This window comes from Nelusetta ayraudi, unplaced genomic scaffold (genome assembly GCF_046127955.1).
Source record: "Nelusetta ayraudi isolate G7.1 ecotype Tasmania unplaced genomic scaffold, CSIRO-AGI_Nayr_v1 ptg000127l, whole genome shotgun sequence".
In the NCBI taxonomy this organism is placed as follows: Eukaryota; Metazoa; Chordata; class Actinopteri; order Tetraodontiformes; family Monacanthidae; genus Nelusetta; species Nelusetta ayraudi.
Window position 1 is genome coordinate 508,224 of NW_027466177.1, and position 68,447 is coordinate 576,670.

The following is a 68,447-nucleotide window of genomic DNA, read 5'->3' on the forward strand; positions in this document are numbered from 1 at the left end:
CCAAGTTGTTTTCGGCCGGGTTGAGCTTACTGATCAGCTCCAACATGGCGACCTTTAGAGAGGAAACACATTGCGGGGTGTTCATTCAGTGCACCAACTCTCTCCAAGATGCTGTAGAATGTCCATGGAATCTAACTGGCTGCCGACCTCCTCCTTGATGTCCTCTGCTGAGTCTGGCTTCAGAATCTTGACGGCCACCTCCTCTTTGGTTTGGAGGTTTTGGCACCGGGCCACTTTGCCGTAACATCCTTCCCCAATTAGGTTGAGTACAAAGTAGGTCGTGCTGCTGCTTTGCATCGTGCCGCTGTTGTAAATCTCTGGTTCACTCACTAAAACACAACACCAAGAACATGCTGAACCATCAGTCATCTAAGTCCATTTTGCAATATCTCAATCGTTGATGTTTTCAGAATAAATGAAATAGAATTCAGGAGGAGCATCAAAGCTCATTGATTAATAAAAAAAAATGAGATTTTTTTTTTTACCTGGAGAATCAAAGCCACCCTCTAAATCCATTGTTGGATTTTCCTCTGATTTTTGCACAGCAGTTGAAGTGAATTCAAATTCAAGCTTGATGCTGCTATAATATTCCTTAAATTTAGGAGGAAAAAAAACTGTCCACCTCAAAATTATTGGCTGAAATTCTAGACGTGTATCTTTTATCTTGGACAGTTGATGCATAAAGATAATGGCCTCCTGACTTTGTTTAACGTTACCAAATATATTGCAATTACATTTATTGGCGGCTGGCTGTTCTGCTGCCGCCCTCAGCTACTGTCGTGTTTCTCTCCATTCCTAACGGCCTATCCTCGTCCTCTGTTTCTTCCATGAAGGCTTTTTGGCAGCTTGCGTCATAACTGCATCATCACTGCCTACCTCAACTAGTCTCTGCCGAGATTTATAGTGCACTTGTTAAATGCCTGAACACATTAAAGCCATTGTAGTGTCGCCTGTGTTCTTTTGTTTTGTTTTCGGGTTTTCTTGTAGAATTCTGGCGTTCCCTTGAATAAAAGGAAGGGGAGGAGTTTCTGTGGATCCCCATATAATTCTTTATACAGTATATTTTTAAATGGCATTGCTTTATTCTTCCGTTATGCAGCGACCGTCTACGTTGTATCGCCGAAGCGTCACGTCGTCTCCTCATATTACACTCAACCTCTCCTGTTATCTGATTACACGACTGCCGAGGCAAACGCTGGAAAGTGCAGACACCACAGAATGTAAACGCAGGCCAACTGTACATAAATATCTCTCGTCTAACCTTCGTCCGAATCCAAGTGGCATCCGAGTGGGAATCCTTGGGCTGCCGTGGCGTGTTTGAACTGGAAGGGAGCGAGGTAAAGATCTGCTTCAAATCCCCTCCAGCTGGACGCAGTTGCGGCCCGAACACCCAGCAGCACTGGGTGCGAAGTAGATTATTTAATAAAGCCTGCTTTACTTTACATACGCTTCCTATCCAGGATCCTTTTCGGAGATGTGGGAAAGAGAACGATGTTTTCTCATGGCGCGTCGGAATTCAGTTTGAAGTGGCCTTAATTGGGTATTTCCAGCTTCTTCTTTTTTTTTCCGGATTCAGAAGTGAGAATGGAGGACGTTTCATATCATTTTGTTTTGTCATTTGGGAACTGCTGTAACAGTCACTTCCTGAATTGGCGATGGGGGATCGAATCCAATGTGGTTTTGAGACTGACTGAAAACTCTTGAGGGGGTTGGCAAGATAGGTGCAAGAGCATTCATAGTTAACTTCACTGTGCAAAGTTAAGATATAATTAACAAATGTGGATTTCATTTGCTGAGTACTGTCCATTACAATGAGTTCAATTACTCAGCCAATGAAGCAATGTTGCAATCATGTTACATAATTGATAAAAACCGGGCCAACCTTCCATCCTTGTCTTTTGAAGGTGATTTAATTCTTCCTCCCGAAACCATTCCTAAAAAGTTTTTTGTTCTTATGAAGCTTTTGGAAACGTGACGGCAGTGAAGCCTTCTGCTACTTGGGGGGACGATATCCGTCCCCCAAGTGCTCCGCGCCCCCAGTCGATGGCCCATCTCTCCCCAGCATGTGCAGCACCGCTGATGTGACCCGTGTCATCAAGAGCAGGCTAAGGAAACACATTCCGGGAACTTAACCATATGTGGAGGAAAAGCAGTGGGTGGTAGTGACGTAAAACACGCTCAAAGAACATACTATTAAGACCCTCAGACAACATTCCCTTCTTCTCGGCTTTCCTTCCTGCCGCCGTTACAGGTTGAACGTATCTGGAGGCTTCTTGGACCTCCAAAAAAAACCTGCGCGAGGACCTCCAAAAGATGGTTTGCACGTGTCTCTGTTTTCCTAACAAGAGTTTTTTTGTTTTGTTTTTTTGTCCTCTCTGTTTTGTCTGTCATCCACGTGGAGAGCAAATCAGCTGAGGTCACTTTCAGGAAAGGATGATGCTTGTTTGTTTGGAGAGCAGCGTGAGTCAGAGAAATAAAAAAAAAAAATGACATCACCGATTCTTTTATTCATGCCGATTCATCAAATTTGAATGAATTAGTTGGGACACTGTCGGCATTACGTTTTCCTCTTGCGCGCTCCAGAGCATTGCAGCAAAAACAGTGATCATCCCCCCAAAAAAAGGTGGAAACAAAAATTTCCCCAGATCAATAGGATTTATCAGATTTATTTCCTATGCTGATATACAAAAGAAGCCCCTGATTAAAAAAAATAAGAGTCGAGGACCTTGAAAGAAGATGATAGGCCTGCTACCCATCCAAAGCAGGCCGCCTGTTGAGTGAGACAGGGCAGACTGGGGAGTGCAGCTGCCTTGCAAGGTAGAAAGTCGGAGACACGGTGTGTCTTGAGTTTGCTCGTGTCTGAGCAGAACCCTGTTTCTATGAAACATAAAAAAAAAAAAAAAAAAAAAAAAACCCTCTGAATCCAAAGCTTGTAATGTGTGTGCATGTTGAAGGATGGCAACAGTGTGTGTGCGTGTGCACGCGCACTCGCGTGTGTTTTCTTACCGTACAACAGCTGTGTCTCGCTGATTAACAACAGAACTCCCAGTGCTGCACACTTCCAAAATATCTGAGAGCGAGTTTCAGTTTCCAAAGCCGCTCCGGTCCAGCCCGGCCCTGCCAAACACACGCAGAACAACAGTGCAGTGTGGAGGCAGGCACGACCAAGATGGCAGCAGCTGACTCACAGGACAGAAACACTGCATTTGCAGTTTGTCGCTCGCAGTGGAGTTCCATACCGGTGCTAATGTTTGTTAGGACAGGACTGCCATCCAGGAGTGGAGGAGTGGAGTCGTCACACCGAGCCTCCAAAAGCCCCCGCCGCAGCCTTCCACTCCTCCCCGTGAAAGCCGCAGCCGCGAGGCGGCGGCGATTCAGTGAACACGGATTCCTGTAAGACGTTAAACTGTCGTTTTTTAGTAAATTTTTAGTAAGGTCGCCGGCGCCTTTTTTTGAACAGGAGAGGTCGCTTGAGGACATTCAGCACTGCCGGTGAGAGGGCGTCCCGTTTGCTTCCTTCACAGTACAATGTTAGGCCATAGGTATAGTTTTGGAATCATGAGCATGGAAGGGCATCAGCTCTGTGATACTTGCTGCGCAGTGGCAGAATCTTTAGAGCAAGAGGGCGCCAGAGGGAGCGAAGACGGGAACCTAGAGGAGCTCTGGACGTGGACGTGGACCCGTGGTCGGCCCTGCCCGTAAACTAGGAGCTGTTCAACTCCAGCGCTCACGCCAACAGAATCTTAACAAGCTCAGTTTGAAGTATACGTTGTTCTGCAACACTTGAGCGTCATGCCAGTTTAGCTAGGTATAAAATGATGTGGCCAAATCCTCTTCGCCGCGAGTGATTATATTTACCCTGGCCCGTTGCGCCGCTAATCCATCTAAATTGCTCCAGTGTCTGTTGCTTATTTTTGCAGGAATCAGCTGGACAGATCTCTGCCTTATCTCCCAACGCGGTGGAACCGGATTGAACTTGTCCCGCGCTGCAACGCTGCGCCAAAAAAACACTTTGCGCAAAAGCAACAAAACGCGCCTCAAAGGCAACAGCGGCGATCGCGATTGGAGTTAAGTCGACTGATCCGGTTATTAAGTGGCAGGACCTTTTGCGCGCCCACCTGGATTTTATGTTTTCAAAGTTTAATTGAGTGATAATATGGTCAAATGGAGGTTGTGTTTTGTGGTTTTCATCTGTCTCTCTGTGTTATTGGCGATACGAGTATTAGCAAGGCTGAAAGGAACGTTTTTCGAGAGCAGTTGAGGTAGTGCTGGTGATGACAGGGGGATAAAATGTTGACCCGGATGGATGTTAGAATCTTTGGAGATAAAAAAAATCTACGAGGGTCGAAGGCAGAGATGGTTTGGACATGTCATAATATACAGTGAAGGTTGGAGTTGGACCTGCCGGGAAAGACCAGAGAGGAGATTTATGGCTGTGGTGAAAGAGGACATGGAGTTAGCGGGCGGGGAGAGAGTTAGGGGAGAGGATGCAGAGGACAAGAGGGGATGGAGTGATTGGGAACAGCCCAAAAGAGAAGGAGGAGGACAAAGAGCGCCTTTCAATGCCCATTTACACAAAAGGAAAATGTAATCTTAAAAAGCCAAACAAAAAAAAAAAAAAAACGGATGCTTGTCATCCAAACGCTCAGCTGCGTGCATACGAGCTCTACATCGGACGGTGGGGGTGGGGGTGGGGGGGGTTTCTCAGTGGAGGCCCGGCCGCCTTTTGGAGCCACGGACGTGCAAAGTGGGAGTCAAGTGCGATGTTTGCCGCCCCGTCAACCCTCTCGTTATGGACGAGAACGTGATGATGTGGAGACGCATGGCGCTCTCCCACAGTGCTTCTAATCCACCGTAGCGCGGTGGCAACAGTAAACACACACGCCAGCAGCGGCGGCGCACTCAGCAAGATTTTGGCCGCCGCCCACCCACGCCGAAAAACAAGAAAAAAATATAAACGTACACATAAATATATATATATATATATATATATATATTTATGTATATATGTTTTTATAGATCTTCACTGTGGTCTTTCTCACCTTCAAGGGTCCATTGTTCACGCTTTTCCTGGCTGCGTCTCCGTTTGAGCTCGAAGACAACACTTGTCTGCCTCCACTTGGCTGACGCCTCCCAGAGAAAACAGCCGTTGAATTCTCCAAGGACGCAGGCCACATGTCATAGAAAACAAAAAAAGAAAACTCGCCAATGTGAGAGTGAAATACAGATCTTTAAAAGGTCGGGCTGAGGGAAAGTTTTGTTTTTTTTTAATTTTCTTTTATTTCTCTCTCCTTTTTTTTTTACGATTGAATAAAATTGGCGGCGTAAATGAACAAATGGTGTTTGGACATCTCTTTTCTCTTCTCTTGCAGCTCTTCAAATCACCCAGGAACGTGGCAACGAGCCTCGAGCCTCCAACTCCGATTAAACTCAACGGCCGTACTTTAAAAAGTTACGATCCAGGATGGCTTTTGGCTCCAGGTGGTGCGATTTTTTTTTTCTCTGTTTTTTTTTTTTTTGTATTATTTTTTTAGGGCGAGAGAACCCCTTGCGCGAACACCAGGATTCAAGGTTTTCCGCTACGACGCTGCCGTCTCCCTCCCGCAGCCTGTCCTCCGTCAAAGCAATTTCATTTTATTGGTCACTGGCTTTTTTTTCTGTTTTGGCTGATCAGGCCTCCTGCGGAGTCATTTGTTGATTTTTTTTTTTTGCGTTGAGAAATCAGCCTTAATTTGCAATTTTCTTTATCTTCATGTGTCACGCTAACGCTGCTGATAAGCGGCGAGGCGCTAGCTCCCCTTCGGCCGGCCGCGCACCGCTCGCGAGGCCTTCTCGCAACAAGTGTTTCTCATCATGTGGAGTATTTTGCTTGGCAGCGCCGTCCGCGGAAATCCTGCCAACACGAAATCCGCCTTTCCAACGCCTGCTTAGAATACCATATATAGCTTCACCTGTTGCGCTCGCTGCTCACTTCTCCGAGATGATCCGCGCGGTCGCCGGGATCTTTTCTTTTTTTTTTTGCTTTTCACCGCCTCAAGTTTACAGTAACCGATGGAGAAAAAAAGGCGTTTCGTGCTTGAACGTTGACTTAATTACAAATGTGCTTGTTTCATCGGACTCAGTCAGTTCTGAGTCAGATGGGGAAAAAAAAAAAAAAAAAAAAAAAAGCCTCAAGCCAAGAAGTTTTTTTTCCCGAGGACCTTTTTGTGATCTGCTGGCAACACCGCGGCTTCAGCTCAATGCGCCGAGTGGCCGGCATCCTTCATCATCAGCGGCGAGCTAATTGAGTTATACGGAGTCAAAGTGAGCCGTTCGTCCGCACGCCGATCATTAATGTCTGTGTTCAACGAGCCAAAAGTCAAACTTTGCGATGTCAGTCCTCGCGTGAGGATTGAGACAAACAAAGAGCGATGAATTCATCACCCGTCCCACATGCTGCACTCTCTGCGTCTGCGCCCTCCTCTGTTTTATCGCTCCGCGTGCGGCTTTGCACCAACTGACCTTTCTTTCTTTCTCTCTCTCTTTCTTTTCCCCTCCCTTCTTTTTCATCAACCTAATCAGTTTCACCTGGCATCTGTTTACCTGCCTCTCCCATTCAGGTCAGTCAGTTCTCCCCCCTTGCACCGTCTCCAGTTTGTTGAGTTGACTATTTACTTTGCCTGCGCGCCAGTCTCATCTTTGTTTCTCATTTGTCTTGTGGACCTTGTTGTCAGCTTGGACTTTGTCCGCTGGCTCCGGCTGACTCCAAGTTTCGGACCGTCTGACCGCCTCCAGAACCTTAGGCCAAAATGTGTTTTGTTTTCTCTCCACTTCTGATGATTTAATGTCTTACACACGGCAGTCGAGTCATTTATTTGAACCACACTTGATGTGAAGAAGCTTTCCTCGAGAGATATGTCTGAGATGTCGGAGTTTTTTTGTTTTTTTTTCATGCAGCCTCTCCAAACTGAAAAATCTTGCAGTGATAAATCCAAATAAACCACCTGCTGCACATCAAACCCACAGTAGTGGAAAAATGTTTTTGGGCATCCTTAAAATTATAGTTAATTTCAAATATTATCCTGAAATATATATTTTGGATTGTTGACAAATACAAATGGACGTACAGCAAGGGGGATTTTCTTGCAAATGTAAAAAAAAAAAAAAAATTGGCACAAATTTTACACCGCCATTGCTGAAGTATTTGTTTCCGTCCACGACGAATCACAAAACGAAATCCTGTCGCCGATTTTAAACGTCTTTTTCAGCGAAGTCCTCTTTGTCTTATCGCTCGACAGCCTAACATCTTTGAGGGGCTGCCTTTGTTGCCTCAAGGGCTCATGGGAGAGGAAGCGTTTTCTAAGTGAGGTGAGCTCACTATTTACACTGGGAAATCCGCCTGTATGGCCTCAGCTGTGACCAGCCGGCACTCCTCGCCGGGTTTACTCGCGGTGGCCCGGCGCAGCAGGTGGAACAACCTCCGCCGACCCTCAGAATGAGATATCAGAGCTACAGTAACCGAGTCTAAATGAGCCGCGGGGCCATGACCCGCCACTTCCTGAAACCTAGTGTTCCAATTTTTATGGACATTTTAAACCTATAAGTGCATTGCCCAGTGTCATGTACCCAATGTGAGACTCTCACAGGGATCTATTGATATAAAACAGAATAGGAAAGTCACATTAGACACCTGCCACAAGCGTAACTCCCAGTCCCTGGTTCATTTGCATGACAATTGCGAACCTGTCGTACAGACACAACTCATCAACACGGTAAAAAGCTAACAGCGTGTTTGACTTGGTAACATCTGGCCAATAGAACAGAGATTTATAATGCAAGCAGGTTGGCTCTGAAAGGGGGGCCCGGGGGGGTGGGGGGCATCATCTCTCCCTCACCGCGCTGTTTATGTAGGCCAAGTTTAAATATTTGAGGAGCACATGTGGCGATGAATGGTGACACAGGATTTCATCATAAAGCTGCGAAGGGCAAGGCGGTGGGGGGCCATTTTAAAAGGAGCGTCAACACGGCGAGAGCCCACCTCTGTCGACTCAGCAAACAGCACGTCTCCAAAACGGCTCTGAAAGGAGGCGGCGGCTGCAGCAGCGCTGACTTTCTGGAAAAGGCCCAGAGGTTTTCTCAGAACACCTTTGACGGCGCGAACGGCGCCTTGGACGCGTTTCCCTCGCAGGGGTAACCAGGAAGGGGGAAGAAGAACAGAGCGAGACAGACGAGGGGGAAGACGAAGAACTGACGCAACAGAATAGCTTCATAAATATGCCGTTGACGCCTCTACGCGCGCCGCCCCCTCTGCCTCCCTCTTTGGGCTAAAGCAGGAGTGGACAAACTACGGCCCGGGGGCCAAATGCAGCCCGTTAAGCTTTTCAAACCAGCCCGCCGAACTTGAGGAAATCATATTTCCTATCATTTTTCCAGTGTTTTAAGAGTCATTTCAAGAAAGAGCTAAAAACCTCCTTCAGAGATCAGATGTTGTGTTGCAGCGCTTTTCCAACGCAGAATGTCCCCCAATCAGAAATCTATACCCCACAAGGTGTTGGACAGACGCCATGATATGGTACATTCAGCAGCCAGCAGGTGTCACTCTTTCAAAACGAAAGAATGGATAAAGGAGATCAATAATCACCATCATTGCAATCAGATGAAGCAAAAGAAATGTATTGCAGAAGGAGCAACACAAACAAAACAAAAAAATAAAAAACAAAAAAATAAATAAATTGCCAAAGTCTGTTGGAGTGCAGCGAAAACAGAAACGCTCTCCGCTGGAGATTTGTCTGGAAATCTTTGAAAACTGTGATCAGCGCACAAGGTTTTCATTTCTTTCCATTGAAGATAATTACTACCGTCATCTTCTCCTCTGCACCTGCACCATCGGGCGCGCATGTTTCCATCCATCCTTCCCTCCCTCGCTCCTTCTCTCCCCGCCCTCCCCCTGCGGCCGCGCACGTTCGCCGGGGATTTCCATGCACCCAAAAAAAAAAAGAAAAAAAAAAGACACCTGCGGCAGAAGAAGGGCGGCAGAGGAGAGGAGCCGTGTTCACCCCTGGAGGAGACGGAGAGACGCAGTCGGAGTCTGCGGCGCCTGGAAACGCTGTTGATTCTTGTTTATTTGAAAGGCGGAGGGAGAGACTCTCCCTTAGCGGTCTGACCGGACGCCAGCCGCCATCTCCAGTGCACGCCACAGGGTCACATGGGAACAAAAAAATAATCCAAACGTATAAGAAAACACAAAGTGAGAGAGAGAGACCGACTGGAAAGGGGGCCTTTCTTGAAACGGCGGCGTCGCGGCCCCGCACGACTCCTCGTCACTCGTCGTCGGCGCTCACCGCCGCGAGGCCTCGGGGCAGTGATGCTCGCACTTGGGTGGGCAGGCTTTACGTACAGCCACAGATGGTCGGGTTTCAGGGGTCTGCCGAGGCCGCGCCGGCTTTTTTTGAAAAAAAAAAAAAAAAAAAAAAAGGCCAGAGCGCCGCTTTACAACCGCTGTCCCTCGCCGTCGCCAGCGTCAGCTTCCTCAATAATGAGGCCGTTAAAGCCATCTGTATCCTCCGGACAAAGAGCTCGCTGGAAAATCAGGCGGCTGGGTTTTTGGCTGTTCTATCTTTCGAAGGAGTATTGGAGAGGCTCTCGAGCGGCTTTGGCGTAACGTGGAAGGGGCAGCTTGAGGAGCTCCGAGGATCCACAGTAGGGAGGGTTTAGCTCCCAGGCGAGTGTGTGAGCGAGTGGATGGCATCTGTACAGGCCAGGGGTTCAAAAGGTGGGTTTCATGGGGCAGGTGGGGGGGGCGGGGGGGTTGATAATAGCAGGGGGAAAAAAATAAAAGTAAAAAATGTCATAAATATGTGCTCAAGAGACTGAACATGAAGAATGTAATTCAGGACAACCATGGATGAAAAAAATAACAGGTAAAGGTAAGAGATAAACGCTGTAAGAGATGATGCTGGGATGACAGCATGACTTCAGAATCCTCTGGAGGTGTCGAAGGTCCAGATTAGTAATCTACCACAGGTTTTCTGGAAACCCTGAGTGTGTTATGCCCCCGAGACGAGGGAAACTCTGAGTTTTCTGTTTCACAAAGAGAGTTAACCCTGACTCCGAGTCAACTGCAGGAGCAGATCATGTGAACCGACGATATGACGATATCTGATGTCCCTATAAGGACTTTTGCACGAGTGTAACTCAGAGGGAACAAACTCAGGGTTCATTAATCCAAGCAGAAACCAGAAGCTGGGTTTCAGAAACCAGAAGCTGGGTTTCAATACCCAGCGCAGGTCAACTCAGAGTTTATGGTTGAACCTGGAGATTGTTTGTGAAATAGACCCCCACGCTTCCTCCGTCCATCCAAGCGCCAGCCGTCTCTCCACCTTTCCGCCGCTCGTCCAACAACCTGGATGTTGTCGTGATGTCGGTTGATAATTGAATTTTCACCATGAGATCATCTCATCCCTGCAGGACCCGGTGCTGTTCCTCTAAAGTGAGTTAACTCTATTGGATTAGATTTAATTGAAGATGAGCGATGCTAATTTTCAGCCAACAAGTTTTATTTTGAGCGACTCTTTAAACTTCTCGGCCCTGCCGCCGCTCCCCCACTGACAACTCGCCCACTTGTTGCCATGGGCTGAAAACAAAACGAACGCGTCTGTCTATGTTTCCGTCAGCCTGACACTTGGACCGGGATGGCGGGGGGGGGATGGGTGGCGTGAGAGGAAATTGGTCTAATTGCCCACGATCCACCTGCGTGCGTATAAATAAAATAACAAGATGTCACAGGAGTGGAACAGTTTAAGCGGTACGTGACCATTTTCCAGCTCCAACAAGGGCTTTTATTTTGTCAGCCGGGTGAATCATTTTTGGCTGAGGCCGCCGCTCTATAATAGGTAGCGCTCCAGACGTCATTTGTTCAGGGGTCAACTACGTGACTGGAAGCTAATATCAGTCAGGGCGCGACAGCATATTGTCAGGGGTGGGGAGGCTGTAGGAGGAGGTGGAGGAGGAGTAGCGGCTTTCGAAGAACACACACCACCTCAGAAGCGGCTCGAGCATTGAAAATATAAAGTCCTCTATTTAGTTCGTGAGGTTTTATCAAGTAATACTGCTCTCTAGTGGCAAAAAAATAATAAATAGAAACGTTCTCTCATTTGCCTACATCATAACAAGAGGGGGGGGGGGAATCAATGTAATCTCCGAATACTGTTATTATGCAGACATGTTACGATAGTCAGCTGGCTGAATGACGTCACCTGACTGTTCAGTTGTGAACTGCGTTTTATTGACTGTGAACTAACTTGGGTGTGAAGCAGTTTGTCAGAAAGAATGGCGGCATGCTGTGAGATACAGTTGTTTAGGAAGCTGCATTTTATGAAAAAGGCTCACAAGGAACACGACGCTGTATCTCCTCAGCATTATTGGGCCAACACTGCCCTCCAGTGGATATACTTGAAATGTCCCTTATTTAGGGCGAAATTGGCATAAAATTGGGAAACAAATTTTTATTATTGTGCAATAATGTCATAAATAGGATTATATCTGAATGATGTATGAATGATGTGTGAAAATAGGAATTACCTCATTTTGGTCTTTAGTCGTCGGTGTCAACAACATACAGCAATATTGAAATTTTATTATATTTTTAGGTATTTGAAATATTTCCAAATAATAATACTTTAAACTTTTTTTCTTTTTTAAAAAAAAATGTCTTATACTGAAATCAATTATGTCTTTGACTCCCATCCCCTAAAAAAAAAAAAAAAACACCTGCGTGATATAGCCTCAGTGCAACAGTTGAGATATATATTTTTTTGCCATTTGGCGAAGCTGCAACTTTTTGCAGAGCGCACGGGCACGAGCTCCACTGACAGCTCGGGCTCCCATGTGGCCTCTACACGTGAGTCATTCCTTCAGCGGCCACGCCACCCAGCTCCCAGCGCGCCGAAAAACAAAGGCCAGACTTTGCTGAGAGCTCTGCAGCGTGTCTGTTTTATGTGAGGCTGAGCGCCGCACGTGAGGGAGCAGTGTGGATTGAAGCGGACACGTCCTGCTTGGACTGCATGTTACGGCTGAGAAAATAAATCACTGCCAGCTGTGATTGAATGTGTTTAGATACATGGAAAATAAGGCACTTTGCAGTCCGGGCCTTTAACCGGCGCAGACTTTTAATTTTTGCAGTGACTCTGTGAGTGATGGTGCACGTCAGCCCAGCCAGTTATTGTAATGAGCTTATTTTGGTGCTACACTCATTAATCTGATAAAAGGAGTTTTTTTTTGTTTTTTTTACAAACTCTTACTCTTACTTACAGTCTAAACCATTAAAATATATTGGATTTAACGGACAGTGTGTTAACTGTTGGGCAAGGCAGACCGCTTACATTGGCCGACCAGTGCCTGAAAAGCAGTCAGACCTCGACCACAGAATAATAAATGACCGCACCAAGGATGAATATATGCGTTACACTATTTATGGTAGATTTAAAGATCTCCAACTGCCTTGTGGATTCTACGGAGCTCCTGAGGGGCCATTCGAGAGAAAAAAAAAAGTAAAGCAATTGCTAATTCGTGGCCACGAAATACTAATTTGTGGCAAAGTCCATAAAAAATGTACAGTATGTGGTATAAAATAGAATAGCACAGGGGGAAAAGTATTGCACACACCAAAAAAGGCTGTATATTTAGGCAAGGACAGGCAAGGTAGCATCCCTACCTCTTATCTGTGCAAGCCAACATCAGCTGGGTTAGTGCACATTGATGGGCTATAAAAAGGTTTTGTTACCAAGCAGTCAAACAAGAACCATCTCATGATGGATTAAAAAAAAAACAAAGACCAGGGAATCACAGGGACGGTCAGAACAGTAATTTAAGAGCCAAGCGCCACTCAGAAAGGTCTCCAGAAAGACTCAGAGGCAGCGGGTGAAAGTGTTATAGAGAAAACTATAGGTGACGCATTCCTCCACCATACAGCAATCCTTTAGTGAATTTGTGAACTAAACACTGCCACCTTCTGGCAAAGTCACGTTACCTTTCCTTGCCCAAGTATACAGCTTTTTGTGGCGTTCAATACTTTTTTCCTGTATCATCTCGAATGGCCACTCAGGGGCTCCGTAGGATTCACACCGTTTGATGAACCTGTTTATGAAAATCATTTAGAAATAAAACAAATAAATAAATAAAATAAATAATCAAACAAGTAGGAGTAATTAGTGTAATAACAGTTCTTTCCATTGCGTGCCTACCAGCCACTTTATTAGGTACACGCTGCTAGTTAGCGCCAAGCTAGCAATTGAACATTTGAACGGTTTACTTAACAATGGACAACAAATGGGTGGATAAATAAACATATGAATTTTATTTTGTTATTTTAGCTACAATAGTACTTTATGATGAATAGTCTGACTGTACAATAAGCACAAGTACAATGGCTCAAATCAGTAGCATCTAAGTCGTACATCATGTAAGCAGCTCAAGTCAGTGTTTCGCCTCGTAATGCCGCAGTTTGGGTGGTTTGAAAAAGTGCATAATTGTGCCAACAGAAACCTACACAAGGGGACAAATTATATTTCACCTTTTAGCGTCTGCATAAATGACCAGCAATTCCACCCGCTGTAAATGAGAATGTGTGGGACACTGCCTACATTTCTCCTTCTCCCACAGCCCCCAACTTCTCCGACATGGCTTAGCCGTGCCGCGTCCCCTCCTCTAGCTGAACTGGGTCAGCCTCCTCTTCATGTAGAAGAAGGCCAGGTAAGTCACCCCGCCCAGGACGCCCATCAACAGGGTGGTTCCGAAGATGACCGGGGCGTTCTTCCGGGCCACGCGCAGGGCCACGGGCAGCACGGCGGAGATCAGGATGTTGTTGACGTGGCCCAGCACCTTCCGGAAGGCGCGGCGCTCCACCACGCGCTCGTAGTACGTCTCCAGGTTCACGCGGTTGCCGTTGCCCCAGTAGCGCCGCGACAGGCCCAGGAACTTGAGGCGGTGCAGGGTCACCGCGAGGGAGATGTCGGCGACGCTGAAGAAGTCGCCGCACAGCCAGAACTGAGCGCCCTCTTCTGCAGAAGACGAAAGAGACTTTTCACAACGCATGTCGGTGCCAGCGGTTGACAACTCGCGGGATGTCGTCAATCATCGGGATGGTTACTCCCAACCTAAAAATGCGCCACAGGATGATAACATCTACCACCGTCGACTCACGCCTGCACCATTCAGCAAATGTCAGGCCTTAAATAGTGTTGCACCTGGAAGCCGCAGAGCCCGAGTGTTTGTTTTAGCTGGGGTACGATTTTGCAAATTGCAGTTCTATGAGTTCCAAAGTTTCTGCTTCTCAGAAGCTGTGCTTCTGTACCTGGTGTTTCTTCCACTCTCCTCTGCAGCTCTGTCTCGACCTGGTCCATGACGTTCTCCAGCTCATCCAGGAGCTTCTTCAGGTGCTTCATGTTGTCGTGGTCGAATAGCTTTGACTGAAGAAAGCAAATATTTTTGGAGTGTGAGCAAAATTATGTCTTGCGGTGATTTTCTTTGAAGGTCAAAACAGTCAAGAAATGTAAGGACTAGAAACTTTCAGTGCTGCTAGGATGACAGAAGTTAGCTGTGATATAGAGTCAGATTTTGAAAGACTGCAATTACTCAAACGTGCTGTTAAATTCCATTTATTTTTACTCACCTTCAAGCGCCGCCGTTTGGCTAAATATGCATCCTTCAGCTCCGGGTTGAGCTCTGCAAGTTTCTTCAGCTCTGTCTGCATGTTTCCGATCTGTGCTGCCCAGATGACAACAAAGCATCGCCTCAATGGAATTGCAATGCCAGGCAATGAACCAGACAGAAGATTCTTGGAACAAACAACAACAAAAAAAAAAAACACTTCCGCTACAATTTTTACACCAGCTGCACGTGAAAATCGCTCGGGCTAGAACAAAATGTAGTTAGCCGGGTGTGAAATTCAGAGTGGGTGAGATGGTGGAGGAAAAAAAAAAGTCAGTAGCAACCGCCTTCATGGTATCTTGGCACAGTTCATATCTTTTGGGATGTGTGCCAGCGCTTAGTCAACTCAGTCCAGGCTGATGTGTGAAGGGTACATGGTTGTCGCCCTGGCAACGGGGCAGTCTTATCTAACGCCGGCACATCCGGAGGGCAGCGGCTTACTCTGGATGCACGTGGCGGCGTACGCAGGTATGTGGGAGTCCACTGTGATCTCGGGGTGCAGGATGCAGCCGTGGGTGTAGGCGTCCATCTGCAGGGAGTCCAGCAGCTCTCGGTAGTGCTGCACTCGGTGGTAATACGGGCTGTCCTCCTCCGGGATCAGCCTGGGAGTGCCCTCTGTAAACACAACAGCCATAAAAAGAAAGGCCAGAGCGAAAGGCCGGCATCCGCGCCGCGTGTCTTTCCAGTTTAGGGGAAATAAAAATAAGTTTGAGGAGGAGGAGGAGGCTCCAGGAACTCTTGATAAAGGGTCAAGTTTAAGTGTTAGGCAAACAAAAAGTTGAGCTTCTCATTGGTTGGAATGGTGCAGTACTTACCAGATTTTTTTTTTCTCTCTCTCTCTCTCTCTCTCTTTCTCTTCCTATTAGGTGACTCCATGAGACTCTTAGAACATGGCTATCACACAACAGTGCAAGAAAAATGGGAAATTTAGGTGAAAAACGAAAAAAGGGAGTTGACAAAAAGCACAAAGAAAAATGTCAAATCCATGCAGGCGAAAACAGAAAGAAAAATGTGCAAGCGACAGTGAGCGGGGAGAACGGAAACGACTGCATGAGAAGCGGGTTTCCGCCCGGCGGCCTCACCGTCGCTGAAATTCTGCTCCAGGTAGTCCACGATGTGCGTGGGGTCGCAGATGACGCTGCCGTCGTGGACGAGGACGGGCACCTCGCCGGTGGGATTGAGGTTCATGAACCAGGGCTCGTTGTGCTCGCTGAGGGGCAGGCTCACGTCGTACTCCTCACAGCGCAGGCCTTTCTCCGCGATGGCCAGACGCACCTGCAAGGGACGAGGTAAGAAACATGTGCAACGTTTATCGAGATATTCACTGATTTAGCTGAGGATTTGGAACTCGGCGTGATTTATTTAAAGTGTTGTGAATTTGCATTTTTCTCGTGAGTGAAATCTCGACACAAATGAAGTTAAAATAATTAATTTAACTAACTAACTTAATTAAATTAAGCTTATTTTTCCTTCGTCATAGGTGACTGTGGCCTAAGCCGTTTGATTTGGACCAAATAAAACTTAAAAGTCACAGATGCATCCTCTTTTTCATCTACACGATGTTGATATAACACAGTGGTTCTCAAACTTTCTCTGTCACGCCCCTTGGAGAAAGAAAATCTTTCTCCTAGCCCCTAACGGGACGAGGTAAGACTTTGAGTTTGACTTTGAGAAACACAAATATAACATCATAATTTGTATGCCAATGCTTTTATTTTATAAGATCTTTTTTGCACCACGATTAATAAAAAAAAAAAAAATCACATGCTCTCTGCTTGGTTTCTACCTCTTTTTTTTTAAACTGAAGAATGATTCAGGACGTTATTTTATGAGGGCTGCAATAAATCTTCTGCACAAACACTGTCATGTTCAGCAGCCACCAGGTGTGGCTTTGTGCACAGCGTCAGGATCAACTCACATCAACAACAACAACACAAACAACAACAACACCTGCAATGCAGGTTCAGGTGCCTTTGAGGAGGGACAATGCACAGACCCTCGGCAGTAAACCTTTAAATCTGACAATTAAATCCACCGGCATCATTAGGGAGCTGTCCGTCCCTCCGTGGTGCTGAACCGCGGACTCACCTTCTGCGAGTTGAACGACTGCGTCCAGTGATAGAGCGTCATTTTGGACTCTCTCTGCTCGCAGCTCTGCAGCGGCTGGAGCTCCTCACCCTGGGCATCCTCCTGGGCCGGGTCGCGCTCCACGAGCGCAGTTTTCTCATCCTGGGAATCCGAGTTGTTTTCGGACGCCATCTTATCTGTGAGTGTGTTTGGGAGGGCGGGCGGATGGGTGAGGGTGCGCCGCGCCCCTCGCTGCTGGGGGATGGCATCCTCTGCTGGCTCGGAGGGGAACATCATACCATCATACTCTGCTCCAGAACATCCACGCGCGTGTTCATGTCCGTGCGTGTGTGGGTGAACTGGGCGTGGATTCGTTTTCCTAATTTTCTCGAAAATATATACAATTAAGGAAACGCGGGAAACGGTCCTCACCTTCCCAACCAATTTCAACAGCGGCGCGCTCCCCTTATATACTCTTTTAACGCTAGAGGTCGCTCCTACCCACTCCTTTGACGCGCCACCGCGCGCGTCCACAAACCCTTTTATTGGAACACAGCATGATGGGCTCGCAATTAAACACTACAGGGGACGCTTGGCGCTCACGAGCACTGCATTACGGCGCGAAAGAATATAAGACGGAAACGTTCCCCTCTTGACTCAATGCTCTCTGCGTTTGCGATACGACTGTTATTATGTAACCGACCGTGGGCGGCGAGATAAATATAGTGCAGCGAAGCGGGGCGAATAAAAGAGATTCATCCTTCAGCAGGATTCCGAAGATTCATCAAAGTGGGCAACCTTATTTTGGGGGAGGGAGGAACGGGGTGTGGTGGTGGTGGTGGTGGTGGTGTTGGGGAAGAGGGTGGATAGTGGGAGGTCCCTGGCGGTGTGACGTCGCCATTGGCCCGGTGTCTTTCCTTAGCAGGGACTCGGCGCCTCTCTCTCTCTCTCCCTCTGCGATCAGTGGGCGAGAGGGGGGAGAGACGAGCTGCGCACCCAGCAGTGAACCCCGGCGTGCGCCTCCGGTAAATGACGCCCACCAGCTCATACCTCCGCGCCTCGCGTTACGCATGCCTTTTGCGTTGCATGTCAGTGTCTGGATGCGCTCTCCTCTTTCCTCACCCTCCTATTTTTGTTTTTTCCACCCCATCCCTGTAGTCATCGCCGTGTGTGCTGGGCTCACCCTTCCATCCTCGCCACCGCCGGTCCTGGATCCCCCTCCCTTACATCCTCGGTCCCGGAGAAGCCCCCGAAGTCTGCAAAAGCGGCTCGCCACCGGCTCTGTTTATTTTCTTTCGCCGCCAACCACCTCAAGCGTGTGTGTATCTGAATGACGGGCGGACGGTTTGACTTCGACGACGGCGGCACTTACTGCGGGGGGTGGGAGGATGGCAAAGCCCACGGACACGGCATCTGCACCGGACCCAAGGGCCAGGGCGAGTACGCCGGCTCGTGGTCGCACGGCTTCGAGATAGTCGGCGCGTACACCTGGCCCAGCGGGAATACCTACAAGGGCTACTGGTCCCAGGGGAAGCGGCATGGGCTCGGCGTGGAGAATAAAGGCAAGTGGATGTACCGCGGGGAGTGGAGTCACGGATTCAAGGGGCGCTACGGGGTCCGGCAGAGCCACAACACACCTGCGAGGTACGACGGGACTTGGAGCAACGGGCTGCAGGATGGATATGGGATCGAGACCTACGTGGATGGCGGTAAGAGCGCACGCAAACTCGACCGAGGCTGCCCAACTCGGTTGTGTTGTCGGGTCCGTGTGCGCGTACCGATGGAAAGACACGAGCGCGTCGCTCGTGGCGTCTGATTTTTTTTTTTTTTTTTTTTTTTTTTTTTCTTGGTGGGGAAGCTGAGATTGCGCACTGCGCATCACCGTTTCTGCTCCCCAGAAAGACTTATCGCCCCGCTAATGTTGCTTTCACTGGACACACTTTAAGACGACGGTTCCTCCCTTGAATACCGTCTCTTTTTTGGCAGCGGCCGGAAGTCCCTCATATGTCAGTGGGAGGAGAGTGAGTCAGTGCTCAGTGGCAACGGGCCACTGGCCAGTTTGGAAATCACAACAAATCTGCCCGTTCGTTGCCAGATACGTGCAGGCTATCACTTTACTCCCAAGTTGTTTTCAACATCAGAACCTTTTTATTGCAACTCCGCACATCTGCAAAGTGTCACGTTGAGTCTTTTTTTGCATGTTTGCCAGTGTTTGGGCGTGAAGAAAATACTTGTTTCCTGAACAAACTAAGAAAATAAATGCATATGTTAAGGTAGGACTTTTTAGAAGCACAAATAAAATGAAGTTTCCGATGCAAAATACGATTTAAAAATTGACAATTCAACAAGAGAGAAAATGTGCAAGAAACACAAGACAGAATAGTAAAATGGTTTGGGAGAAAGGAATAAAACTCCCAATTATTTCAGAGGATTGTTGATAAACATTAGCCTTTCCAGAGCAAAAGTCAATGATGATGCAGATTTAAGCTCTGTTATCAGTCACACTGGCCAAGATTTTAAAGGCTTAGCATACTTACTATTTCTACAAGTGGTGGAAATACACAAGAGTGAGAGATTTCAATCATCCTCCGATTTTTTTATTTATTTATTTTTGACAACATTTGGGAGCCGCAAAACGTGCAGCACTGCTGAGTTCAAGCACTCGTGCAATAAGCACCCTTGGCCTGTTCGACAAAGAAAAAGAAAAAAACCACAGCCCACCCCGTCCGTTAAAAATGCCAAAGGCGGCATGTGATTTGAGAGCATCATCTCCTGGAGTGGCAGAATAAATGCCTCACATATGACAGTTACAGAGAGCCGGGATTGGCGAATCAGCTGATCCTAGAGGATCTGCGGAACATCTGGCTGTCTGACCCCCTCCGCATCCTGATAACTTTATCTGCAGGGTCACTGATTTGAACCGCAGCACCGAGCCAGCCTGTTAATCTCGCCCCTGTTTATCCATCTGAACTCCTGCCTCGGGAGCTGCGGCGTGCAGTCCTCCGCTGCGTTTTCCCCGCAAATTGCTTACTTTGTCGCGTTTGCGAGCGCGAGACCCGAGCGCTCGGCTCCGCGCGAGCCGTTGTGTGTCACCGGGACTGTGGCGTCGCGCTCCAAAGGAGCTGCGGCGAGGCCGCCACATGCTCGTCGGGCTCGGCAGCGCCCAATGGGATTAATGAAGTATTCCTCTCATTATGTGACTCACAGCAATTCCCTGCCGTCAGAGACAAACGGATGGTTGGTGGATGTGCCTACTGTCGGCGGGGGAGTTAAGAGGCGGCCTGAAAATAGGCTGCTCGCTGAGTGATTCACATTCATCCCAAGTGATCCTCCCTACCAGTACCTTAATCAAATCTCCGTGGCTGAATCGTTTGCGCTTACAGTCCAAATCTGTGGGGAAGGAAGCGAGATGTCTCTTTGACTGATGTAGCCGTGCCGCGAGTCCTATGCAAGTTCATTTATGCGATTCTATTAAAGGTCCCCGTGTGGCACAGATACATGTATGATTACGTACAAATTCACCCTGACAGTGGGAATTTTGCATAATCATATAAGTATCTAACCTGCCACTGAGCTCAGAGAAAATCCAATCTTCTGCTCTGGTAGTTCGCTCGTCCTTACAGCAAATGTATGCTAACACAAATCCCTTCATGATGTCACAAAGTGAGCTGGTGCCTCTTTCGGGCTAGTGAGACCTTTGAAATTGTTTTCGGTCAGATTATTTATGATAGAGTAGGGGGGGGGGGGGGACAATAGAAACCTGGAGCCAACCGACGGCCACATTATTTCATTAAGGGTGACGGTGGCTCAGTTGGTTGAGCAGGTTGTCCAATGCTTGAAGTGTTTTGGCGGTTCAAATCCCAGCTCCAAAATGTTGAAGTGCCCTTGGGCAAGACACTGAACCCTATAAATTGCTACCAATGGGCCTGACGGCGCCCTCCATGGCAGCAACCGCCCGTTGGCATGTGAGTGTGTGTGTGAATTGGAGGCCATTGTAACGCGCTTTGGGGTACCATGACTATAAAATGCTACAAACGTGAAGTCGATTTGCCATTTCGCCATTTCTACACTGAGACGTTTGACGTAAAGTATCGGAAGCTCCACCACTCGTCCGCCGACTGACCCTCCTGTCCCTTCCTCGCTCCTCAGGTACCTATCAGGGCCAGTGGATGGGCGGCATGCGTCACGGCTACGGCGTGCGCCAGAGCGTCCCCTACGGGATGGCCACCGTCATCCGCTCGCCACTCCGCACCTCCATGTCCTCGCTGCGCTCCGAGCAGAGCAACGGCACGGTGCTCCACGACCTCTCGTCGCCCGCCGACGCCCCCGCCGGCAGCCGCGGCGGCTTCGTCCTCAACTTCCACTCGGACAGCGAGGCGGTCGCCGGCAAGAAGAAGGGCCTCTTCCGCCGCGGCTCGCTCTTCGGCAGCCTGCGGCAGCTGCGCAAGTCCGACTCGCGGACCTCCATCTCCAGCAAGCGCAGCTCGGCGCGCAGCGACGCCACCATGAGCCGCATCAGCTCCAGCGACGCCAACTCCACCATATCCATCGGCGACGGCGAGCTGCCCGACGAGGACCCGCCGCTCGAGGACCACGTGGACGCCACCACCACCGAGACCTACATGGGCGAGTGGAAGAACGACAAGCGCAACGGATTCGGCATTTCCGAGAGGTCCAACGGGATGAAGTACGAGGGCGAGTGGCTGAACAACAAGCGCCACGGCTACGGGTGCACGGTTTTCCCGGACGGCACCAAGGAAGAAGGGAAGTACAAAAACAACGTGCTGGTGCGTGGGATTAGGAAGCAGTTGATTCCCCTTAAGAACCCCAAAACCAAAGAGAAGGTGGACCGGGCCGTGGAGGGAGCGCAGAGGGCCGGCGCCATCGCCAGGAGCAAAGTGGAAATAGCCGCTTCCAGGTATCACGAGTGTGCGTGTGTGTGTGTGTGTGTGCGTGTGTTTGTTTGTGTGATCATTCACGCCTCTGTGTGAGCATGCGGGGCCACTCGTGTCCTGATTCGAAGGCTGAGTCCAGTCCCGTGACCTTTACGCACCAGCGGCAGTGGCAGCGGCGGCGGCAGAGCCGAGGGTTTGGTGAAGGCAGCGTGATCGGCGCGGGCAAAAGGTTCTGTTACTATTCTCTGCCCATGTCTTTCATTCCCGTGTGTGTGTGTGTGTGTGTGTGTGTGTGAGAGAGTATGTTGAGCGCGCGAGATCGGGTTCATCCCGCTAGTTGCGCCTCGTGAGGCCAATAACGAGAACCGGCTCGATGACCGAGTGTCCGCTCTTTAACGGCTGGACGACACGTGACCTCTCCCCCTAAAAAAGGCCTCCCGGGCACCCTTTGTGACATCACGAGCGGCTCCTCGCACCTTCAACCCCCTGCCAGGCGGAAGTCAGACTTTGTCATGCCAAATTCCCTCTTTGAAGACCTAAAGCTATTGTTAAGTTCAACGAGGAAAGGCTTACCAGGATTGTGCCCTAGTTTTGTAGCATTAGCTTCGCATTTGCTTTACAATAATAGCGTTCTCTCTCTCTCTGCCTCTTTGCCGCTGGAAAAAAAAAATGCTCTCTGTATTATAAAGCGCTGTAGGGAATAGATAAGACTACTCTGACTCTGAGCTGAGCCCAGCCATTCAGGATAATACAGTAATAGCATAGTCCACAAATGGAAGGCTTTGTTATAACTTCCAGACATCCTTATCAGATATTATAATTCCTCTTTGATGAGAAAAAAAAAAATGCTTTACTCCGCAGATTTCAGGCATATAGGCTAAAGATTACGTAAGGCGGATTTAACATGTTTGATATTCAGAGTCGCGCATGCCGTTTGATCCGCAGATAGAAATCTGCGATATTATGAGGCCCGGAAGTGTGTCAGCGGAAAGCCTCTGAGGTCTCGCTCGACCGGCGGAGGGCGAAGAAGTGGTGTTCAAACAAACTGCAGCCGCGTGCTCTCCCCTGCGGCTGCGGGAAATATGGTCTGAAGATCGGCGCCGGAGCAAAACAAGCCAACGCCGGCGAGGTCCTCTGCAGTTCAGCAAGTTGGCAGACGAGCGGCGGCGCCCGTGGTCGGTGCTTCTGCTGCACTTTGAGGCGCATCGAGCGCGATGAGAAGAAACGATCGTAAATCAACGCGAAAAAAAAAAAAAAAAATTGAAGCTGTGTTTACGTCGCAGCCGTGGCCGCGGCCGTGTGAGTAAGCACGTTATGCAACGGCTCATTATGCAGCAGCGCGCCGAGAAGGATGCACTCGTATCGATCCAGCTCGGGGTCACGTGACGCGGAAAGAGGGAGGAGGGGGGGGGGGCGCACAGACAGGGAGAGACAAGAGGAGGGGGAGGAGGAGGAACGACTGAAGTCGCAGGGTCGGGGAATTGATGTTGATTTGGTGAGACAGGTTGGGAAGGAAGAGGCCTTTTCTCTTTCTTTCTTCCTTTTGCTGAGTAAGAGTTGGAGCGGGGGGAAAAAAACGGGAGGGCAGAGAGGATGCGGCTGCTGTTCAGGAGAGCTGCCCCATCGGCGGCTGAAAGGTGGCGGGGGGGCGGAACATGACATGAGCGAGCGCTGGGGACCGGCCAATCAATAGAGAGCTGGTGTGATGAGGCAGAGTGGAGCCCTTTGAACCCCCCCCCCTCCGACCCATTCACTTTTATGTTGTTATCTTTGTTAAATGAAGTCCCCTTGGCTTACAGTGTGTGTGTGTGTGTGTGTGTGTGCGTGTGTGTACGTGTGATGGTCCTGCTTGCCGTGCTAAATCGCCATTCAACCGGTTGCCAGTCGTGCTGAGATTCCTCATCCCCGGCGGCGTCCCGGCTCGGCCGCGTTGTGGGTTTCCAGCCTGTGTGTTTCACTCTAATGGCTTTTTGCTGCCGCTGACCGCTTACCGGCGCGCTGTCCCGCAAAGCCTGCGAAGCGATTTGGGCGGGACGTCCTAAAAAGACCTCTGCAAAAGCACTTTGCTGGGTTTGAGTTCCCAGCTCTTTCTTTTTCAATTTGTCTGACCTTCCTTTACGATGCCTGAATTCCGTGGGGAAATTTCCAGAGAACGTCAGAAAGCAGCATGACATTTTTTCCCAAAAAGCATGATAGTTTCAAGTGGAAATGTGGAAATGATCCTAAAAATTCCTGCCGCAACGGACGCTTTCGTTCAACCTGCCAGGTGGCCAATAAGAAGGCAAAAACTGTCCGCTGAAACTAGGGGAGTTCCAGCTCACCCGCAGACTCTTAGGATGGTCGGAAAACGTTAACGGTAAATTGAATTTGTGTCGCTCAGCGTAAGGTCAGTCAGGTTTCCCGCCTGCTCATAGGGAAGATATTTATGTGGCGCTTATTTTCTCCTTCGCGGCAATCAGCAAAAAGTTGAGACGGACGGCGCATTCTGGAATGTCCGGAGTGTTTACGGTCATCGTATTTTTCGCCGCCGCCTTGCAAGGCTGTTTTGGCTTGTCCTCTGCACACACACACACACACACACACACACACACACACACATGTTGTTTTCCCACATGATCGCGGGACTTTTATGCTACTGAGAGAGACAGCTTCTCTCTTTGGTTCTCCGTTAGCATCAGTGCTAACCATAACTTGGCCACGGCTGAGATCAAATGGCTCAGAATCCTTTTAAATATGCTCCACAGATGAGGTTTTTTTTTTAAAATTTAATTATGCTTTGTCTGTCAGAACTAAATGCTAGTTTCACTTTACAGTAATTCTAATGATGTATTTCCCCCGGGGCTAAAGTTATTTCCTAGCTTATCGCCACTGTACTGGCTCTCCTGCGCATGCGCGCGCACTCACGCACGCACACACACACACACACACCGAGAGGAGCACTCATCGGACCCGCACAGGCTATCTCTCCCCACGCTCACTCACTCCATCAGAACTCACCTCTCTAAACTTAGGAGCAGCTCCCGCACGCGCACGCCGCCACCGCCGCCTCCTCGCACTCTCCGCAAGACAAACGTGGCGCGGCGGGAGCGCGTCGCCGCGCGGCCGCGTCCACTTGTATACTGACTAAATAAGGCAAGGCATCGGTTGGCTTATCAGCACCGGCCAGGAATATATACCCGTCCCCACCACTGATATAGCAGCCCGCCATCTCGCTGGCACTGTCATCTCTTCGAAATGTCTAGGTGATGCGTGCGTGTGTGCACGTGTGTGTGTGTGTGTGTGTGTGTGTGTGTGTGTGTGTGTGTGTGTGTGTGTGTGTGTGTGTGTGTGTGCGTGTGTGTGTGTGTGTGTGTGCGTTCCTCTAGAAAGGGCAGAACAAACAGGAGTGATACGCTTTGCCGTCGTTTGGCGACGCAACAGTGCGTCCGTGCACCAGATTTCCTCGTTTCGCGTCTTTGTTCATCGCCCGCCGTGACGACCTCAGCCTCTCACCGCCGCCCGCCACTTTTTTTTTTATAGAGGGTCGTAGATCAGCTCCTTTCAGCGTGTGATCAAAGTGATCCCAGACGGCAGTACATCATGTAAGATTGGAAGCCTGGCTCCCGCCGGCGGTTCCTTCTGCCCGGCATGCCCGCTCCCCCGGTCCTTTTTGCTGAGGACTCCTGCCACCTCGTACGTGAAATTTTTAGAAAGTTGCCGCCAGCTTTCGAGAACCAGACGGGCCGGCCCCCGCTGACTGCACTGAAGGACCGGCACGGGTCAGACGAGAGCAAGCCTCAGCGCTCTGTATATTTATCCCCCCCCCCCCCCCCAGCCGCGTTGCACGGCGAACTCGGGAACTCGAGCTGCAAAATAAAAGCGATGTTCCTAAAAACTTCGACAGAGCACGATTGCAATTTGCAGGTGTTGCCACTGAATGGCGTGACGCGCATAATTGGAATTCCTGTCAAATCTCGTCCCGCGAGACGCAACTGAGGAGGATGGAGATTCAAAATGTCTTGTGTAAATCTGCATTTCAATGTTGTTTGCTGTCAAGAGTGGTTGTTGTGTTTTTCTCTTTGATTATTTGTCAATAAAATATTTGGTCTTCTCCTCCTGTCCGGACCTAATGCGCCATTTTCACTTGAGGTGAACTGGTCACGTGACTCCCGCACGTCTCGTCTCTTTTGCGATATACCTCTATATCAATACGTCTGACTGACCACCTCATTAGAGCGTCAAAACCTTTTAGCGACATTTGAGAGGTCTCTCCAAATGTCGGTGTTTCTTTTACAAATTTCTATTGCCATATTTAGGTTTTGCGCAATTCCAGGGGCAATGGAAACGCAGCTTCTGACAGCGTCGGGCAACTCAGTTTGAAGCCAGTGTGATTAAACGCGTGGCCACCTTCGAGTTTATATCAAACCTCGAGGTTCCACGGGCTCCTGATGGAGATACGAGATCAGTCGGAGGGGGAAATGGAAAACGGCTCGGCTCCCTGGAGTTTTTTTTTTCTTCCCGCCGCTACGCGCTGCGCCGTCCAAACGTCTCGGTAGCTCTTGGAAAGAAGGCCTCAAATATTGTGCCCACATCTTTTTTTTTTCACACTTCATTTTCAGCGGAGAGAATTTGACGAGGTGTTTCATCATATTTTACGATTCCGCAGGCCGCTGCGCTGCTAGCACGCTAAGCCAAGGCAGCCGGGAATGGACAACACATTTAGCGCATCAGCATCGGAACGTTCCTTTCCGTTTTTGGAAGGGCTGGCCGAACGATGCGAAGTTGTTGTAATGTGCACCCTGGCTGCTAACGCAGACCTCTGCTGTCGGCCAACTTCAATACGCAACGTCGAATTAAACGGAGCAGATTCCATTTGCGAATCTAACGAGAGCTGATTTGTCTCCCGGCGCCGGAAACCGACTTGCATGTGTGTGTGTGCGGCGCTGACAGAATTGGGCGTCGCCGGCGTACCGCCACACTGTACTGCTGCAGCTCCCCCCCCCCCCCGAGCAAGGAGCGTATTTGTTCAGCTTCTCGGCAGAGGCGGGGGGTGGGTCGGGGGAGGGGGGTGCGAGGTAGGAGGGCGGAGGCGCTGCGATGAGTCAGACAGGAAGGCAGGTGGTCAGAGGGCGGAGTCTGTTTGCTCCGCCTTACGTGAAGGCGCTAAAACCCACGTGAGGATGAATTGAGTCGTGGATGCGCCGCAAGCCATTAATAATTACGCCGTAATTGAATTAGCTGAGTTCAGGAGGAGATTTACTGCCCCCCGACACACACACACACACACACACATACACACACACACACACACACACACACCCATCATAGAGGCTGTTAGCCCTCCAGGTGGCCAACAACAAGGCAAACACTAGCACCGATAATTCCACAGCATGCAAACGGTGACATCTAGAAGTAAATATTTACGCACCAGAAGAGCAGTAGAAGCTTGAAGGACTCCAATTGAAATTATTTTTTTATACTAATCGACAGAAGGTGACGCTCACGCCGCCGTCGCCCAAATCGACCTTCACTTTGGGCTACTTTTGCAACGAAATCCGTTCCCGGCACTCTGATTGCCCCCCCCCACACACACACACACACACACACACACACAACACCCTGCTTTCGCTCCAGATGTTCGCGGATTGGATTACGGAATCACCGCTTCTTCCCCCCCCCCGCGAGTCGGAAATCCTCTGTGAAACGTTCAGGGCTCGCTCGTAATAATCAGGCGCGCGGGCGGGTGTTTTGCGCAAATATGTCAGTGCAAGAGAAGAGATACCTTTTGCCTTCTTTCCCTCGTCAACTAGCGTAGTAACAAACTGATTCATGGTTATGCGAAGCTTGACTGACGTCTCGTTTGCGTTTCGAGGTTTACGGACTGATCCTGTGCGAAATGTCTCCAGATGACAGATTCATGGCCGAGGCCGATCCCTCCCCCCCCCCCTCTTCCTTTTTGTCTGCAGCCAAGAGGAAATTGACGGTCTTGGTGGTGAATGGTGGCGTCGGGGGGGGGGGGATCCAGAGTGCACAGACCATAATTAAAACTATTCCTTAAGCTCAAGCGGTTGCCAGGCAACGTGACCTTTATTCTCACAGGTTCAGCGTCCGATTTGAGCCTCGTGCTTAAAAGAGACACGCCACGGCGAGCGGCTGTGTGTGTGTGTGTGTGTGTGTGTGTGTGTGTGTGTGTGTGTGTGTGTGTGTGTGTGTGTGTGTGTGTGTGTGTGTGTGCTCCTCTGATAATTCCTGGTTACACCCGGATGTCTCGCACATGCACTGCTCTCACAAGTGGCGCCCGTGCACACGCAGCGTTTGTATCATCAGCTGGACTCGTGCCTATTCGCACAGCATTAATAGAAACGTGCACATTTGCACCGTCACCCCTGCAGATTCATTCCCACGTGTGATGCGCTAATAATTGTTGTTCCTTTTTTTTTTTTTTTTTTTTTTCTCTAAGTTCATCTGGAATGCTAGGTGTGTGCAGCATTTTTCAGCGTTTGTTTCTGCACCATCAGCGGTAGCATCTCCAATGCGGTTTGATGCGTCCATAAAAACCATAAAGCTTTCTCTTCTACAGCATAGTTTCCATTCTACTCTGGATCACCTGTACACGGTGGTCACCATGGTCTTCGCCCCGGGCTGGCTCAGGGCGTCTGTTTCCTGTTGGAGATTTACAAAAGATTAATGGGCCGCCCGCGTAAAGCGCCGCTGTGAAGTCACCTCAGCGCAACCTTCATTCACGCCAACTGTCCGATTCCCAGCAGGCCTCATTATGGGACCTCCTGCTAATGGCTCTCTCTTCAATCCGCAGCCTTTCAGCAATGAATGGTGCACGTTGTCCACTCTGCGACCTCATCCTCCAATCCACTGTACGCCTCCTGTCAATGTACACCATTAAAAAAAAAAAAACCCCGGTTAGCATTTTGTTGCCGGCGTTGACCTTTTGTGAACCGTTTTTGTTTGTCTCTGCCGATTTGTTGAATGATTTCAAAGCAGGTTGAAAATGTCGCAGATTGGAGAGGAGCCGAGTCGTGCGTGCGTTGGCTGGGTGGGTGGGTGGGTGCGTGGCTGCGTGGCTGCGTGGCTGCGTGGGAGGGATCTCGGACGTGGGGAGCTTCACTGCCAGGTAGCAGTCGCGTAGAGTCGCACCTATAACGAGCAGGGCAGCGTAGCTAGGCTGGCCGTATCCTGGATACCCCGGCGCAGTGGGAGGAAGTGGAGATGCATCATCGCTCTTTATTGGCGTCGGCCGCTCCGAATGCGCCGTCTGAACGGTGGAATATTAACTTGGACCCGGTGCGAAAGATGACCGTTGTTCTCTTCTGCCTGCCAGAGAGCCTCGCTCGGCGCCAATCAGGCAGATTCACGTTAACATTAATCAAGAGTGAAGGAGGGTTGTCGAGCTGTGCAGTGTGGCTCACTGGGGGGATTCATTCCAAAACGTCCCAACGTTGTTGTTTTCTTTCTCTCCATTTTGGTGAGGGCACCACAAATTAGAGCAGTGGTTCTGAAACTTTAGAAACTTTATAGCCGCGCTTTCAGGGCTCTTGTTTTGATGATCAACGACGTCAGTCGTGCGACAACATCACATGACTCTACGCCCACACTTTGAGAAACACTGAATTAGAGAGAGAAAACCCTAAGTTCCGAACTTTAAAGGCCCAGCCGGTTGCTTTCCAAGGGATCAACTTGCATGACACAGAAGGCAAAACACATGACAAATTGTTCATAGTTCAGTCAAGGAACTGAAAATGAAAACCTGATGATAGAATGTGGGTGTCTGATGTCACCCTGATATTGTGCCAAGTTAGCAGAAAACAATGATTAACGCTGTCATTGCTGGCAGTACGCTCTCCGACCATTTGGTGCCGCTAAATCTCACACGATGGGCCTTTTAGGAGGCTTTCTGCTAAGACGCTGGGAACGTCCATGCCCTGCCTTTTGATTATTTTTTTTTCCGACATGTTTTTACCTTTACTTTGAGAATTTTAAAGCTATCCTGCATTTTGTTGTGAAGCATCCATTGTGTTTTCTGAAGTCTATTCATTTGGTTTCATTTAGGCCCTGTGTGTCTTTTATTTTGCTGGACGCAGAAACTCATCTTGGTCTCAGATGATCTGTGTCTCAGCTTTCCCAGTTGCCATTTCCTCCTTTCCCACAGCTTGCGAACGTCAGAGATGCCACATCCCTGTTTTTTTTTTTGTTTTTTTCTTCCTGCTGTGGATAGTTCGTCCCCCTCCCCTCCTGCCCTCGCTGTCATTAGCTTTATCAGCTGTGGCCATGTTTCACTGGCAGTGTTGACACAAGGAGCGGCGAGGCGAGGTCTGAATCCCCGCCGCTGCCCTTCACCAAAAACCGAAGGGATCATCTCGGCGGGGGGATAGTGTGTCGCCCCTTCAACAGTCTCACATCAGCAGTAACCTATCAGACCTTCCAACCGTGCGGAAGACCTGAACACGTCCAAACACTCCTGCTGGGTTTGCTCATTTACAGCAGAGATGCAAGGATGTAGCGACCGATCAAAGTTCTTCCAGTAGCCGCACATTTTGACAAACCTCGGCCGCCTGCGTATGGCCGCGGGCCAGGTTAATTCTCAGAGGTCGCGGGGGTCGTCAGTTGAGAGCGCAAGTGAAGGATTAGTTGCGTTTGTAATCCGCAGCCACAACCACACTAGCATCAGGGGATTTGTTTTTGTTTTTACACCCTTTAAAAAAAATAAAAAAAGAGAGAGAGACTAGATTCCTTCATATTCCAAGAAATTGAGGCAGTTTGAGGGATGAAATAAGAAATGTTCTTATTTCTGCCAGATTGTCACTTCTTCCATCCTGGAGAAAATATTTGGAACAAGTGCGTCTTCTACCACAAAATGCAACCGTGGCAGCGCTCTTTTTCTGCGAAACAGCAAACAGGTATATTTAGCATACTGTGGCAAGGCGCAGAGGGCCAGGGCGGGTTTCGAACCCCAGACTCCCGCCCAGGTAATAGCCGTGCGCGCTTAACCATTCGGCCGAAGGGATATCCCATTGGCCAAGTAGCCAGGGCGCATGATGAGTTGGAGGCATAGTGACAGGGCCGCCACTGTCACAACACAGTATCAGTAACTGAAAACCACGTCGTTTGCGGGCGTCTCCTCTCTAAAGCCGAGGAGGAAGGAGGCGCTTAGCGTGGCCAGCAGATTGTCAGCATATCGCAGAAAGTTGCTGTAGCGGCGGGAATAAATAGCCGCACAGCATTCCCCCGGAATTAGCCCACTTCCAGAACTGTAATGCCTGTCACTTCAGCCTGTGTGTTTTTTTCAAACCATATTGAAAGAACTGGCTGCGGCTTCACGCGACGAACGTCTCTCTCCTCGCTTGTCCCCCCTGCGAAATTCCCAAACAGATGTTTTGGTTTGTGCTGGCAGCCGTCTCTCAAAGTCCTCCCATCTCCCATTGTGCCCGCTTTGTGCTTTTCACCCTTCCTTTTGGTGCGTTTGTTTGCCCAGTATTCGATGTTAGGTCAACTCAGAACCAGTTCTGCCTGTTGAGGTGAAACTGGAACGTGCTGCAGAGTCGAAGCACAACTAGCCACAATATGTCCCCATGTACAACTGAATGAAAACCACACGTCTTGATATCTGAAATTACACCACACAGCCGCGCCCAAATGCTGCTACTATACAAGACTCTCTTTTCCGAATGGAGTTGTCTTATCTTACAATAGCAGCCTCCCTGTCTCCCATTTAAGCCTCGTCTGCCATGGCCATTGTCACCTCCCCCCCCCCGCCTCCTCCTTTACTGCCGCCCCTGGTAATGTGAGCCTAGACCTCGGTCCCGGAATAATTTTAGGGTCAGTTTTAGCTCATCCTTAATGGTGTTAGTCGTGCGTGACTATTCCTGAATGAGCACCAACCCCCCCTCCCCCTCCCTCCCCCCCACGGATTTTAAATAGTCGGCCTGCGCGGATTGATGGGCGAGATATGCACGCTAATGAGCGCTAATGTCTGCAGACATTGAATCCTCTCTTTAGCGTCTTTTTTTGGGGGTTGTTTTTTTTGGGAGGGCGAGACACGTGCTCAACTGCGTTATTCATTCACTAGCAGATCAGCACCGGGCGCCATGTTTCTCCCAGTCCAGGCCGACGATGTGGAGCCGGCGCTCCATCCTCCGTATCTTATCGTTTACTGTAGCCGTCAGCATTCCTTGTCACCGAGCTGGGACTGAGAGGGAGCCAAGAGGTGGAAGACGAGCGACGGGAGGCGGGGTGAAGGGTGGAGGAGGCGCTGGGTAAAAAAAAAAAAAAAAAAAAAAGTTGACTGAGAGACGGCGTGGCCTCAGAACTGTGTCAGCATATGCGAGAGGGGAGGATTCTCGAATCAGGCCATGGCCTTGGGAGTGATGGACCGGAGCCTCACTCAGGGCGGGGGGTGGGGGGGCAGCACAGAAACACAGATTCTGGGTGAGGGGTGGGGGTTTAGGGGGGAGTAGGCGGGGCTCCACCAACCTTAAAGGGAGGATGGATTCATATGGGTGTGTGTGTGGGGGGGGGTTTGAAATTCAACCCCGCGGCAAAATTAGACGGCGTGCATGTCTCAGCACTTCCTCGGCGCTCGCAGGAGTCTCTCCGGAGGAGCGGCGACGTGCCTCCGCCCCCTCACCCCTCCACCGTTCCCACCCCCCCACCCCCACCCCCCACACTCTCTTGTTGACTGGATGAAAAGTTGGCGCAAGCTTCGGATTGGCCTTTTTTTTGCTCCAGAAAGTGGTCTGACTTTTGTCGACGCTGACTTAAACACTCACTGTCAGTCAGATTCAAGTCCAGCGTTGACTTCTTTTGCTTGGTCCACTGTTTAGAGAATGTCGAGTGTGTCTTTGCTCACACACTGATAGCTCGATGAGGGCCAAACAAGCAGTTTTACTCTCTCGAGGTGCACTGTCTCTCAGACTGCTCCATTATCTCAGACTCACACACATCAACACGGCTTCCACAAAGAGAAAGAGAGTGTCCACTGCGCTGTTTGCGAGACTGACTCAATGCCTGACATGTCTCATCTTCATGGCTTGGAAATTGATATAATTTCAGTCAAAAGACAAAATGAACGTTTTTAGTCCATTTCGGTCAATAATTGCAGTCCCAAAATGAACGGCTTCAAAGTCTTTTCAGCATCCTGGACTCATCCACGCTCTGTGTGTGTGTGTGTGTGTGTGTGTGTGTGTGTGTGTGTGTGTGTGTGTGTGTGTGGGCCTGTTTGTGTGCAGCGAGGTATTTGCATTTGTAGCAGGTGCATCAATGGATTCAAATACCTTGATTTGCTTGGACCCATCCACGGCCATATAAACCCTGGGGAGAGAGAGAGAGAGCGCCTGCGTGGCACCAAAAGTAGACAGGAACAGGTGTCGCTTTATATGCACGGGCAGATCGGCCTGGAGAGGAGCAGAGGGCTGCGGGGGGCCGACGCAAGTTGAGGAGCTTTTTCAAAGGTCACCGGGGCGAGCCGTTTTTGTTATTGTTGTTATAAAGGGACTTTTTGTTGTTGTTGCCTCAAGTTTGTGCGAGTGACGAGAAACCAGATGGTGCAGGGCAGAACTGAAGGTCCGTTATTATGACCATGTCTTTATTTTGTCGTCTCAGGCGATTCACTCCCAGAACCTCTGTTCTTCAGCCGTTCCCACGTGTAGTTAAGCCGTTGGACCTTCGTGTTTGGATGTGAAAACATTGCCATTCACCAGGGGGGCATCAGGAAGAGCCTCATCGCCCTCTGTGACATCATAAAGGGCTACAGATTGAGCAAGGAAAAGAGAGGCTGGGCAGAAGCATTGTGTCGAGATGACAGTGTCGCGATCTTAAAGGACCTTTGTAGGTCATCAGTGCGTCATGACGCGGCACTGAAAGGCCCGCTAGCCTTGACCCGCCGTCCATCTCAGGCGTCTCCCAAATTTAAAAAAAAACGATGCTACTCGTGAGCACGAGGACGACGGCGACCAAAAGCGCCGCATATTTTCCCCCTCGGCGCCGAAAAAAGCTGAGCAAATCTTCCCTCCGCTCTCTGCGCCCATGTTTTCTCACCTCCTATTTCACTCTCTCCTCGTCCCGCCGCTCCATCGCACCCTCATCACTCTGCGCCTGACGCCTCCCGCCACCAGACATTCTGTCTGCGAGCGGTCTGCATTGCTTCCTGTGTCTGCCCGTGACTTTAAGCCGCAGCCGCAGCCGCAGCCGCCGCAGCCACAGCCGCCACCGCCACCGCCGCTTAAAGGGAGCTGTTAAGATCCTCGGGATATCTCACCGGGCGAGCGGTGCACTTTATATATTTTTTTCCCGCCACGCATTCATGCCTCCTTCACTCGGCAGCGCATTTCACACTTTTCAGAAATAGCCGTGCGTGTGTCCCCGCGGCAATGCGCGGCGAAGGACGTGCGCGGCACGGGCGTCACCGCGCGGGTGATGCAAGCGGAATGCTTTAATGTCCGTTTCGAAACGTCCTCAAATAGGGGGCCCCCTCCGCCCCCGCCCGACCCCCCGACTTTGACGTCCGCCGTGGCTGCGGAGTTCCTGCAAATTAACGATAAGTCACGGTGACAAGCGAAGGATTGTGTGGTTGTGGCTTTTTTATTATTAGAATTTCTATCTGTGGCTGACCAGCGGTTTCCAGATTCTGCAGACACAGCTGCCTCTGTCCGCCGTTTGTGGCGCCTTTTTTTTTTTTTTTTCTCTCTCTCTCTACCCGGAGAGGAAACAGTGATCTGTCCGCCACATGCACTTGTTAATATCTCACTGTCCGAGCTCCAAAGAACAAAAAAACAAAAGGGCAGACACTGCAAGTCCAAAGATGAAGAACTTGTCTGAAATGGAGACATCTGTCCATCGGGGTCACTCGTGGGTGAGGGAGGGGGCCAATCGGAACAGTGAGGAGGAGATGAAGGAGGAGGAGGGGGGGGGGGTGGCGGAATCCAACAGAATGATGAGCAGTGATTGAAAAAAAGGGACGAGGGATGGGGAAGGAAAGAGGGAAAGGACGATGGATGAGGGAGGTTAAGCAGGTCACAGCTGTCAATACTTGCCGTGGTACTTGGGCGGCCCATCTGGGCACTGGGCAACCCCTCTCACACTGCCACATGACTGCACTTCGCTGTTCACACGTCCACTTTGTTCCCTCAACGATAAAAGACACGTTTCAGTGTTTAGTGTTTAAAACTGTGGCTTTTTTTTCATTGAAAAACTTGTCGTTGCTGCAAAGTCCCCTGCCGACACCTGCTTCTTTTTTCTTCTTCTTCTTCTTCTTCTTCTTCTTCTTCTTCCTTTTCTCACCAACCGGGTGTTGCGCGAGCCGCCCGCGCGTCCACCACGCTATCTTTTGGTGGAGTTTTCAAGGGATTTGTTAAGCAGGTCACCTCTCCCTGGCCCCTGCCTGCCTGTCAGTCCGCGGTGCGCTTCCATAATGCCTCTAATGCTAAGCTTGCATTGATCCCAAAACATATCACTCTTCTGCTTTTAGGTTTCGCAGACACCCGCGCCATATTTTAGCGGCGCAAAAGAGATTTTGAAGCGCTGCAAAGCCGTGCTGCACGGCTGACTCTCCTCCTTCTGTCACGTTTTTAATTACGACTTTACTTTTTTTATACTTTCATTTACTGAAATCAGAGTCTAAAAAAAAACAGAAAATCACAAGCATTGCATTTGTGTATGATTAAACGTGATTTCAATGGTTTAGCTGCATGCATGGGTGTATGTACGTCTGTTTGCGTGCATGTTTCGGACCTTACTCGCACAGTCCAACAGCAGAAGCAGCAGCAACACTCCAGACTGGATTAAGGTTTTGCTTGGTTGTGGCTGCGCTCCATTTGTAAAATCAGGATTTGGATTTGAGATAGAAGCACAAGGGGAGGTGTTATGTCATCCCCAAGAGGGGCAGGCTGAGTGATCCAGCCCAAAGAGGGTCAGAGGGGAGCAAGATTGAGGAAGGGAGTGTCTGCCTCCACCATGCTGCGCCATAAATCAGCACGCACACACAGTCACATGGTGGAAAACACATTTTCTTCCAATCTCCTTGACCGGGGTCGCGTTTTCGCCGTTTGCCTTGACTTTAACGCAGCCCTCTGTGTGGTTTCTCTGCAGGACGGCGCACGCCAGGACAAAAAGCGAGGCCGCGGAGCAGGCCGCCATTTCTGCCGTCCATGAGGCTGAAATCGCCCGGGCGGTTGCCAGGGAGCTCTCGCCCAATTTCTACCAACCAGGTAACTCTTAGCAGGCCTTGAAAAAGACTTAAAAGTTGGTAGAGACTTGCAGTTAGTCTTTAAGGGGATTTCCCGGGCATCGACATTGCGTCTCACTGGCACCTGTAAGTACTTCAAATGTTGTAGAATAGAATAGAATAGAAGTTATTGTCATCCCATTATTAAATGAGGGTGCTCAGCTCAATACAGTGTGCAATGACAAAACATGGATTCACAAAACTAGATACAGGAATGTATATACACTTAAATAGTACAATAGAAATCCAATAGAAAATGATCTAATAAGTATTTGGATAATGTTCAGCTAGCTCTGCTTTATTATGATTTTGTTTTTATGTTGTTGTTTTTTTTATCCTTATTTATAACCTTCACTCCATCATATTTAAGTGAACCTATCAGACTTGCTGCTTCAGGGTCAATGCTTCCTATGGGAGTGCGGGGCTGTGCTGCATAGTGTTAATTGGCGCTTCGGCACTGCATCCTCACTAATACTAATATACCAGAAGCCATTGTTTACAGCTTTTAGTAGCTTCTTCTTCTTCTTCTTCCTGGTTTTCTTCCAGTTCTCTTTTTTTTTTATTTTATTTTTTTTTAAACTGAGCATTTCTGAGCAGCTGCCTCTCACTGTCACACCTACTGCTTCTTTATCCGTTTAGGTAGGTGATTGTCATGAAATCCCCCTTTCAGAGACTGATGGAATACACTGGCGGCTGCAGTTTTGAAAGACTTACAAGCCAAATTTCAGAGTTGAAATCCGAGCACTTCAGCTGCCGTGCAAAGGTCAGGGCGTCTTGTCAGAAGTCGCCAATTATGTTTTGCGTTTTTTTTTTTGTTTTTTTTTTAAATTGTGTACGTGGACCGCATGTGAGTCAACAGCGTGCTTGTCTGAGGTTTAGAAAAAGTAGGGTCTGTGGTGCCCTCAGTGTAATCTAAGACTGGCGGTGCCGCGGACGCTTTCTCCTAATCACAATGTCGGACTGTGTTTGTACTTAAACAAAGCCGAGCCAGCTCGAAGTATAGCTCTGTCTTCTGGATGAAAGCCCTCTCTTTTGCTCTCAAAGGCCCGTTGTAGCCGCCCACAAACACTCAGCTAAAAATCTGCAGCGGCGAGCTACGCCAAAGGGAGCGGCGCCTTGCGCTCCCTTCAGCGGCGTTGTCCCTGAATCGGTCCAAACTGCGCAGCAGGCTCCCACAGGTGTATATGCGAGCGGTGGTCAGGGGAGGTTTACCGCTGCAGGAACCCTGCAGGCTCTCATGTTTCCTCGGCCTGGAGCTTTTACAGGCACGCTGCCACGCTCTTCAGGAGCTCGCAGCGTAAGGTGTCAACTCAACTCCACTCCGTGTCGCTCGTTTATGAGGTAAGATGAGTTTTTACGGCGCAGAGGTAAATAAATATAGGAGTTTCGGATCCTCCCTCTGCCAAAGTGGTTTATGGTTCCAGTGGGTCGGAGGGCGGAGCGGGATCTTAAAGCAAGAGTGTGAACTTGCTCAGTGGAAATTATGTCCATGTATTGGTGTATTATGATGTTCAATGCAGTTTTGGAGGGATCGCAACAGTAGCTGCGTTTCCATTACAGATTTCTTTCGCATTCAATTGCGATTTGCAGGGGTTTCTATTCAATGGTGCGAAGCGCATGAGCTTTCAATTCTCGTAAAAATTTTGTCCCGAGGTTTTTTGAAGTTTAGGTGTTTCCATTACTATTTTTTTATTGCGATATTTAGGTTTTGTGCAATTCTGTAATGGTAACGCAACTTCTGAAAGCCTGTTGAAAAATGTGCATCCAATAATTAAACAAACCTACACCTCTGGTTACAGGGCTCAACACCGCCACACGCTATTTGCTCCACAGCCATCACGAGCATGGATTTGCGCTATCGAAATGCGATGTCATAGATTTTTTTTTTGTTTGTTTATTTTTATTGCGCGGCCCTATACCAGCCGCCGTGAGTAATATATTTAGGCCCATGAGCTCGTCGTCCTTGGGCTCCGGCCAGAAGAGAAGGCAAAATAGTGGGTGACAAATAACGTCGACAATGGGACCCATTCAAGCGCGGCCCGCCACTAAGCCACAGAAACGGGCGGCTGGAGACATCCTCTGGCTTGTTTGTGTTGTGGAAAACGGTGGTCATGCTTGGCAGGCCGGCTGATCTCTGGGTTTGCCGGGTCAGCGTGGACCGTGTCCTTGCCTTATAAGTCAGATTATGAATGAGCAAGGGGGCTGATGTCATCATAATGCACTTGTCCGGTGACACCCGAGCCGCGTGCACTTATGCGTTCGATTGCGCAAGCGTGTCTGGCCGCCGCGTCCATAAGCCAGAGGGGCACCTGCAAATAATGACATCATCTGTCCCCTCTCAAACATGTGGAAGGAAAAACTTTGGCAGTTTTGCAGTTGGACGCAAGCATAGGGCTAAATGTGCTGTTTTATGGAAATCTATCAAGTTCTAGTTGAATTGAGGCTGAAAACAAAATACAGTGGCTCTACTATTGCACTTTTTTGGGACTCTGATAGTCTGACTTTTTTGTCCACCCTCACTCGCGTCCTGTTTTAGGTTAAACACTTCCCCCTATTTTGCAAATGAAAATGAACACCAATGTTTTTGCCTGCTACAAATTTAAAAACACGCTCTCTTAAAATTGAAATGTCAGGTTCTACTTCCTGGAGTCAGACAAAGCCGTTTGGGCACCTACACCGAGAAGGAACCCACTTCCTGGAACTGAGGCCCTGCTTCCCGCATGTCCACCTCCGCAGTGGAAATATCCTCACTCAGCCTCCCCCCTTAGCTCTGAATAAGTCCTCCAGGGCAGCAAACCGGGGGTCTAAACCCTTTGTTGTTTGTAATTGCAATTTCAGACTCGTGGCAGATTATCGCCCAGATTGGGCGAGTGCACTTCAAAAAGCAAGAGAGGGTCGCAGGGAACAGGACCCTGACCTTTATGATTGCTCCACATGCAGCGGCCTGGAGGTGGAGGAGGCGAGGGCGAGCGAGGCGTGGCCTGCGGTGTGACGTTAATTGGGCTATATTTGGTGCTCGCTGGGGTCTGATGGAGACATAGCTGAAATCCTTCTGCACTGAGAGGAGCTCAGCCCCGCGCTCACCCCTCTCAAGGGCTAAAGCAGAGCAGCTGTCCCTTCCTTCAACTGAGGCCAGGGGCGGGGTGGCTGCTTCGGGGAGGTTGGGGGGCAGAGGAGGGGTCGAGGACCCCAGTAGGGATCCCGCTCCACCCAGTTTGACCCACTCAATGTAGACTCGGGCCAGGTGGAACCATAAAGGGCCCCCAACCTGTCGTGGCTGGACACCAGACGTGAACAGGTGTCGCTGCTTTATATTCACGGGCGGCAGGTGTTGCCGAGTCAGTTCCAAGACAGCAGTTCAGTTGAAGTTTAAAGTCACAAAGTTGTTACTTGTGGCATTCAAGGGCACAGAAAAGTATTTTACTTTTTAGATACTGTGGATTTGCTGTTTTGTTTTGTTTTGTTTTGTTTTGTTTTGTTTTTTACAAAACTTTTTCTCTCTGCGTAAACATCCAAGAAACAAAACCATTTGAATCTAAAGATAATTCCGTTTTTAAAAGTATGCAATTAAATTTAGATTTGGAAGCAAATAAATAAAGATCTGCAGCAGAAATTGTGGTTCTACCATCTGTTGTTGACGTGTCTGATAAAAGCAGGGCCAATACCCACGAGCGCGTTGCCCTCCGCGTTCGTCTTTGCTCGCTGCCACTTACAAACAAAACGCCGGAGGACAGTAATTACACCACAACAAGTAGCTGCAGACAATAGACTGGACTTTATTTGCATGCATTTACACGGGGGCATTCAGTGTGCCTGCGTAGGCCAACGGTGGTGGAAGTAATGCGGCCGAACAATGGCTGCCCCCCCCCATTGCCCATCTGCCGGCGCGAGTGGGAGGAAGACGGAGATGAAACGCGGCAAACTGAGACGTGCGCGGAAAAATATCGCAGCACAATTCAACGTGGCTGGCGGAAAAGGAGAAGTACGCTGGTATCAATTAGATGATCAAAGGCCTTTAACGAGGGGACGGACGTCTCTCGCCATCACGGTTTGCCGCTCTTGCTGGACTTCTTTCGCACAATGGGATTGGACGAGCGCTCAAAGCAACCATGCCAAATTCCGTGAATGCTAATTCTGAGTCTGTTGGTTAAAAGCGGCGGAGCCTCCCATACGCGCAGAAGATGATCCCTGATACGAGTCACCGCCTACACTCCCGCCAAAATGCAGGTAGAAGTCCGAAAAAGGTCCAAAAGCACCACTCTCGTCACCTCTGTTCATGGGGAGATGTTTTGTTTCGTTCAACCTGCTGCCACAGGCAAAAGCTCCGGTCTCTTGTTGCCCCTGCAGTGCTAAGCTTGGCCCGAAAACAGGCAAGAAGGGAAGCTTTCAAGATGGATTTGCAGGAAGTGAAAATTCCGAGCTAAACAATCCACCTGCCTTGCAAGGATGATTTTGAAAGAACGTTTGGACAGATTGAAGATAGCCGTAGCCAAATTATCTGAGAAACTAGCATTTAAACATGAGTAGATATGGATTTTAATCTTCAAATTTCCTTCTGAAGTGTGCATAACATGCGTTTTAGTCGCCAGGCAGCGGCCAGAGCAGCCGCATGTGATTACAGTGCGCCTGCTACAACTGTTCATCTCCCGCTAAAGGCCATTGTGTCAGCCGGTGGGGGTTTTTAAACGGTCGATCCGCCGTGTGCCGCGCGGCCGCGCGCGACATGTGTGTTTGTGTCGGCGGCACGTGTGTTTTGCCGCGAGGGCAGCGGAGTGGAAAATGCACTGTGGATTAACGCAAACAGAGCTGACAACCGCAGCTTCAGTGAAAAGCCGGCGTTCTTCTAATCTCAGAGACGGATGCGAGGCCGGCGGGGTTGGGAGGGGGAGAGAGTGCAAAGCAAAGTTTGACCCGAACAAAAACATATTTTCTTCTCAAGGTTTTAGTCGAGATCTCCGCGTTTGGCGCTTTTGTGTCACACATTTGAACGAGTCCCCGCGTGGGATTTGCAGGCTGAGTCGCGTTAATCAGAGTTCAGATGAGAGAAAAAGCCATCGCTCTTGAGGTAATCTAGTCCCACTACATGATCCAGATGACCTATCGGGATTCTATGGGAGAGCATGTGCACTAAATCTCCTCTTACTCATTTCAGAAGACTGACACTTGCCACTAGGCAAGCGCAAGTAATTACATCTAGTTGATACGTCACTGATGAAAAAAAAAAACAAAAAAACCTTCGCTTAGCTTCTTCACTGGCTGCCGAAGTGCGACGTTGGCCCTGAGTTTGCGATACAATGCCAAGAACCATTTGAAAAATGCTTGGAACTCCTGGCAGGGATCTGTTCCCGAACACAGTGGAACTGCTGCAGCTCTCCCCAAAGCCTTGACTCTCATTGAGTTATGTTGGGAAATGAAGCCTGGCACATAATAAGCCGTGCAGATGTTCAAATGCATTCCCTGTCTCTTTGTCGTGGCTTCTTTTGGTTGAGGCGGTTACGTAAGAAATTAGAAATGCGGCGTTGCCAAAAGAAATACCTTGAGTTTATGAGGACTGAGGATTCTACAGTGAGTCCGTGTGCACAGACATTTTGACTGGATGTGAACGCGCTTCGTTACTACAGGTGACAGGTATGAAATCCAAGCCAGTACTAATTATTTTATGGGTTTCAACTTAATCTGCTTTTTGTTTCCAAGCAGTGTCTCATTAATTTCAAACACCACATGCAAAAATATTAAAAGTTTCAGCAGATTTCTAGAGTGCCTGCAGTCGCTAACAGTAAGGAATCGTTAGACACATCGTTAATCTCCTACTAAACGATTACATTTGTGCCTCCATGTTGGCCATATTGCCTGGCTGCTTTGGCCAGTGTCCTCCCCTTTTCATGCCATCTGATGCGTCTCGAACAAAGCAGCACTGGCCTCTTGTTAGTCACACTGACGCCATCTAATTCAAGCAAAGTGAAGGAGAACAAAAAAAAAAAAAAACAGGAAGACAAAGGGCCCGGTGTCTCCGATAAATATTAATTCAGTGGAGAACAAAGGGAGAAATAGAAAGTGTCATTTCTCTCACATGCAACAAGCTCTTACATTTAGAATCAGGCCTCGGTCTCCGCGCGTTACATAACGCCGGGAATACAAATTCACAAGGTGTTTTTTTGTGTCGGAAGACGGGAGGGAGCGTCGCACGCTCGCTGTGGGGGCATCAGTCTCTTTAGTGCCCACCAGCAGAGGGGCGAAAGTCTATCAAGAGGTGATGTAGGGGGAGAAGGTAGCCAGCCTGCATGAGCTTTATCAGAGGCAAAAATCCACAAGAGGTTGACTCTCCTTATCTGTGTGCAACGCTGCAGCTGAGCTGATGTCACAAAGAACAACATCCTGATAAAAGACGCTGGCCGGCGGTAAAGATGAACTTGAGAGAGAGAGAGAGAGAGAGAGAGAGAGAGAGAGAGAGAGAGAGAGAGAGAGAGAGAGAGAGAGAGAGAGAGAGAGAGAGAGAGAGAGAGAGAGAGAGAGAGAGAGAGAGAGAGAGAGAGAGAGAGCGCTTCCTGCGTGTGATGGTGTTTGTGACCCTGCATTAATCAGTCTCCTTCTTCCTGTCTGCCTCAGCCTGTGCAGAATGATTGCATATGTAATTTTCCCTTTTTTTTTTCTTTTTTTTTTTTTTTTTTTAAATTCATGAATATTTTATTTGAGAGTTCAGCTATACTTAGGAGCGGCTCTGATCCGAATCTAGATCCATGGGGAGAGTCAGACGGGGTGAGCGTAGCGAGGGATCTCTAGCTTGTCGGGCAGTGCCCCGATCAAAACAGCACCGGTGGCTGTTTAGGGTTTGGCTGGATCTCGGATGTCAGCATTAAGGTTTATATATACCCATGATAATGTGCGGCGAACCTCGCTGAGCCCGCGTTCTCCATCAATCTCTCAGCTGGCAGGTGGAGATGTGCTTTGTTTATTCTTGGTGCATTTTTCTGGTTCTTTTAAATCTTCTGTACATCTTCACGTCCTCTGTTTATTCCTATTTAAATGCATCAAGTTTCCCTTTTGACTTGCTGCATTACATTATTTGTCCTCTTAGCCCTGGTAAAATGAATTAATGCATGACATACTGGACAAGTCAGGCATGCGGATGCTATTTACCTGTTAGCTTTATTGTGCTTTAAAGCTTGTGAGAGGCTGGCTTAGCACGCTAGCATTGTGATGCTAACTTTATATCAACTCCATTTGATTCCCTTCTTTTATTCATATTTAAATATGGGCATCCGTTGAATACAAATCAGCTTGAGGTCTTCTGTACAAATAAAATTCAAACAGATTAAAAACAAGAAACAGCCACCAAATTGAAAATGCACAACATTGTTTGTAGTGCAGATTGTTATAAATAAAGCACATTCACTGAAGTCTGGTCACAGTAACCTGACTGGCACTGGCGTTGTTGGACGGACTCTCTTACATAACAGTTTGCATCCATCACTAAATCCATACCTGTCGCCTCTTATCCCCCTTTCAGGACCTGATTATGTGAAGCAACAGTTTAAGGAGCCGGTGGAGATCAAAGAGGTCCCCGTGGAAAAGAAGGACAACTCCCCGAAGGATTCGCCCCACTTTTACCGCAAAGGCACCACGCCCCCCCACTCCCCGACAACCAGCCCTGTGCCCACACCCCCACCCTCGCCCCAATCCAGCAAGAAGAAAGGTCAGCTCGCCAACAGCAGCGGCAGTGCCGGCGGCGGCGGAGGCGGCGGTCGCAAAATCAGCCGTGAGGAGAAGCCGCCTCGCCAGTCGAGCAAGGAGGAGAAATTGAGTCAGAAGAGCGGCAAAGACGAGCGCTCGAACAGAAAGCCGAGCAAAGAAGAGCGGGTGTCCGTCAGCGATGGCCTTAAGGGTTCCCACGTGTACGCCGAGGCTCCGGCGAAGCCCCCAAAGGTCCAGCCGCAGCAGCAGCAGCAGCAGCAGCAGCAGCAGCAGCAGCACGCCTTGGCGCCCCTCCCCGCCGCGCATCCCCCCGCAGTGCCGGTGAACGGCGAGCTCCACAGCGAGTACCACAGTTACTACGTCAAGGCCCCAACCAAGATCCCACCGCCCCCAGACCCCGAGGAGGACGCGGAGGAGGAGACCAGCGCCCTGGCTCTGGCGCGGCGCCTGCCTCCGCTGTCCAACAAGTCCTACGGTACCCCCAGTCCAAAGCCATCCTCCGCAGCGGAGGGCAAAAGTGAGCAAAAACTCAGGAAGCAGGATTCCCTCAAGCCAAAGAGCCTCGCAGACACAAAGAAAGCCAGCATGGAGATTGCAGAAAGCGTGGAAGAAGCAGTAAGACTTCAATATTTGATCAAGCTTTTGTCCCCGTTTTTAGTTTTGTCTTATTTGGTTTGTTTGGCTTTTTGCAAAGCTAGCTTAACCGTTTAAACTTGCTCACTCGCTAATGCACGTTTACGAGATTGTCGTCGTTCTTCTCCCACACGTATGTGGTATCTGATCCGTGTCGTAACATGTTCTCTTGCAGGGTCCCAACTCTATCCTTGTTGCTATGGTAATGCTGCTGAATATTGGCCTTGCAATTATATTTGTCCATTTTCTGACATGATGATACAGTTTCTCAGGTAAGTTTTCACCCAAACTCACCGGGGTGCGTTTTTCGCCCCCCTTTCTGTTGTCATCGCCATCATTATTATTATTATCCGTTTGTTTCTGTGTCCATGTTATGTTCCTGAGCAGCGACGAGCAGCCCGTTACATACCAACCAACTGTTATATGTTGCAGCGGAACCATGGCAACCGTTAACAGTTGCATCGCTGGCCTGGAAAATGAAAATGGCGCCAGTGAGACACGGGGGAGGCCGTAGGTGTTTAGGAATCAACGGGACACCGAAAAAGAAACAAGAGGAAGGCATCACTACCACCAAGCTGTCACGGGCCTTCTTCGAGGGGGCCAGCCCTGTGAATTAGCCCTCCTTTGGCTCGTCTAAAAAAGCTGAGGTGAAATGTCGTGTCTAGTGAGATTTTTTTTTTTTTTTTTGGGGGTTGGGGGTGGGAAACCAAAAAAGGAAATTTCGAAAATTAAAAAAAAAAAAAAAAAAAAGTAACAAAAATGCAACCAAACACGCTGGGGAAAAGAAAAAAAAAAGAAGTAATTGGATCCCACGTGCGTGCTGATCCCTGGGTCTCTGCAGCCCACTCCCTCTGCCTTGGCAGAGACAGTGGTGGGCTGAAGGACTTTGCTGGAAAAGTGCGGAGATGCACTTTTAGATGACGGGAGCAAACAGCTGCCTTTCTATTTTGCCGTCTGACGTTTTGATGGGGAGATGTGAGCCCGGCCGCCAGGGCAAGGGGGAGGTGGGGGAGGGGGGTAGAGGGTATGCGGGGGGGGGAGGGGGGGGGTATGTGGAGTAGGGGGCTCTTCTTCTTTTTTTTCTTTTTTTTTTCAAAGAGGGGAGGGGGAGCCGCAGTTGGAGCGAGCTCGGGTGTGCGGACAGAGTGTTTTCAGTCGGGGAGGAGGAAGGGGGGGGGTGGGGGGGGCGCCTTCACCAATCTTGGAACAGCGAGCTGGGCACAGCCGCCGCCAGCAGTCGGTGCTCGCGCGGACACTCGCCAGTCTTACTCTGTTGTACCCCAATGGCCGCGACGCGCTTCTCCACCAAGCTCCGCCCATCCCTGACAACACACGTGACGGGACGCCGCTTCGGAAAGCGCGCTCCCCCCTTTGCATGGTGCCGTTTTTAAAACATACTATTTTTTTTGTTTTTGTTTGTTTTATGTCATGTTTTCACGGTGGCTGCGTCGTTTGTTGTTCTCTGAATGTCGCTGGCCTGCAAGTCGGCTGCAGGTGGTTGAGAGGAAAATGTCTTCTTTTTGCTTGGAAAGGAGGAAATTCATTTTTTTTTTTTTTTCCCCCTTTTTGAAATTTGGCATTTCGCTTATTTCTCACAGCTCAGTTGTATTTTCAAAGAAGATATTCACGTCACTGAGAGTGCAATATGTTTAATTTAATTTAATATTTTTTTTAAATATGCTTTATTTTTTTTGACAAAAGAGGGGTGGTTGCACCATCACCAAAATCCCTTTTCCTTCTTTTCTATTTATTTTGACACTCGATATCCCCGTAGACTCGGTTTGAAAAGGGTGCGTCGGCGAACGGTATCACATTTAGCAAACCAAGCTCTGTGAGAGTGACGTCAACATGTCTTATGTTGTTCATCAAACCAGAAGGAGGGGGGGGCAGGAGACGATAGAGTTGCGTTGTTCACGCCTGGACCGTTTTGTTTTTTGTTTTTTGTTTTTTTTTTTTGCTTGTACTGCTTCCTTCTACTCCTCGCAAAATCGCTGTTGGAGTTTCAGCTGCTTCTGTGGGCCCGGCAGTGCTGTGTGTGCTTTGGAGACCGGACGGAGTCGGTCTCGCGGAGGGTAGAAAGTGAAATAATTCAGGTTGAGGCCATGGGGAATGTGGCAACGAGGGAAGGAAATATGCCTTTAAATGTCTTTAACAGCACTACTGTTTACCTCAGAAATGGAAATTTAAAAAAAAAAAACAGATGAGGAAGGAGCGGGAGGGGGAGGGGAAAAAAGATGCCATCCTTGTCTTAACTTTGTTGTGTGTAGAGGGAAATCGGGGGCGGGGGGGGTGTACTTTGACTGTTGTCATCACCTGAGTCCTGCTTTTAACTCGCCTCATTGTAGCAGTTAGTCTTTGTTGCAGGTATGGCATGAGTTTCTTTGATTTAAAATTTCTAAAAAAAAAAAAAGTGGTTATTTATATGGTTGACTTGTATGGTCACCAATACCAAGATTAATTATTATTATTATTATTATTTATTGTACTACTGATGTGTTTGTGGACATTGGACACCATTAAAAAAAAAAGAAAAAAAAAGGGCTTTAATAACGGCTAGGTTTTATTTTCTGCGAGTCAGGTGTGAAGCTCAAGCGAGCTTGACTCTTTGTAGATCTCTGCGAAACGTCCACGTCAACGGTGATAGCTCGTCAAAATCTGTCACAGACGCCTGACGCAGACCAAGAAATTTGATTATTTAAAAAGCATTTTGTGTACGACGTCGACGATGCTTTGGGCGTCGCGGTTTTCACCCTCCCTTTGCTTCGCCCTCTCTTCCTTGTTTTGAGCGTCCTCGCCTGCGCGCAGGCGACGACCGGAGTTTCAGGGGGTGGAACAGGCCAGACTGTATGGGGTATTTTTTCAAATGCAACACTGCATGTTAAAGTCATTTATATATAGATAATTATATACTATTTGTAAGGATTTTTACAGAGCACAATCCAGAATCTGGTACGAGTTGGTATTTTTCTAACAAGTTGCACACCTGTATTTTGACAATGACTTCGTTTGTAATCGGTAATGTGATGCACACATGAAAGTGTTTTACAGTGAAGGGAGAAAAAAAAAGATATATACTTTATTTCTGATTGGATGTACTGTATGTACCCGTTGGGGATGTGAAAGGTTCTGTTTGAGTCAATTTTAGGTTCTCGCGAGGAACTGTGGGAGACTTTTGATATCTCAAGGTCCATGTTGCCCCACTGATTTGTGCAAAGTCTCTGGAGATGATGAAGTAATGTGAATAACAATAAAGGTGTTCCGCCTTGTTGAACTACCGTCTGTTTTTCGATGCTTTGTTTTTTTTCCCACCATTCCTGCACATGTCAGGAGTGACCATTTAAAAGGGATCCTTGATGGTCTATTTTTGTTGAACATTGTTGGTTAAACTCCACAATCTGTTGACTTAGTATATGAAATACGAAGAGCAGCGTGTAGTGACTAAACAAGACACTTAAGCATTTATTTGTATGCAGCGGCTTTAAAGGGATAAAAAAAAAAAAATCATTCTATTCATTTTCCACTACAGTTTCACAATAAAAGAATTCTAGCTAATGTTGTCATATACTCCAAAGTAAAATAACACAAGAAAAACAATATGTGTCTGTCTGCATGCTATCAATGTTCTGTCACGTTTTAGCCGAAATACCTAGCTTAGCATCGTAGCCAGGAGCACCATCCACATTTACATGCCTCAACAGTGAGACTACTGTGGATATTTTGGCTAAATAGGACCTGCACAGCAGACACTTGGGTGACACTGCACGAGCAGCGCGGCAACACGTTGTATTTATCGTCTGGTATTTCTTTACGCTGGACTACGTGGCAACCGTGGGCGCCCATTGGGTGGAATTCTTTCCATCTGCGACACTCACAGTTACGTGGATTACGAAATGCCGCCGGGGCCTGCATTCTCACAGGGGTAAGTAGTAAATGGGCGAAACTGCTCATCACCTTACGGGAATGTGTTAGATTCCTGTTCCATGTTCACCGCTGCGCCCCTTGTCTTCCCCTCCAAAAGGTTCGCCATCTCATCAATGCAATGGCGGCGGCGGCCTCATAGCGACCGGCTCATAATGAGATCCCGGGGGAGAGGAACAGGCACAAAATCAAAGCGTCTTCGCTGGTGTTCCTGCATTAGCGCCGGCGAGCTACAGCAGGTGCCCCACTTTGTCTGGGGTCAGTTTGTACTGTTCCACTGCTGGTCAGCCTTGGATTAGTGTCGCGTTACAGCGGCTGCAGCACCTGCCTGGAATCTGCAACGCCATGTCATGCACCCGCTCTGCCCTCTGCCCCTGACGCCGGCAGGGGCCAAGGCTTCTCATTTCCAATTTGGAAGTGCAAATTTTGGTTTTCCTCTGAGCTCATTCACACGCTGTATTTTTGCTGGAGGGTTTTCCTGAAACGTTTAACCCCAAAACTTCAACCTCCTCCGCTGCCCTGCACTTGCAATATTGTCAAGAATGTCTGCATTCGTGGTCCAGTGCGACACGAGGCAAAATTTTTCAATTTATTTTATTTTCCAAAGCTGGATTAGGTCATGTAAACAAATAATGGGTCCGGCATTTTCACAAGTGTTTGTTAAGACTACAGCATCTTTAGATCAGCTTTAATCCAAAAAATTGTCTTGTCATCTTTTTTTTTAAAAAAAAGAAAAAGAAAATCAAGGTCTTTCGATATGACTGACGTCCAGTTTATCTGATGACGCGTGTGAGTGCCGAAGGTTTTATCACAGGGGTCGGCTGCATGAGTCATAATGGGTCAATCAAGCAAAGCCTCAACGCGGCGCATTTGCCTTCTGGCTATTCAAAGTAAATGGTTGTCAAATCCACTTATCAGTCTGTTATGCCATCTGAAGCCTCCATCGTGCGGCGCCATGCCTGGCCAGAAAAAAAAAACCCAACAACAACCAACTAAGAGCGGTTTTGCCAAAAACAAAAATGTGAAAGTGAAATCAGCTAATGGAGGAAATTTCAGATGACTGAACGATCTGATGATGGCATTTCAACAAGGTGTCATTTTCTGGTTGGGATGAGGCTCTGAGGAAACAACGTGTTGGCTCCTTAAGTACAGTAGATGGCTTGAAACAATTATGTGGTTTAAGACAAAACCTCTTATTAACATCACAGCGTTGCTTCGGTGACTCAGTATTCTTTTTTTTTTTGAAGCTGTAATATTATTTATTTATTTATTTATTTTTGCGACATTTGTTCTGTGCATCTCTTCTTCCTATTATTAAAAGGCTCCACGGCTGGGTGGAAATGCAGGTATCATACTCCATTCAGTTCTTAAATAAACACAATCGAAATGTAAATGTATTAGAATGCAATTATTTTCCTTCCCAACCAAGTGAGACATAACTGTCAAACCGTGACAAAATCATGAATTGACGACGCTTCTCTCCAGCAAAGGTTCACGAGACAAGGAGCGACCCGAGTGTTGCCGGGCGTTGTGACTTGCTGCGGGCGAAGGGGACGGTCCCCTCAAATTCATTGTGACAAGCCATTTCCTCTTTTCAGGCAAGAAATGCCGAGAGACACTCCTCCCCCATCCTTCAATATCATGACTAAAATTCTGACCTGGTTTCAATTAGAGCGGCCGCAGCCGAGCCATTGTACATTAGCAATGCTGTGTATTGACATTTGACCAGCTCGCTGGTATTGAAATCAGCGAAAAGAATAGCTGACCCACATATGAGCCAAGTGAACATCACTGCATCCGATAGCCTGTAGGGAAAGGAATTGCTGCCTATGTGTGGCACACCATGTACTTACAGTTAAAGGTTATGGTTTCGTTAAGTACAGAGGCTTTGTCCCAAATTACAGACGTCAATTAGCATTTGTACAAACAGGATGTGTCACTATTGTGAACAATAGCAATGCACTTAATGGAAGCAACAACTTTTCGAAAGGAAAAAGGAGGAAAAAGATACCTCTTTGTCATTTACTACTTTGTATCAGTTAATTTCAATCCCACTGCAACGATAACAATTTATGGCATATAATCCAAACTCACATCAAAATGTCAAAGTCCATTTGAAATAAGAGGCCATGGTGAGCTGTCGTCAGCCATCACACTTCCACCGTAGCGCCACCTCTGCCACGTCACCGATGTCACGTTTCATGGAGGATGGAAAGCTCCTACGCACAATTGTGACTGTTTGAACAGTACATTGTATATATCCATGCGTCTCAGTGCGAACAGCGCTGTGCACGCTCACAAAATGTCAAGTATTTAGAACACAAGTATCCAATGCCATTTGTGAACCAAAAAAAGTATCTGGCTGATCAGTTGGCATAACAAAAGAGCTTTATTTTGGTTTGGGTGTGCGTGCGTGTGTGTGTGTGTGTGTGTGTGTGTGTGTGTGTGTGTGTGTGTGTGTTTAGGAAGCCCTGTTCCAAGGGCCCACAGCAGCCACCCCAAAATAGAGCTGAGAGCAGCTGCAGCAGGGTGGGTCATATCAGAGGGACATCAAAGCGTCTGCCGTCACCCGCCTGCTATGATCATGTAGCACTAATAGCGTAATGGGGGACGGAAGGTCAGTGATTGTTTTTGGTGTGTGTGTGTGTGTGTGTGTGTGTGTGTGTGTGTGTGTGTGGTGTGTGTGTGTGTGAAGACGGGAGGCCACCAGAACTTTCGGGAACACAAGTCATGACGGCACAGCCAGGCCTAGCATTGCTCTAAGACACATACCACGTCAGTTGTCGCCTCGCCATGAGTCACTACTGAAAATATTTAAATGCCATTTCGTCCCTTCCGAACACCTTTCAGTTCCTTGTGCATGGCTGCTCTGTACACACAGTACTTACAGAAACAGCAGCAAAACGTGGAAACAAAATTGTTTTGAATTAGTTGCCATCCACAGCAAGGACCAGCTCATCGTTTGGGTGAGATGGATGAATTTACACGCACACTAAGTGGTCGGACCACTCAACGGCTCAGATCGCTGCATCCAGCTGAAAGCTTCAGATTTCAACGGTCATCACTTTTGCCACATGGAAGACCAGGATCCACGATCAGGACAGTCACAATCTGAATCTGTCCACGACCCTGTGCCTATTTCACAGTTACCTCGTGCGTCACAGACAGCCCGTTACACGTTAGAGGAGACTGCATGGGTTGTTACAACGAGCTCGGATCAAATTTTGAAATTGTGTGACTTTTAAATGGCCCTGCGTGGTTGTAGCGCTGGTAATCGATGTCTGTCGAGCCAGAGCAACACCTGCTGTCGCCCATCACTGCGAGTCGAGGCAAACGGGAACAGTGAGGCAAAGGCGCCCCCTACTGTCTGACCAGGTTGATTTCCCTGTAAATCAGAAATGCATCACGTACGTTTTATGTAATAATAATAATAATAATAATAATAATAATAATAATAATAATAATAATAATAATAATAATAATAATATTTTTTTTTCTTTGAATCTGTATAATGCTACAAGTCTTACACTATTTCAAGGGGGGAGGTGAGTAAATGTCAACTAGCGTTTCTTTTTTCAGGCAGAGATAAGAATTTTGACTTTGAACTCAAAATTCTGAGATGAAACCGAATTGATGAGGTAAGACTGACCGACGTGCAACGGGAAAACCGTGTTTTAAAGTATGTAAAGCATTGGTATGTATGTATTTGCAATACGCTAAATTTTTATTATCGTTAAAAAATAATAATAATAATAAAAAAAAATTAAAAAAAAATCTCCGTTTCGGTAGTTGTCTAGTGTCGTTTCCGAGGAGTGAATGAAGCCACGGTTGAAGTGAGCAGTGAGGAAGGAACCATTCTTCTCCACTACTGACTAGTACGGAAGGCGTTTATCACGGACAGGTTTACTTCCGGTTATCAAGAGCCTGGTGGCTAAAATCAGCTGAGGACCCCACTCAACCTTCGAGTGAAGAGTGGTAAGAATTATTTTTGAGGTTTGACCATGTGCTGTTTCATCGTTGTGAGCGGTGGGCTATTTAACTGTTAACAGTATCGAGCTCTTCGAGAATATCTGCAGACCCATCAGTGTATACTTCGTTTGGAGTGATTAGCACGCTAGTCAGAGTAAGCTAACGCCGCCGCCTGCGATGTTACTTGATGCATTTACTGATAAATGAGGTGTGGTTAAAATCCCTCTCTCAACTCAATCCCGACCTAATAATACGGTACTTGGAGCATTTCGAAGTTAGAAACACTCGCGTGCTGTATGTTGATGTTCTGACTGTTTGTACAGTTAAACCGGACAAATGCTAACTTGCCACAATTATCTTTGCCAATAACAATAAGGCATACGTTTAGTTCTATTTTCTTGGGATTACATCTCTTTATGACAGCATGACGGCTCGTTCCTATTGCCAGGTGTTTTTTGTTGCACATTTAAGGTTTGTGCTAATCACCCGTCTTTTGTTGTCTCGATCAGGTTTATCAAAGACAGTAACAGGATGGGTAAGTTGTGAACTCAAATTTACTTGCAAACATTTTTTTTTTTTTTTTTTTAAATCTCTCTCGCTTTTCAATAATAAATCTTAAACGCTTGCTTTTGTTTGACAAAGAAAAGAAAAGTGTTCTTGAAGGTGCTGGTCATATGTGAGTTGCACCTGTTTCAGTCACTCAATTTGTGTCGTTTTATAGATGGAGAAGAGAGAACCTACGGTGGCTGTGAAGGGCCAGATGCCATGTATGTGAAATTGATCTCCTCAGATGGCCATGAATTCATTGTGAAAAGAGAACACGCTTTGACGTCTGGGACTATAAAAGCCATGTTAAGTGGGCCAGGTGAGATCCAGACACATTGAGGAAAACACATTTTAGAATTGGATATATTATTTTTTATCATTTGTTTTCTCTTTAACGCATATCTACTTTGTATCCAGATGGTGGCACTGTCCTCATTGGGCACCGTTTAAAATGTATTGGTTCCACTCCTGACTGCTAACCCTTCATCTGCAGGTCAGTTTGCTGAGAATGAAACCAATGAGGTGAACTTCAGGGAGATTCCCTCTCACGTCCTGTCCAAGGTCTGCATGTACTTCACCTACAAGGTCCGCTATACCAACAGCTCCACAGAGATACCTGAATTCCCCATCGCACCGGAGATAGCCCTGGAACTGCTCATGGCCGCAAACTTTTTGGATTGCTAAAATTACAGAGATAATGTACGAAGCTTGACTTTTAGATTTTGTTGACTATTTAAACCCTTTGCCATCACAAAATATGAAACTTTTTTTTTTCTTTCTGCACCCAAGTATTGTTGACAAATTTTATGAATATTAAAGGTATTCATTTTAATGTAAAAACGGAATAACAGCAAGTTGAATTACTTGACACAGAATGTTACAGATGACCTGCACACGTACTTGCTCAAATTTCCAGCTGAATTAGTGAGAACTTGGTTGTTAGTGACTGGTCCTGTTTCATTGAAGGTTCATCGGACTTCACCCAACATGTTAAGAAAAAAAAAAAGAAAAAAAACTAAAATCATTGTCTTTTTTTTTTGAGAACTCCAATAAAATTAAATCCCATGTGGGAGTAGAAAAAAAAGATCAGGCGTGTGTTGTTTATCTGAATGGTCTTGACAAATATGTATCTGTCCAAAAGGGTTTGAAGGTGGGGGGAAAATAGTTTTTAGCAACAAATAATATGCATTGAATTTTGTTTACCCTGCAAAGGCATTTGATCCATTGAAGACTGTCGAGATGTCATGGAAAAACGTGTGCGTGTCAGTTGAGAGGTACTTGTATATCTAGGCAGTTTTCAGATGAACAGGATGAATTGATCAGTGGCTTAGACTGCTGACTCCAGTGTGAAAAAAACCTGAAATCAATCATTTGAAGGGCAGGACTTATTCCACTGTGTGTATATTTAGTATCCACATTCATCTGTCACGCCGGGGCAGATAGACCACAGACTACTTACTGGTCTTCCCCTCCTGTTCCATGACACCTAACCCTTTGTTCCACGTACATGCTGTATCGAAGGTTACCAGCATCTGATTGCTTTAAGTCACTGCTTTCAAGACTGAACAAATTGATTGACTCAGTGGTTTGAGGCTCATCTGCTTGGACGAAGACTGATGATGGGTACAGGCCACACAACCAAGATGACACTTGTTGACTGTCTCCTATATGAATGACAAAATAATAAGGGTGTCAACACTTATTCAATGAAACTTACAGTACAGTTAATGCGTGCACGCATTTAACATAAATACTATTTTGTAATGATGCTCTCTTGAATCCAGCTGTAACCTCGAAATGGGCATAAGTTGTACATGCGCTGATCATTATCGACCATTGGTTACAAAATACATTAACACTACCAGTCAAAACTTTGGACACACCTACTCCTGCATTTTTTTTATTTATTTATTTATTTTTTTTATCTTTACAACTTTCTACACTGCATATAGCTACTGAAGACATCAAAATTATGAGCAAGATATATGTAATTTTGCAGCAAAGAAAACGTTGAATAACTCTAAATGTGCTTTTTATGAAAGTTGGCTATTTTTAAGAATATAAATCTAAAACGTGTTTGAGTTATTTTACACTTTTGGTTCCTACATAATTCCATGTGTGTTCATACGCAGTTTTGATGCCTTCAGTGTGTGTGTGTGTGTGTGTGTGTGCGTGTGCGCGTCACTTGGAACCGCAAGTTTTCCCTTTTGAAGAATATAAGGATGTGTGGGTTGTGACCGAGTTTCTGGTCCTGACGAGGCACATCGGGTTTGTTTTCCTCTGTCAAAACAACTTGTATCACGTGACTCCCTGACGTCGAGTCCTCCACTCTGCGCTGATGCGGGGGGGGTTTCCATCATGGCGTCGATGCAGGTAAGAACACAATTGAAAGCGAACGGATATTTCAAATATACTTGATCTTTAACGGTGCCTCGAGCCGCAGTTTTATCGCCTGCTCCGTTTAGCTGGAGATTTTTATTTAAACAAGTGATGTCACTAACGTAAAGCGACGAGAATTTAGCGTCGGACGCTCAGCGCTAGCGCCCTGTCTTTAGCCATACAACTAGCCCAGCATCAACAGTGCCAGGCTAGCATCTAAACCCGCTCCGTGGATGCGAGTAATCACTGGTACTGCTGTGTTATTTCTGCGCCTGCAGAAGAATTATATTCCGTAAAATGTTTGCGTCAGTGTGACGTGTATTTCTGACAAACGTTCTGGCTGCCTTGCTAGCCACTGTTCGGCTGACGTCGGACGTTCGCTAACGTCGGCTAATGAGAGTGCGCAGATGGAGTAGTTTCCTCTCGCGTCGAACAGGTGCATTGCTTGCTTTCAAAGTTGGCGTTGTGTCGCATTTCCTCAACTCGGACGCTGCTAACTTTAGAAATCTATACGTCGGCGGTCTGACTTTCGCTGCAGTCAATGACATAATCTTACGCACGCATGCAGCGTTGCCAGGTCAACTGGTCATAATCGGCGCGAGAGCGGCCAAACTACACAGCGCGGAATTGTCACCGAGTCGTTCTTCAAATTCCTTTAATATCCTCGCATCACGCGGCACTTGTCCATAAAAATGAGCGCGAGGAACAACACGGTAGTCTAGTTCTGTACCGACACGTCGTGTGCCACCGCTCGTGGGGTTGTAATCGTTACGGTTTTATGCATCTTTAAATGTTTGGTTGTGATGCAAGCACATTCCACCCCCCTACAGAAAAGGCTGCAAAAGGAATTATTAGCCCTGCAAAATGATCCACCCCCAGGAATGACCCTCAATGAAAAAAGCGTACAGAACACCATTACACAGTGAGTATTTTTTCCCTCTTGTGCAGTTGTCATGCACTGTCTGTGAATTAACTTGCCACTGTTCTGGCTACTGGATCTGTATTTGTCTTTTTAACGCTCTCAACCCGCCATGTATGTTTTCCTTTGTTTTCCAATCAACTCCAGTTTGTTTTTTCATTGATTGACAATTGATTAGCATTCAAAAATCACACCTGCCCCATACAAAAAAAAAAAAAAAAATCATTCAATGCCTACAGCGGCCATCTAAAATTCAGGCCCGGGTCGAAATCATTTGCGTCCTTTGCTGTCACGCTCCGTCGCTCTGATGTGGCGGCGAGGTGAGCGCGCGCCGCCTGCCGCGGCCGACGCGCCCGCCACATCAAAGGTGACCAGTGCGGGGAGATGTGGTTGGAGTTAAGAGGACACGACGCTCTTGCAGCCTTCTCTGCAGTGCCTGCCGAGGAGAAATCAGGGTCATTCTCCTGAGTGGCAGCCTGGCCGCCTTCAGTAGAGAGTTTCAGCAGTGCAGTGTCATTACACGTCCTTATAAAATATTTACAGGAAGGCCTGCAGGAGATGGCCTAGGTTAGCAGTGGGCTATTTTGTTGATCCCCCCTAACCCCCCCCCCTTTTTTTTTTCTGGCTTGATGGCTTCTTACACTCGAGTTTTTGTGTCTGTAAATGAATCTCGGGAAAGTGTGACTTGTCACTGACCGTCGAGCCACTCTTGCAGTTACGCTCACCAGAGTTGCTTTCGTTCGTCCTATAAAGACAAAGCTGTGTGAGGCATCGAAGGGTTGTCTTCATGTAAGCGCGGTGACAGGAAAGTTCAGACTGTAGCAGATTGCAATCGGTGAGACAGACTGACGGAATGTTGCGCGTTTCCTTGACGGAGTGTCCAAACCAGTTTGCTTTGCTTCTACGGTCGCGGTGGAGTCCCAAGAATGCTCAGGCGCGTCGCTCCAATAAAACAATGCATTGACACATGTGTTCATAGTGTGTCTTTGTGGTTTTCGTTAAAGTTTTTGTTGCACTTCGGCTAATAAGAATACAAAATGCGACTGTGGTTTTTCCAAATTGTGTTCCTCAGAAATTGTAAACTTGCAAAGTCCCCTGTCCTCCCATAATTGGCTCACTGTTTGGTTCCAGTGCTGACTAACAATCCTCACGGGAGCCTTTCAACTCATGGCTGCCTTCCTTAGAAATGCTAAGCCAAGCGTCCTGCTAGGCCAGATGCTTTTGTTGTCGCCAACATGTTTGGAAGGGCACGAATGAGGTCGATGAATCATTTTAAGACCAAATTTTTGTAACGCAAACCTGAATGAATTCCCTCCATCTAAGGAAAGGGGGGTGGGGTGGGGGGTGTGTTCTAGTTGAGGACAGTGTCGTCAAGAGTTCATGCCTGTGTTTGGTTTTTGGGTCTGATCAGCTCCGCAAGGATGTTTCAGCACGTCAGATCTACTTCCTTTAAAAAAGAAGAAAAAAAAAGAACGGTGTATCTCAGAATGTGACCGCTTGACTCTCCGAGCGTGAAATAGTGAGACAGGGCTGACCTTGTGCACAGGCTGAAATAATCATTTGCCCGAGGCCAGATTTAAAAGAGGCATACGGCTATGAATCTAAACAACAGCCACCAGTCTCCAGTGTCCTATCTGCACAAGGCCGTGTTGCTATCGTTGATGCTGCTGTCGGTGACCCCCTTTTCCCGACAGCGCATGAGCCGTATGAAACTCCACGCGCGTCTAAATATTTGCCTTCTATACGAAAGAAGTCGTCTTTTATCTTTGCACTCGGACGCTAAATCATTCCAATTCATTTGGCGGCGCTCTGTTGCCAGTCTGCCCGGATCAATAAAGTGTCTTATTATCATTAAAGCGCCGCCACAACCCCGGCGAATATTAAATGTCACCGGGATGAGTCAGAGCCAGTGTTCACGATGGCGCACCTAATGCAGCGTGGCAGCCGGGTTCTTTCATTTTGATTAATAATTATATTCCCCAGAAAGATGAGACGTAGAACATTGACATTTTGTGCAAAGCCACGGGATTACAGTTGCAATTTGGAGTTACAATTTCTGTTCATCCTCAAAGGAGTGATGAATAAATGAACGCTAAGTCCAAAATGTGCAACAGCGTAGGGAAAAAGGCAGCAAACAACGAGGCTGCCACAACACAAATGAATGATGATGCATGGACGACGGCGTAACGAGCAAAGGATGGACTTCTCTCATTACGGGGCTGTTGGTTCATCGGCCTTTGCGCAGTGCAGGAGACCACATTCAAACAAGTCAGACATTGTCAAGCGTTTTGTGTATGACCTGTGGTTTTGTTAGGGTGTCAGTGGCATCTGTGGTTTTATGGCACATGTTGATGTTAATAATCCCCCTGTCTTTTCAGATGGATCGTCGATATGGAGGGAGCGACTGGCACACTGTACGAAGGGGAGAAATTTCAGCTGCTTTTTAAGTTCAGTAGTCGGTATCCTTTCGATTCACCTCAGGTGAGTGGACGTGGCTCCGCAGTCTTGCTCAGAACTCAGCGCTGTTGTCTCTTCCGTATTGACTCTTTCCATTCATTTACTCAAGCGAACAGAAGCGTATCGTCCAAAAGAAAGTTTTCCAAGCTGGATATAAAACAGTCCACTGTTTCAGCCACGTGGCCTTCTCGCAGTAATCGCACGCAGAAACATCTGCTCGGCCGCTGTTTGCAGGGACGAATCTGCCTATCAGAGACGCCGGAGCCGGGAGACAACAGCGCGCAGCTCCTAATTGAGCCGTGTTTAAGTGGATTAGTTTAACTCGGCAATCAACGTCGAGCTCGGCCACCTAAAAATAGAGGAAGAGTTGGGTGCTGGAGAGGTGGGGGGGGGGGATTTGATCAACTCAGCCACTTATCTGCCTCAAACGGGGAAGGACCGGCCGACAGAGTGACCCTCTGACTCCTCTGGCAGGCCCCTGAATGAACCCCATTGTTGGGCGCCACAATGCACTATTGGTTGCGTCAGTTGCCGGGTGGACTTTGCACGAGGGCGGCCGTGATCGCGTCTGCTTTGAGGAAACCGACGAGCGTTTTCACAAAGGCTGAGATTCCGTCTTATGCGCCGCAGATCATGGAGCGGACCGGGCCTGCTCGTCAAAGCAGCCCAAAGCTTTTTACCCTATCAGAAGTCTCAGCGAATATGTTATCGCAGCGTCGGAGAGGTTCTCTCTCAGTTCGAGTGCTGTGCCAGGTTGACTTTCTGCTCTTATCTCAAACACTCAGTCTGCCACTCCGGCCCTTTACCCCTCCCTTTGGCCCTCAGCGGAGGCCCCCTGTCTGGAGCCAGGCTGCCTCGGTCTATTGTGCTCCGCCGGTTGCGAGCCCTCATTCTGTCCACTCGGAGCGCCGCAATCTTGATGTCCCACCAGGGTTCCATTTATCCGTAGGCGCGGCCCGGCCTCTCGTACCCTTTTACCGGCTGCGATCATCTTGCCCCCACTCTGAAAGAGAAATCTGAAACAAATCTTCCTCGACAAAACCCCCCGTCCCGGTCCCCCTTCTGCTAATCCCAGAGCCTCTGGTGGCTGTGCTGGGCTTAGCCTGAGCATTTTTTTTTGCGGCTGAAACTCCCCGTGTTTCTCGATGGCAATGAAAACATTTTCATCAGTTACAAAATACCGGAAGGTTATCTTTAGATCGGCCAAAAACGCTTCCTGTCTTTTGAGAGTGCACGCAAGAGACCGCGGATTGAGCTTTTAAATCAGGAGTGGGCAAACTACTTGACCGGTGGGGCCACAATGGGGTCTAAAAATTTGGTCGAGGGGCCGGAGCAGCAGCAGCAGATGGATGGAGTGTTTGGGTGACCCACCTCATAGGATTAAAAAAAAAATGTATATACTGTAATGGGGTATGTAGAAAACGTGTTTTAATGCCAATTGAAAATGAACAAAAGCTTTTGCATAAGACATGTGTCTTTGAAGGCCCACTGTATTTAGCTCTGCAATACATAAGTACAGCTGTTTTAGTACTTTCTTACTATTAATATCATTTCTTCACGTTCGACGGAGCCGGATTAAAAGTTCCTGTCTTAAATGATGACCCGATGATCTAACCAGAGTTGCACTGCCCTGTGTTTCCTGCAGGTAATGTTCACAGGGGAGAATATACCTGTCCACCCTCACGTGTATAGCAACGGTCACATCTGTTTATCTATTTTGACGGAAGACTGGTCGCCGGCCCTCTCGGTGCAATCAGTTTGTCTTAGCATTATCAGCATGTTGTCCAGCTGCAAAGAGAAGGTGAGGAGGCCGTCCCGTCGCATCACTTCACGGGCTACCAACGCTTCGCCTTGTGCGTGCTAACTGTTTGATTGTCGCTTCCCCCGCCACAGAGACGACCGCCTGACAACTCCTTCTATGTAAGAACGTGTAACAAAAATCCAAAGAAGACAAAATGGTGGTATCACGGTAAGTGCGTTCACGCGCCTTCCTTTTTAATCCAAACCTCTCCGGGTCACGCTATTAAAATCTTTGTTGTTTGTTTCTTTTTTTTTGTTCTCCTTCACAGATGATACCTGCTAATGTACAAACTTTGTAATAAAACAGGAGAAAAAAAAATGGTAGAAGAGAGAAGTCCTACTGACCTACGTAAAGCACTTTGTAATCATTCAGTCTTTGAACTCTGACCTTTGACTGGAACAGTGGACGCCATGCGCCTGAGGCTCTCGACTGCATTTCCACCCGTGGATGCATGTTTTAGTCGGCTGTAATATAGAGAATGATAATAACGGATGTTTAGGTGCACCCCAGACGGATCTTCTTTTTTTACCACCCCCCCTTTCTGTTTGTTTCAAAAGCGATGCAGCGAAGCGAAAGAACAAACAAACAAACAAGCAAGTGAGGGAGGGAGATGGGTTTGTACTGAAATGATTATAATTCCTGTTTTCTAATTATTATTGTTACTTTTTTTTATTATTATTATTTGTGTGTGGGTGCATTTTAAGGTCCTTGTGTTGTGCAATAACAACTGATGAATGCATGCTTGGGCCTATAAAGAAATATCCAAATGGCAACATTTTTTTGGAAGGGATGCGACCATCAAAACCCCAAGAAAGTGCTTCATCCGTCTGTCTGTTTTCTTTAATCATATGCACTGTGAAAGTATGTAGTTCGAATCGGCACTATTTGTTCAGTTGTTTTTTGTTCTTACCAACTCACAGTTGGAACTCCAAGCAGTGCTCCTTTTTTTGTCTGTCAGGTGAAAGGGTTTTAGTTTGGAACGTTCGTTGTAACCCGAGAGAACTGTTCTCTTCGTCATCTTCCAACCTCGAGAGCCGGCTGCGGTTCCCCTGGCCTTTGGAAAAAGAATGTCGGTACAGATCGGAGCAAGGCGGAGACGTGAACGGACGTCTCGAACGATGACCTCTCCGGCGTGTGTCTCCACCGAATGAGTTGGGGCCGAACTCGCGTGGCGTTCAGTATGTCCTTGAAAAATGTGCAGCGGCCTCTCTGCCATTTAAAGAATGTCTGTGACAGAACTTGGTGGCATGATCCATTTTTATTTGTGTGACACCTTTTTTTTTTTTTTTAACTTAATGCTTTAATCTTCCAGGATGTTTGATTTTGATTTTTTTTTTTCAGTTCTGTTTCTCCCCCGCCCCCAACTAGTTCTTACTTTGAAAAGGGGTTGTTTTAATGAGTTAGTCGGGGATTATCTTCTTTCTTAATTTCTTTCAATTGTTTTAATTTTTCCAAGTGGTAAAGAATGACAATAGGAGGTAGAGATGAGGCTTTTGTGTATTCCCCCTGGTCAGAGTTTTGGCTCAGGTACTTTTTCAATAAAGAGATCACCTCTAAAAAAAAAAAAAGATACCTATCAGATATTTTAAATTTACTATATTTTCACCAAAAGAGACTGTTATGTTCTAGAAAGTAATGTAACATGTCTGAAACTATTGTACATAAGTTTAACTCGTAGGATGAGAGAAATTAGCAGAGGATGCGTTGCTTTATTGCAGAATGGTAATAGGAGTGTTTCATTTTATCGGGAGGTAGCTTGCATCTTTTGCTAATTAGGACGTGTATAGTCGGCAGCAAACCCTTCTGCTGGTTTGAAAACAAACAAACAAAAAAAAAAGGTTTAGTAGTTCTGCAGTGGGGGTGCATGCAGTTTTAAACCCTACGCTTTTCCTATTGGCATCAAACTCTTTTAGTCTTTCCATAACTTTGGTAACGGTTTATGGGATGGATACGGCAGACTGCTCCTTTAGAGGCTGTGCTGCTTTTAGTCCTCTTAGGCCGTAATCACTCCATTCCTAAAGACATGTTTCATTGCCATCCAGTCAACGATACTTGAATTTTCCATCTTGGGTTGTTTGTACTGCATTTGCTCTTTTGTTTTTTGTTTTTTTTGTGTGTTTTGTTTTACAGTCTAGTTTCTCGAATGAATATGAGTGAATGTGATGATGCTCTATACTGTAGAGGAGATTACCACAGCACAGCGCTATCTCAGAAACTGTATCGATAATTTAAAGACATCTATTTAACCAATGATTCTTATTTTTATTAGCTTCACTGTAAAGGTTGTGTCCGCTGTCACCTACTGTGATGAAAAGGGACAATGGAACTGAGAGGAGTGTTTCAATGACAGCATCCGTGTGGGGACAAGATGCCTTCACCCAGTGGTGCGTGGGTGAGATTTTTTTTCTTTTTTTTTTTTCAAGACAAACTTGCAACAGAATATGTTACATGGGTTTGGGCGTGAGATTTTTTCTTTTCTTTTATTTATCTTGGTTGATTTCCTTTTCAATGTGGTTTGAACTCTTAGCTTGCAGGTTGTTGTGAGTGATCAACACTAATGAGTGTGTGTTATTTATATTTAAATTTATGTTCTGGGATGTTCAAGCTCCATGTAATAGGTGCCTGTTCATTTTCATAATCAACAATAAAAGCAAAGATTCACTTTTATTCAACCGTTGGTATCCATAGTGCTTCCCATTGTTCAATATATTTCGCCCTCAGAGGAATTTTCGGGCCATTGTTTTGGGCATTTTATCAAAATGTTGCCGTATAAGGAGACTGAATACTAGATAAGATTAAGAGCTGCCAAATTTATTAGCAAAACGTTTGCAAATGTCAATATATTTGACATCAGAGGTCAAAATATATCTGCAACTATAAACAAAAAAAAAATCCTTCAGAGGTCTTTTTCAAAATGTGTCTCGCCTGTTGATGAACTCCTTAGAAATGTTAACTCTCAATTCATTTTCACTTTTCTGGTTTACTGAAATGCAAAGTTGACGGCTAATGTCGCCATCTAGTGGCCTTCTTGAGAAATCGCGTTTAATGTCCTTGGAACCCTTTCTAAACTTTTCCAATGAGAAGCACCATCGCTAACCAGCGTCGTTGCATAATCCAGGTTAGGTGAGCGTGAGTTTTTTGCTATTCAACGTATGTGTAACATTTTCTTGTCAAACTTGGCTTTTAGATACTGAAGGAAAAAAAAAGAGACAGCTGATGGTCAAGATTAGTTGCACAGAAAAGACAAAAAAATTCCAGCTAATTATTTAAAAAAAAAAAAAAAAAAAAAAACATCAACAAGGCACAATCAAGTATTGTTCAAGGGATATTCTCTAAAATCAATAAAAAAAATTTAAAAAAAAATCACAAACTAATTCATCTAGTGAACACAGAAATCAATACATACATCATTAAATAGTGTAAATATGTTTTATCGGTTGTCAAAAGTCGTAATGAACCACCTGAACGCCATGTAATTTATAGGGTACACGTTTATAAAGGCTCATTTTAGGGCCAAAATCAAAGTTTGAGGCTGCGAGGTCGGGCAGCAGGACTGTACCATTCACAGACTCGCGGGGGTGTCCAATTCATTCAACATTCCCGTCAAACTGCAGCGGTAATTGTGAGGTTAGCGTAATACAACACCGAACGCTCGAAAAAGCGCGGGAACGATAACATATTAGCCTCAAAGGTCTCAATTACAAGTCGCCTCCACGTAAGACGTATCAAAAACGACATTTATCCATACAAATGACGTGGTCTGGTCCCTCTTCCATCCAGTTCTCTTTAGTGTTTGCCAATGTCGGAGGTGTAACTGGGGTCTGGCCCTGGACTAAGGTAAAAAAATATTCCGATATATATGCCCGTAGTAGTCGGACAGTGTAGGGGAGAGCTGTCACGCCCGTCAGCGGCCCGTGCCTAGTGTTGCGGCGGACTGAATCCCTCAGCCTTTGCGTGGAGAAATGGGTGGCGGTGGAGATGCTAGCAAGGGGGAGCCCTCGGCCGGTCAGCCATGATGAGCCTTAACCGGCTAAACTAGCCTTCTTGGAGGCGGCTGGCTGGTGCATAATAAGACAAACCGTGCTGACAGAACGCATGACAGCGGGCACACTCGCGAACACCGGTGTCTCCAACCAGGGTGCTGACATTAATTTTGACACTCTCGCTTTGCGGTCGGTGGCGTTAGCTTCCCTTGCTAAGGTTCAAATTCAGTCGGGGCTGCAGTGTCGATCCAGTGGTTGCAGACAGCCCCCTGTCAGTCAGTTTGAACTTAACAGCACCTCCACATTCAACCTCCCTGACGCCAGTGTCTTGTGTCATTTAGCCTTTTCTTTAAAAAAATAAATAAATAGTTTCTACATTCTGTAGTGTGTGACAAGAGACCGGGGAGGCAGAAAAAAAAAGAAAAAAAAAACGAGGCAAATTACCAACTCAGCTGTGTGAGTGGCAGCAAGGGAAGATGCAGTGGAGATGTTAAGAGGGGGTGGGGGGGGCAATCGATAGCGTAGCAATACATTAACGTCACGGTAAAACTTGCAATATGTGAACGTTGGCAGTATGAGCCGTTGACATGACACCAGACCTCAACTGTGTTTTATTGATACATGTTTGGGTGCTACCTTCGAGAACAGCATCTGTTCACTGGTGGTGTAGTGTCGGTGTCAGCTATCGTTCGCCTGTGCGTTTCGTAATTGAAAAGAATCACGTGTCGTTCAAATTAAAGGTTGTGTTGAACCTCAAGTGAATTATCATTGACGAGCCATTGTCTTGCGCTGCCATTGGAGTCTCTTGTTCGTCTCCTGTTTTCCAGGGTGCCCAGCAAGCTGCAGCAAAGAAAATAAAGCCCCGTTGTCTGGCGGTGTTAGCAGCCTTGTGGGTCAGAATGTGAACGATGGTGTCCTTATGCACAAATGTGTCATTCGCAGTGAACAAATGTGAAATACTGTCTCTGTTGCAGCAATTTGAAATGTTATTTTTGTACCATTGCCACTAGCAATGGCTAAGAGTTTCCTCAATGTTCACCTGATATATGATATGATGTAAGGTGTCATATTATTATTATTATTTTAAATTAAAAAAATCTCTTTACTGAAGAATGTGTTTTCCACATGTCAATAAAGCTCATTCTTGAGTTATTTCGATTTTTTTTTCCCACAATTTGAAGAGTGTTTGCTTAAAAGCCACAACTGGAGAAATCCCCCGTTTGTGAAACCACCAAAGCGCCAACAAAGCATCACTTTTACAAGGAAGCGAAAACACATTGGTGTTTGTGAGGGGGCTAAAGATACTTTTTTTCCCCGGAGATTAACACATTTTGGATAAAAACTGGTCCAGTTGTGGCTAGAGGCGACCAATAAAGATCTGAACGTGGGTCCAGTTTGAGACGTATTCATGATCAAATGTTACTTGTTGTCTGGCTCCAGGAATAGAGCATGGCTCAAGTGAAAGTACAGACCTCAGCACCCCTGGCTGGTCCTGGCCTCTCCCCTGGCGTCCCCCCAGCGGCCATGGCCAGCCCAGGACCCCTGGGTCTGCAGCCCTCCGTCAACGGCACAGGCCCGGCCCCCACACCCGCCTGCCCTGCTCCTGCAGTCGGATATGGGGACGACCCTGTGTCAGCCACATCGCCAGGTAAGACGGCCAAGAGAGAGCGGCGGAGCTGCAGAATGCTTGGTTCTCCGTTTCCTTTTCACAGTCAACAGTATTAATCATTGGCAACAAAATAACCAGGAAAAGGTTAAATCTGCAAAGACCGAAAAAACACAAACCCAGCAACTCATCGTACTGCTGATTTCATTGGAATTCAAGTGTGCACCCCCACGTCTTTACAGCACAAATAAACAACCACTCGCCAGCCTCAGCGTTGGTGTGTTTTTGTTGACACTGCACGGCGGCCTTTTTGTTTGCAATTGCAACTGTTGTGAAATGTTAATCAATGGAAGCAGTTCAGAAAATCCTAACGTGCCTGCGCTCTGCTTGTCTTTCGACAGACCAAAGCACGTGTTCGTTTTGTCACACACCGAGCATACACTCACTAATTTATGTGTGTACAACTTAAAATCCAGTAACGTACAGAGTGAAAAGACGTGAGGATGTTTTGTCATACTACTTTCTTATTTTACCAACAAGGTTTGACAATCGTCTTGTCAATTGCATGTGTTTGTGCATGGACTTCATCTCCGGTGCTGAGCCCTGACTTCTGACTTTCTCCATTTCAGGCCCGCCCCAGGAGAACATGGCAAACCCTAAAGAGAAAACTCCAATGTGTTTGGTGAATGAGTTAGCCCGTTTCAATAGGCTCCAGCCACAGTATAAGCTCCTCAGCGAGAGAGGGCCAGCACATGCCAAGGTGAGTGTGTTTTTTCATTTGCGGCCACCACAACGTCATCAAGAAAAGCTGTTAAAAATGTAAAAGCGTCCCCGTTGGTTGACGTCCGTCTCTCCTCCAGATCTTCACCGTGCAGCTGACTCTTGGGGAGCAGGTGTGGGAGGCAGAAGGCACCAGCATTAAAAAGGCCCAGCACTCCACAGCTGCCAAAGCCCTGGACGAGAGCATGCTCCCCCGGCCGGCGCCCCGCTCCCCCAAAGTCGACATCAACAGTAACCCAGGTAGCACAACATCGATAAACACCAAGAGAAAAACATGCCTGGATATGCTTATATTAAACAGCACGGTAGAGTCAGAGTCAGTCTTTGTCCAATGTAACATTAGCGCCCTCTGCTGTTCATTTCACATAACGTCTGCTTTTGACTAAACGTCTCCGTCCTTTGCAAGTAAAGCGGTACTTGTTGATGTCCTTTTGCAGAAAATGTTTTGTCTTTCAAGTTTAAAGAAAAAAAAAACCCCAGCATGACAGCATTGTCTCCAAATCATCTTCCAAACCTGGCCAAGTGCTCTCCTGTGTCTCCAATTAACAGCCTGTCTTCCATCATTAACACTTTATTGCATCTGTGTTGTGAATAACCTCATAGGGAACATTTTGATGGGATGAGGAAAGCCCCGTGATAGGTTGTGCAACATCAGATGGGAGCTGCAGGATTAGCACACCATCAATTGTTCACAGGCAGACAGATCAGGAAGTCTTGAAGAGGGCCCAACTACTTCTTCTGACTTCACTGGGTTGGACTGCATTTCCAGCCTAAGAGACAAAGTTCCCTCCATGTTTACTTATAAGCAGATGGGATTTCCAGGAAATCAACGTCTTGATTTCAGCAGTTAAATCAACTTCTTAATTTTCTTTTTATAGGCAGCATAACGCCCACGGTGGAGCTGAACGGCTTGGCCATGAAGAGAGGGGAGCCGGCCATCTACAGGCCTTTGGATCCCAAGCCCATGCCCAACTACAGAGCCAACTACAACTTCAGAGGCATGTTCAACCAAAGGTGAGCACCACGACCCGGGCTAGCTTAGCCGCTTCCAACACTGTGTTTTACGAGTTGTAGTAACCGAAATAGCAGTTCAGAAAAGAGCCATCCGGCAATCGCAGCGTTTGTTGGGTTCCCTCCTGCTTTGTGTAGGGATTTCAAACGGTTCACGGTAGGTGTGGTGCGACGGAAAGGCTTCAACTTTAACAGCAAGGCTGCAATTAGTCAAGTGATCGTGTATTTACACCTTGCTTTAGTAGGTCACACATTTGCACTTGTCTAATGTGGATATTTAGACCCTGATATAGTTTGATAATGAACACATTGTGGCATTTTGTCACGTACTTTTAATTTGGAAGACCGCTTTGACATTTATTATGATAAATGAGTGTGGCAACAATGTGTCCTTGAAATGTGTTTGTCATTGCAATGCTTTGAACAACGCTTCAAGGAAGCACTTGAGCAAAAAGCAACTTGTGTTGTATCCAAAACACAAAGACGATGTACAAAGCCGTCCTGTTTTTTCATCATCTCAGCTACAATTTGGACGTTCAGTCATGTCATGCCTCACTCTCATTTAGAGAGTCATTGCTGTGTTCATTACAATAAAGGCTCCAGCCGGGCTGCAGCAAAAGAATTTTAATGGTGTTTACCTTAGTCACTCATCAGAGATGGGGACGGAGAGCCCGCACGGCTGGATTTATTCGCTAGATTTGTTTATCCCCACTGTGTTTTCTTAGGTTTATGCACGTCTTGAATGTCAACTGAAAACAACTGCAGTGCCAGTGAGGCGAATCACGCAATCTCCACTCGGGCTGGTCGCATTGGAGAGGAACTGCTAATTGTGGCCACGTTGTATATTCTGTAACCAATTGTCAATTGCTTTGTTTTGTACGTGCGAGACGGAGG

The 68,447-nt window shown here is 47.5% G+C and overlaps 6 protein-coding genes across 12 annotated transcripts in view; 4 read left to right on the forward strand and 2 right to left on the reverse strand.

Annotated features, from left to right (window-relative positions):
- Nucleotides 1-878, reverse strand: part of LOC142904402 (homeodomain-interacting protein kinase 3-like) — a 3,659-nt gene extending 2,781 nt beyond the window's left edge. The window contains exons 1-3 of one of the 2 annotated variants that reach the window (XM_076050478.1): nt 735-878; nt 148-329; nt 1-52 (exon numbers count right to left, since the gene is read on the reverse strand). The exon at nt 1-52 is cut by the window's left edge and continues 140 nt beyond it. In XM_076050478.1, coding sequence (XP_075906593.1) covers nt 1-52; nt 148-297 — 202 coding nt within the window. In that variant the 5' untranslated portion in view covers nt 298-329; nt 735-878. Of the gene's footprint in view, nt 53-147; nt 330-485 lie in introns of both variants that reach the window. The other variant, XM_076050477.1, reaches the window with a different exon arrangement.
- A 12,321-nt stretch (nt 879-13,199) lies between these two features.
- Nucleotides 13,200-17,539, reverse strand: gdap1 (ganglioside induced differentiation associated protein 1). The gene is made up of 6 exons (XM_076050371.1): nt 16,774-17,539; nt 15,768-15,960; nt 15,127-15,300; nt 14,648-14,742; nt 14,330-14,444; nt 13,200-14,036 (listed from the first exon to the last, which is right to left on the reverse strand). The coding sequence occupies exons 1-6, from the start codon at nt 17,047-17,049 to the stop codon at nt 13,684-13,686; spliced, it is 1,206 nt and encodes a 401-aa protein (XP_075906486.1). The 5' UTR covers nt 17,050-17,539; the 3' UTR covers nt 13,200-13,683.
- jph1a (junctophilin 1a) lies at nt 15,759-44,842 on the forward strand. 4 transcript variants are annotated; one of them, XM_076050366.1, is made up of 7 exons: nt 15,759-15,974; nt 17,911-18,461; nt 20,902-21,670; nt 35,724-35,842; nt 43,367-44,166; nt 44,360-44,456; nt 44,617-44,842. In XM_076050366.1, exons 2-6 carry the CDS (start codon nt 18,083-18,085, stop codon nt 44,438-44,440), a joined length of 2,148 nt encoding a protein of 715 aa, XP_075906481.1. In that variant the 5' UTR covers nt 15,759-15,974; nt 17,911-18,082; the 3' UTR covers nt 44,441-44,456; nt 44,617-44,842. The 4 variants fall into 4 exon arrangements, with proteins under 4 accessions (XP_075906481.1, XP_075906480.1, XP_075906482.1 ...); XM_076050365.1 differs by lacking the exon at nt 15,759-15,974 and adding an exon at nt 17,624-17,777; XM_076050367.1 differs by lacking the exon at nt 15,759-15,974 and having other exon boundaries at nt 17,696-18,461; nt 44,572-44,842.
- Nucleotides 44,843-51,933: 7,091 nt separating this feature from the next.
- Nucleotides 51,934-53,701, forward strand: eloca (elongin C paralog a). Its single transcript, XM_076050267.1, has 4 exons — nt 51,934-52,077; nt 52,581-52,606; nt 52,793-52,936; nt 53,111-53,701. Exons 2-4 carry the CDS (start codon nt 52,603-52,605, stop codon nt 53,299-53,301), a joined length of 339 nt encoding a protein of 112 aa, XP_075906382.1. The 5' UTR covers nt 51,934-52,077; nt 52,581-52,602; the 3' UTR covers nt 53,302-53,701.
- A 1,159-nt stretch (nt 53,702-54,860) lies between these two features.
- ube2wb (ubiquitin conjugating enzyme E2 Wb) lies at nt 54,861-62,840 on the forward strand. Of its 2 annotated transcripts, none has more exons than XM_076050265.1 (6): nt 54,861-54,990; nt 55,827-55,918; nt 58,294-58,396; nt 60,018-60,173; nt 60,266-60,341; nt 60,442-62,840. In XM_076050265.1, the coding sequence occupies exons 1-6, from the start codon at nt 54,976-54,978 to the stop codon at nt 60,453-60,455; spliced, it is 456 nt and encodes a 151-aa protein (XP_075906380.1). In that variant the 5' UTR covers nt 54,861-54,975; the 3' UTR covers nt 60,456-62,840. The 2 variants fall into 2 exon arrangements, with proteins under 2 accessions (XP_075906380.1, XP_075906381.1); XM_076050266.1 differs by lacking the exon at nt 54,861-54,990 and adding an exon at nt 55,063-55,245.
- Nucleotides 62,841-63,857: 1,017 nt separating this feature from the next.
- The window catches only part of stau2 (staufen double-stranded RNA binding protein 2), a 69,842-nt gene continuing 65,252 nt past the window's right edge, over nt 63,858-68,447 (forward strand). The window contains exons 1-5 of one of the 2 annotated variants that reach the window (XM_076050370.1): nt 63,858-64,010; nt 65,597-65,804; nt 66,392-66,522; nt 66,623-66,782; nt 67,421-67,556. In XM_076050370.1, coding sequence (XP_075906485.1) covers nt 65,606-65,804; nt 66,392-66,522; nt 66,623-66,782; nt 67,421-67,556 — 626 coding nt within the window. In that variant the 5' untranslated portion in view covers nt 63,858-64,010; nt 65,597-65,605. The remainder of the gene's footprint in view (nt 64,011-65,596; nt 65,805-66,391; nt 66,523-66,622; nt 66,783-67,420; nt 67,557-68,447) is intronic. The other variant, XM_076050368.1, reaches the window with a different exon arrangement.

Bases quoted from the DNA above. Each gene is read 5' to 3' on its own strand.
- gdap1 (XM_076050371.1), bottom strand. From the start codon at position 17,049: ATGATGTTCCCCTCCGAGCCAGCAGAGGATGCCATCCCCCAGCAGCGA. The intron at 15,301-15,767 runs GTGAGGCCGCCG...TTGTGTTTACAG, and splicing joins GGAGCAGAATTTCAGCGACG to AGGGCACTCCCAGGCTGATC. The intron at 14,445-14,647 runs GTGAGTAAAAAT...TGCTTTCTTCAG, and splicing joins CCAAACGGCGGCGCTTGAAG to TCAAAGCTATTCGACCACGA.
- jph1a (XM_076050366.1), top strand. From the start codon at position 18,083: ATGACGGGCGGACGGTTTGACTTCGACGACGGCGGCACTTACTGCGGG. The intron at 18,462-20,901 runs GTAAGAGCGCAC...CTCGCTCCTCAG, and splicing joins CGAGACCTACGTGGATGGCG to GTACCTATCAGGGCCAGTGG. The intron at 21,671-35,723 runs GTATCACGAGTG...GTTTCTCTGCAG, and splicing joins GTGGAAATAGCCGCTTCCAG to GACGGCGCACGCCAGGACAA.
- eloca (XM_076050267.1), top strand. The intron at 52,937-53,110 runs GTGAGATCCAGA...CTTCATCTGCAG, and splicing joins AGCCATGTTAAGTGGGCCAG to GTCAGTTTGCTGAGAATGAA.
- ube2wb (XM_076050265.1), top strand. The intron at 55,919-58,293 runs GTGAGTATTTTT...CTGTCTTTTCAG, and splicing joins GTACAGAACACCATTACACA to ATGGATCGTCGATATGGAGG. The intron at 60,174-60,265 runs GTGAGGAGGCCG...CCCCCGCCACAG, and splicing joins TGTCCAGCTGCAAAGAGAAG to AGACGACCGCCTGACAACTC.